This window comes from Garra rufa, chromosome 23, assembly GCF_049309525.1.
Source record: "Garra rufa chromosome 23, GarRuf1.0, whole genome shotgun sequence".
NCBI lineage: Eukaryota > Metazoa > Chordata > Actinopteri > Cypriniformes > Cyprinidae > Garra > Garra rufa.
Genome location: NC_133383.1, coordinates 4,812,499 through 4,865,281, shown reverse-complemented (window position 1 = coordinate 4,865,281; position 52,783 = coordinate 4,812,499). Strand labels below are relative to the sequence as shown.

Below are 52,783 nucleotides of genomic sequence, written 5' to 3'. Positions count from 1 at the left end.
GTTTTGTTTTTTTAAGTTGTCTTTTTTATTATTAATTTTTTTTTTTACAGTGATTTTTGTAAAAAAGAAATGATTCAATGAATCATTTACAATGATTCAAGTTAAGTTATAGAACTTTTTTGTTTCTTTTTATTAATTTAATTTAAAACGTTTCATTAAAAGAAAAAGGTTAGGAATATTTTGTATGTTATGTTTTATTTAATCTTTTTAACATTTAATGAATTTATTGTGTTGTTTTAAATTAATTGTTGTAATTAAGAAAAAAAAAAGACGTTTAAGTACTTGAGAATTTACTTTTGAATTTTTCAAAGTTTATAAAATGTCTTAATTCTGTTAATCTGGCTCGTGGTCCTATAAATTGCACAAAGCTTGCGAAGTCAAAGATTTTAGCATGTTTTTGACCTCTGTTTTCTGACTTCATTCAGGCGGAAGGGACCTTCACGAAGACGGCGATGGACAAGGTGCAGAGCAGCTACCTGCGTTCTCTGCAGGAGATCGGGGAACTGTTGAAAAAGAGAGCGGACACGATAAAATCCCTCAAAATCTGAGCGCTCCGTCGATCCGGTCCCCGACCCGCACGGCTCCATGCGACGGCGTCCCTCGGTCCCTAACGCATCCTCCCGTCTCAGTCTGTGAACTCAGCTGGTCTCGTCTCCTCTTCCTATTTATCCGTCTCATTACTCACGTACAGACACAGGCACACTGTAAACTCCAACAACAACAACGGCTTCAGCACAAACGTCTACGGTGCTATGCGCGGCACTTTTAAGTGGCAACGTAAACTTCATATCCCTAGCGAAACTACATAGGCAAATGAAAATAAGCAATTTTAGAAGTACTGCTATAAATTATTGTACATAGTGTGAAGATGAAATGAATATCAACGACGACTCCTTGGCGAACTTAAAATGAACTGCTTTGTCCTTTTGTCCACGTCTTGCGTTTCTCGTTTCTCCCACTTCCCAGCCGTAAAACCTCGCGATCGACGGTTCGTTTTCAGACGACGCTCCAAAGCTACACGGTCCATATCGCTAGCAGCCAACTTCCAGACTGACACGCTCTGCGACGCGTTCACGTAGCCGTCTTGCGATGCACAACCAGCCATGAGCTACGCTTCGTCCCGAGGAGATTTTGCGCAAACTTTCGGCGGGGTGGCGCGAGTATCCAAATGCTTTGGGTGCTTCTATTGCGATATTGGTTTGTATATTACAAATGACTTTACTTGAGCCACAAGCGTACGAAATGTAGCTTTCCCGACTGTTTGTTTGGATTTGCCACCATAGCTTTGAGAGCTACTTGAGGTTGGGAAAGTTTGTTGACATTTGATTGATGGTCAAAGACGTTTATTCAATCATGTTTGGAATTAGTTTTATCCGTAAAGTGATGAATGAATCGATTGGTTGGGGCGCGTTGTTTACTTTGAACTCTGAAAAATTGATTGCACTGATGATGTCCCTTAAATGAGGTTTTATTATTGTTGCATACCAAAAATTGTCTAAATTAGGCTTGCGTTAAAGGGTTAGTTCACCCCATTTTCTCACACTCATGTCATTCCAAATCTAACTTGGATCAAACTCAGTAAAGCAATTTCTCATGGCTTTGGAGGGACATGAGGTGAGTAAAGGCGGGGGTGAACTAACTCTTCAACGTCGCAGTAGACTCGAAGCTAGGTTTTTATACGACTGATTTGTTGATGTCTACCGGGAAGTGCAACTTGTTTACAATGTTTCCGAGCGCTATTATGAATCATGTTTATAGCGTGTGTTATACGGTGTGCTGCAATCTACGGGCTTTCACTGCTTTATACTTGCTCGGGGAGGGTGGAAGGATGCTTTTCTCTTTTTTTATTTTTACTTTGATCCAACATGACGGGATGCAGGACAGGTTGTGCAACGAGCGGCTCCTCCTTTTCGCGTCGCTCCGGGACTGAAGGGCTCATTCTGTGTCCTCGCCGTCACAAAGCACGAGGACGACAGACGCTTCTGGACTGAGGAGGTCGTTTGGAGGTGGTTGGTAGTGTGTCGGCTGACGAATTCTTTTGTTAGGGAAATTGAGAAAATACAAACAAAAACACTGGAATGTGAAAAGGAGTTTTTTTAAATAAAATGTTCCACATGTTGCGTCTGCTTTGGATTTTTTGCAATATGGCGTGTTTAATCCAACAAACTTACAGTTGAGGTAAAAAGTTTACATCCCCTTTTCAGAATCTGCAAAATGTTAATTATTTTACTAAAATAAGAGGAATCATACAAAATGCATGTTAATGTTTATTTAGTACTGACCTGAATAAGATATTTCACATTAAAGATATTTACATATAGTCCACAAGAGAAAATAATAGTTTATTAATACAATTTATAAAAATCACCCCGTTTACATTCGAGTCTTAAAACTGTATTGTTACCTGAATGATCCACAGCTGGGTTTTTTTTTTTTTTTTTTGTTCATGAGTCCCTTGTTTGTCCTGAACAGTTAAGCTGCCAACTGTTCTTCAGGTCCCACAAATTCTTTGGCTTTTCAGCATTTTTCTGAATATGAACTCAATGACTGTATGATTTTGAGATGCATCTTTTCACACTGAGGACAACTGAGGGACTCATATGCAACTATTACAGAAGGTTCAAACGCTCACTGATGCTTCAGAAGGAAAAACCACGTATTAAAAGGTGGCGGTGAAAAGTTTCTTAATTTGAAGATCGCGGTAAACTAGCTTCTGAAGGGTGGTATTAAATGAAACAAATATATTTTCACTCTTCACACCCCACTACCAGCTCTTAAACTATTATTTTTCTTTATGGAGGATCAGTAAGCTATTGAACCTTCTGTAATAGTTGCATATGAGTCTCAAAATCATACAGTCATTGTTGGAAAGGGTTCAAACAACACAAAAATGCTGGAAAACCAAAGAGTTTGTGGGACCTGAAGGATTTTTCTGAAGAACAGCAAGCAGTTTAATTGTTCAGGACAAATAAGGGACTCGTGAACAACTATCACTAAATAAAAAGAAAAACACAACTGTGGATCATTCAGGTAACAACACAGTATTAAAAATCAAGGGGATGTAAACTTTTGAACGGGGTCGTTTTTATAAATTGAACTATCGTTTTTTTTTCTTGTGAAAATATCTTATTCAGGTTAGTACTAAATAGATTTTTAATATGATCCTCCTTATTTTGGTAAGATTAACATTTTGCAGATTCTGAAAAGGGGGTGTAAACTTTTGACCTCAACTGTAATTATTGTATGATTCATAATTACATAATTTAATTGCTTTTTGAATTTTGAGATTGTCCGTATTAGCAAATTTTCAACATTCACCTAAATGGTAAAACTGCACTACAAAGTAGTGTTCATAATTACGTTAATACATTAAAATAATATGGAAAGACACACCTGTTTGACATATCAAGCCGCTAAACCAGCTGTTTTGTACAGCTAAAAATAGCTGAAAGCGGATGACACCGGAAGTGTCATCAAATGGCCACACCCGCTCTTGCGGAAAATAAAATTCGTATTTAAAAATAAATTATAAGTATTTATTCATAGTAAGTATAATTACATAATTCAATCACTTTATGAGCTTTACGGTTGTGTAGGCAGTTAATTTCTTTCATTCGCCTGGTTACATCTTTTGTTCTGTAAATATCCTGTTTCACAGAAATAATCTCATTATGGGGAAAAAGTTGTGCTGGGCAATGGTTAATCGCATCCAAAAGCAAAGTTTTTGTGTACATAATATATGTGTGTGTACTATATATTTAAGAAAAATATTTTGTTTATATATTAAATATATTTGTATTTAATATTAATTATATATTTTTTTTCATATAATTAATATTAAATACAAATATATTTAATTAAAAGAAACACACACACACACACACACACACATACACACACATATATATATATATATATATATAAAATATTTACATGTATATATTTATATTCATATACTTATTCGTCTGTCTCACTTGGGACTAAGACGAATAAGTAAGTATATGAATATAAAAATATACATGTAAATATTTTCAAAATCTATACTGTATGTGTGTATTTATATATACATAATAAATATACACAGTACACAGATATTATGTAAACAAAAACTTCTATTCTGGATGCGATTAATAGTTGCCCAGCAACAAAAGTGTTGCTATTTCATGTTGACTTTAAAATTTTATCTTAAAATATTTGTTTGCTTTTGTATTTTGTTAGATACAGGATTTTGACCTTCCAGATAAATATTAATTTATTTAATAATTCTTCAAATTGTATATTTTATACAAATTTAGATATAAAACGAATTAAATTTTATATTATTTATTACGTAACGTAAATGGCTTTGTGATTAATTTCTTCAAAAAATATTCCAATTTTATATCGATGTGTAACGTTACAAACTATATAGAAAAATCAAAATGTAAAGTTATATAATTTGTAATCGCTTTCGGAGCTTTACAACGGTCGACCATTGATGAGTAGCGCCATAAATAACTTACCTGACACAAAGTTGTCAGTGACTGCTTTCTTTTGTCGTTGTAAACTCCAAATATAACTCACTCCGAAATGAAAATGTAATGTCAAACTAGTTAAAGATTAACAGACAGGCTGTTATTAAGCAACAAAAGTAGTTTATTAGTCGGCGTAAAGTTACCGAAGACTCGTTTCCACTGACATTCATCGCTAACGGCCTGTTGTTTCAAACGGACAAGTGAGTAAAAATGCCTGTATATATCTATTTTTTTAAAGCCCTCATCACGTATTGCTTGTCTACGTACTCTACTAGCGCTTTGCTAGTGAATTTGCCTCAGAATAACTTTTATTTGTTTGCTTAATAGTTCGACAATCACACATTTTATGGGTGTTAAACGATTGCGGTTTGTTTCCTGCATTTTCCTGTCAAACGTTATTAATAGCCGTTAGCAATCCCACGCATTTGTAACCGACGAGAAGGGTGTGGAAACTAGAGAAATGTCTTAATACAAAGAGTGAGTGTATAACTTTCTAAAAATAAGTGGGTGGATGTGTTGGGTGAAACATGACAAAAGCCACATGATTTTGTGCAGTGTGCGTCTATTAACCAAATGACAAAATGAAGCGGACGAGCCCTTTCACTACAAAAGCGCCTTTCTGTGCATCAAGTCATTGTGATTGTGGGTTACAGTACCACACCTGTGATCTGTGATCATAATACTGCTCACAATGAGGTGAATCTCATCAAAAATGTCAGATTTCAGCCTGAATCCAAAGAAAAATTAAGAAATTATATTTTGCAGAGAGCCTATTAAGAAGCGCGGCCAATTGTATTCATGACAATTGCATACATCATTCCTCTAATTTTCCTTGTACAAAGATAATTTTTACTAAAGGTATATTATTTGTGACCCTGGACCACAAAACCAGTCATAAGGTTAAATTTTACAAAACTGAGATGTGTACATCATATGAAAGCTCAATAAATAAACTTTCTATTGATATATGGTTTGTTAGGATAGGACAATATTTGGCTGAGATACAACTATTTGAAAATCTGAGGGTGCAAAAAAATCTAAATACTGAGAAAATCTCCAAATTAAGTTCTTAATGCATATTACTAATCAAAAATTACATTTTGATATTTATAGTAGGAATTTTACAAAAAATGTTCGTGGAACATGATCTTTACTTAATATCCTAATGATATTTGGCATGAAAGAAAAATCAATAATTTTGACCCATACAATATATTTTTGGCTATTGCTACAAATACCCCAGCGACTTAAGACTTGGTTTTGTGATCCAGGGTCACATTTATATTGTAGTTTAAATGCAAGTACACTGCAAGATTCTTAAGACGTCTTAAAGATGTCTTCTACTCACCAAGCCTGCATTGTGAATATTGTGAAATATTTTTACTATTCAAAAGAACTGCTTTTAATTGATATATATTTCAAAATGTAATTTATTCCTGTGATCAAAGCTGAATTTTCAGCACGTTACTACAGTCCTCAGTGTGGCACGATCCTTCAGAAATCATTCTAATATGCTGATTTGCTGTTCAAGAAACATTTATTATTATTATTATCAATATTTTAAACAGTTGAGTACATTTCAGGATTGTTTGATGAATAGAAAGAGCTAAAGATCAGCATTTATCTGAAATAATAGCTTTTGTAAGATTATACACTATTCCATCCGAAATCAGTATTTTTTGGAATCAGTATTGATAGAAATAACAGAAACTAATAGTTTTATTTATCAAGGATGTTTGAAATTGATCAAAAGTGATGATAAAGACATTTATAATGTTACAAAAGATTTTTATTTCAGGTAAATGCTGTTCTTCTGAAAAGAAAAAATGTAACTCGGCTGTTTTTAACAAAAGTTTTTTGAGCAGCAAATCAGAATATTAGAATAATTTCTGAAGGGTCGTGTGGCTGGAGTAATGAGGCAAAAAAATCAGCTTTGAAATGAGGAATAAATTACATTTTTAAAATATATTCAAATAGAAAACTGTTATTTTTATTTACTGTTTTTGCTGTCCTTTGAAATCAAATAAATGCAGGCTTGGTGGGCAGAAGAGACTTCTTTAAAACATTAAAAATCGTACTGTTCAAAACCTTTTGACTGGTAGTGTATTTAGTAGTATTTATTGTACAGCTAAAAATGTATAATTATGGAAGCCTGTTATTTATTTAGTTATTTAAAATGAAAAACAACTGCTAGATGTAAACCCTGCATTCAGAGAAAAAAATCCGAATCTGCGATTTGAGTTTAATTTCACAATTCTGACCATCTTTCCCAAAGTCACAATTATTATTATTTTTATTCCATGGCAAAGAAAAATGTGAGGTACACTCAGAATTCTGAGACAAAAAGTCAAAATTACGAAACATAAACCCAAAATTGAGAGAGAAAAAAATCACAATCTTCCAATTTTGTAAATTTTTTACAATTTGGGAGTATCTTGCAAATCTGACTTTTTTCCTCACAATTCAGTTTTTTTTCCTTTGCTGGATACAGGCTTCCATATATTTAAGATTTTTTGGGTTTAATGCAATGACAAAATGAACAGAAATGGAATTACAAGAATAATCCAGATACATTACTGCAAAATATAATTTCTTTTTTCTACAGAGAAACATGAAATGAACTATTTATTTGGTGAGTTGCAGAAAGCAATATTAGAAAGTAAATCAAAAACTGACATCTTCCAACTATGAGGACACTAAAAATATACGAAAATAAAATTGTGCAACAAGAACAGCACTTTGTTTTCATATAAAACAGATCGAGCTACATTTCTAAGCAGTACTGGTGTCCTCGTGCGAGATATTAGTGAACAAATCGTAATATATTAGAGCTTCTGACATAAGGAAGGATGATTATTCAAACTTCCTCATTTCCTGTGCAACATTTCTGCCATCCGTAAGCACTGAATATACTAAAAGCAACGTCTTTCGTTACTTTCCCCTCTTGGATCGTCCTTTCCGGCCGCTCAGTTTGCCGGTGCCGTGGGCCGAGGGCCCGGGCTGTGGGGCAGCGGCGATGTTGATCTGCCCCTCTTGGATTTCTTGCCGGGCGTCCGCCGGCATGCGGTCGATCTGCTGCTGCGTCTCCAGGTAGAACATGACGTCCCGCAGCTGCTCCTGCAGCTCGGCGATCTGGCCGTCTTTATTGGCCAGCGTCTCATGAGCCTGCCTTTCCTCCTCCTGCAGCTGCGCCTGGAGCTGCATCTGATTGGCTCGCAGGCATCGGTTCATCTCTTGTTCTTCCCGCAACTCTTGACCGAGCTTCATCACTTTGTTGTTCAGCTGTGAACATCTGCAGAAAACAGCACAAAAATGTCAAAAGACTGTGTAGATAGTGAATTACAATTTAAAAAAGTCATTTCCAATCATAACTAAGCAACTACCTTTCAAAAATGTACCACAGTAATTTCCTACTAATAAATACATTGCAAAAAAAAAAAATATATACATATATATATATATATGACCGTGGACCACAAATCCAGTCATAAGGTTAAATTTTACAAAACTGAGATATATACATCATATGAAAGCTCAATAAATAAGCTTTCTATTGATGTATGGTTTGTTAGAATAGGACAATATTTGGCCGAGATACATCTATTTGAAAATCTGAAATCTAAGGGTGCAAAAAATCGAAATACTGAGAAAATCACCTTTAAAGTTGCCCAAAATTAAGTTCTTAACAATGCATATTACTAATCAAAAATTACATTTGGATAGGTTTACAGTAGGAATTTTACAAGAAATCTTTACTTAATTTCCTAGTGATTTTTGACATAAAAGAAAAATAAATAATTTTGACCTATACAATGTATTTTTGGCTATTGCTACAAATGTACCCCAGCGACTTAAGACTGGTTTTGTGGTCCAGGGTCACATATATATATATAATGTTTAATGTAAAAATCACAGAAAATTCTAAAATTTTCCACTGATTATTTATTTGCTTAAATTTTTTATTATTTATATTAGTACTGGGCAATGATTAATCACAATTAATCACATCCAAAATAAAGGTTTGTACATGATATGTATGTGTGTGTGTGTGTGTGTGTGTGTGTGTGTGTGTGTGTGTGTGTGTGTGTGTGTGTGTGTATACATATATAAGAAAAATACGTTCTGTTTATATATTATATATATTTATATATAATATAAATTATATGAATATAAATATATACATGTAAAGGCATGTAAATAAAAATATATATATACACAATAAATATGCACAGTATACACATTATATAAACAAAAACCTTTATTTCGGATGCGATTAATCGCAAATGATTCATTGCCAAGCACTAATTTATATTGATTTATATTTATTGCTATTATTATAATACAAACAATAACTTAATTAATTGAAATTTTGGGGGAAATTATTTTATTATCATTCATATACTATTACAGATTTTATTAGTATTTAGATTTTTTTTTATTTGTATATATTCAGTTTTTTATTTTAATTTAAAGGTTTTATTCATTTTTGTGTTTTCATCATTTTATTAGTTTTTTTATGTCTGTGTCGTTTTTATTCATTTTATTTTGATTTTAGTTTTAAGAATGTAAGTACATTTAAAAAAAAAAAAAACCTTAATTAAAAGTTTAATTTCATTTCAGTTATTAGTTTATTGTATTTCAAGTAATGACAGTGTTTTTTTTTTTTTACGGTTTTAGTTTTAGTTAACTGTAATAACTAGGGCTGCAACTAACGATTATTTTAATAATCGATTAATCTGTCGATTATTTTTTCGATTAATCGATGAATCGGATAAAAAAACAAGGGATTTACAACCCTTTATTCAAAAACAGAACTAAAATCTTTAGAAAGTGTACTAACATGTTGCTCCTTGAACTGTTATAATAATAATAATAAAATAAAAATGGACTAACACAAAAAACATACACATGTATGCTTTACATCTGCCAAATATATAGACTAAATAAACTAAAATTACTATCCGTCAAGACAGCGGCTTGCTGTGGTGTACATGCTGCATTTCCCATCAAGAAGCCTCTCAAATTAAATTCCTCAGTGCGCATTAAAAAAGTCATGTGCCTTTGCACGCTGGAACGGGATAACTTGACTAACTTTCTGCTACATTCATTCTGCCATGGCGGTGTTTAGTGTCCTGCCATCAGCAGCGACCAGCTGGAAGAGTTCCGCATTCAAATGCACGCAAAATTGGCCTCAAAGCCCCAGCAAAAGTAATTACCATGAATGTGTCAAGGCAAAAATTAAGAAAATATTCGAATTACTTATTAATAAACTAGTATTTTCTGATTCAGTGTTGCAAAGATGAAATTGACGATCCTGCCATCTGCTCATTAATGCCTAATGCATCTTTATGGATTAGCTAATGAAAGAGTTTTGTTTTCGATTTTAATTATTTCGTTTTATAGTAAAATAATAATTTAAAGCTTTCTATAGATATTGTGTTTGTGAGCCAATTACCTGGGTTTCGGTTAATTATTGTGAAGCGCTCCTGTTTAAACCAAAGATATCAAGCGTATTCTGTTTGTTTTCTTTAAGAGCACATTTTGTTGATACTGTTAGTGCACACAAACTAAGGTAGACCCTTTACAGTTCCGGCCCAGGTGGTAAATTACTCTTACCTTTATGAGCAAAAAATTCCACATTGCACTGGCGTCTCCATGCGCTGCAAAGCGCGCTTCTCTCCGCACAAACTTTGGATTTATATTGATTGAATGATTAAACTAATATTGTGATATGTTTAAGTTTTTTATATCAATGGATTTTAATTTAAATCGCGATGAATTAAGCAGGCTTTTGATCTGTCTGCCGCTGTTTGCTAGTATAACTTTAAAAAACAAAAACTTGAATTTAACAAACAAAAAGTGTTCCAAATATATCTCTAAATTAACTTTATAAACTAAAGGAACGAAAATAAATGTAATCACTTTGCTATTAAAATCAGCAGCTGTGTAATGAGGAAGAGAAAGAGAAAAAAAGACAGTCGGACTGGAAATTCAGTCGGCCAAAAATTGATGAGCTGTCGGACAATTTTACAAGGAATGTTTGTTTAATAACCTATATAATATTCTTAGGCTACTTTCTTAATTAAATATATTATTTCTTTGATTTATTTTAGCGTTTTTAGGCTGCTTGTAAGCTGACTGAAGTGTAGGCTATATATAAAAAAACAACGTGCCACCGTCACAGCCCTATTCAAAACTGAGACGATTTCACCTCAGCAGAGCTCCTCTTTCTCCTTACGGTTGTGGTGTGTTTTCGACACATTATACAGACAGACAGTGTTACAAAAACTATAGAAGTAGTTTTCTCCATCTCCACTATCCAACGACCCGTACACCAGCTGTTTTGCGATCGAGCATTGGCTGCTGTGAAAGTACGCTAGCCAAAGTAGGCTTAAATATCAAACATGTTTGATATAAATCGGGGCAGCATATATATATAATGTAGAAACGGTGCTTTATGCTCAAATGTTCCAGTTTTGCGCATAAGTTAAATTCGCATTTTTGGATGGAAACAGTTTATGAGGTACCGAACTCTGCTGGCATCAGTGCGGGAGAGAGACCGAATGTGTCCACTCCGCTCTGCGCTCAATTTTTTTAAATATAGCCTATATAATAACAACCAAATGTCTCTGCGTCGCGCGACACAACGAATCGATTATGAAATTCGTTGCCAACGCTTTTAGTAATCGATTTTTATCGATTTTATCGATTCGTTGTTGCAGCCCTAGTAATAACCCTATTATCATGGTAAATTTTGTCCGACCTACAGTGAAGAGCTATTCTAAAAAACCAAACATTTCATTTGATTATGAAAAATTCATTTGAAAGAAAAATTAAATTTTACTTCTTTTCAATTGATTGTTTTTCTTTGGTGAGTTCGTTTAGTTTCCGCTCCAAACTGTCACACTTGTCAATCGTTTCCTTGAATTTGGCCTTCATGTTGTTGATCTAAAACCCACACAAACAAAGAAACTTGATCATTGATGTTAATATGAGTTATAGCAGATTATTATGATCTTAAACATAATGCTGTTATGGATTTGTTCATGTAAACTGTCCAGTTCTCACCTCCTCCGCTGTGTCTTTCTCCAGATGAACTATTTTATTCTCCCAGTAGATGCGCTGAGAGTCCAACTGGCTGGTTAGTAAATATGAATACTGTAGGAAAAAGATACATAAAAAAATTATAAAGTGATGGAAGAGTATCTAACACAAAGCAGCCTTCCACACACACACACACACACACACACACACACACACACCTCGAGCTGCAGTGCATCGATCTTCTCATCCTGACAGGTGTCGCCCTCACACTCGTACTGCACCATCTTGCCGTCGGTTTTACTGGCAACAAGCCGATGGACGTAGTTATCTGATCAACATAAGGACAAAGGCTCAGAGTTAAAACTGTTACAAACTATTTTAGATATAAAAATGTTTATTGTTATTGTAAACTAAAATAAAACTGAAACCATTATTCAAAAAAAAATTATCGTGAAATAAAATTTTAACTGAACTTAAATGTATTTAAATAGATTTTTTTCAGGCATCATTTTTCATTTTAACTTGAAGTATTAAATAACTAAAACTGAAAAGAAAAAAAGAAAAACAACTATAATAACTAAATAGTCTAATTAAAAAATAATATAAAATAATAATAATAATAAATTATATAAAAATATTTATAAAAACTATAATAGTATATTAATTATACTAAAATAATGCTGAATTGGACAAGCATTTAAAAATGTGAAACATGATAATGATCCATATATAATAGGGCTGTTAAACAATTAATCACATCCAAAATAAACCTTTATGTTTACAAACTACGTGTTTTCATGTGTGTGTGTGTGTGTGTGTGTGTGTGTGTGTGTGTGTATAATACACAAGCGTACATGTATATATATTAAGGAAAAATATATTAGATTTACATGTCAAATATATATATATATATATATAGTACACACATGCATGTAGGTGTATTTATTTATACATAATAAACATACACAATACACACACATGTAGTATGTAAACATTAACTTTTATTTTGGATGCAGTTAATCGCGATTAATCGTTTAACAGCCCTAATATATAATAATCCATGATCTGACATATTTTTAAGTGAATTATTAATGAGAATATTCGGCAATAAATAATGTAGGGCAGGACTTAATTTTATCCAGCTCATATTAATATTAAAGTTAATCACCAGAAAAGTTAATGCATTTCAGTGAAAATATTTTAAATTATTTTCAAGCGTGCAACTACACTAGGTCACTAGCATATTTGCTATCTGTAATGTCACACACCTCCAGCATAGTCCCAGACCCTGTGATTGGTCAGCTGCATTGCGTAAGTGTGCTGCGTTTCTTCAAAGTGCTTGTAGGCGTGACGACTAACGTATCGTCCGCAGCCGATGTGACCGCAGATGAGACAGATCCACAGATTCTATTAGACATTAACAGATATGTCTTAAATACAATATAATGGAGCGTCCATCTATGTAAGTGAGACTTGGGCTGCAACAAACAATTATTTAATCGATTAATCTGCCAATTAAGTACTCGATTAATCCATTTTATTTTAGGTATTTTTTTTAGGTCTATACAATGTGCAAACTGAAATATGTCTATGTAGGATATATAAAATACAATATAACGGAACATCCATCTATGTGAGTGAGACTAGGGCTGCAACGAACAATTATTTAATCAATTAATCTATCAATTAAGTACTCGATTAATCAGTTTTCAGTATTTTATTTTTTAAAAAAAATAGGTCTATACAGTGTGCAAACTGAAATATGTATCTATCAGTGATGCGCGGGTCAAAGTATAAACAACCCGAACCCGACCAACGTTTTCAACTAACCCGCCTGCAACTCGGACCGCAAAAAAGGAGAGAAAATTCCTGACCCGCATGTTTAATATTTGCGACTGACACCAGCGATTATATGCGGCTGTGTGGTGGAGATGCGTTCACTGTCAAACATCATTCGGCATTATTTAATTTTGTCAAAAGAAATGTTCTTGATTACAAGAAAAATACAGATTGTTCTTGTGATTTATTTAGTCTTTCCTTTATACAGATTTAAATAGTTTCATTTTCAGTGATTCTCCGATGTTAAATATGATCAAGAATTATTTTATTTCGATCTACAGTGTAGCCTAATAGAAGTTAAGAAAAAGATTAGCCTACAGCCTTAAATATATATAGACTACAAGCTAATTCCTTTTTTTAACTTCTAAAAATTATCAAGAATATTAAATCAACTTAATAGGCTAGGTTAACGAATTTTCTTATACAAACATAACGAATGCACTTAAAAACGAAGTTTTCATATATAAATTCAGGAATCACGAATATGACAAAATAATATTATTTTCTATATATTAATAGTTGTATCAAATGAATAAGGAAATTATATTGCCGTGAATTTATTAAGTAATGTTTAATTTCGTTCATTTCGCTGTCTGGAAATGTAAAGAAAAAATACAGTTTTTACGTGGAATTCGTTTTTAATCCCTGGTTTTAAACAAGCATATACATGAGATCATTTATATATTATTGCTTGAATAAACGTTTAAAAATAGTGCTAGCAATTTTATAATTAAGAAAATTAAACAGACCTAGGCATTTGAAAAGACATAGTGAAATGTGTCTAATAATTCCAAAAAGAAAGAGAAGCATTGGACATAATCAAAATATTCGAGACATTTATTAGGAATACCATTTTCTTAACAATTAAGATGCTGCATGTGTTTATCCAGTCTAATCGAAGTGTGCGTCTCTCCCCTGACTTTCCCAACAAAAATCCCACCCCCTCTCAGAAAATACATAAAACTGACATTACTGAGCTATATGTGTTTAAAAGTAGCCTATTAAAATGGTACAATGGCATTGCTCAGTTCAACATGTTGGGAAATCTGGCATTTTGTCCCACGTCAGCATTTATTCAACAGTTAATAACACTCAACATTCAAAAGGTAAATATTATTCAGCCAATAAAGTGTAGGTCTATGTATTTCATAGAAAATTGTGTCTAGTACTATATAAATTACAAAGGTTTAATTGGCATCTTTATTTCAAATGACCTGACCGACCGCGACCCGAATATCATTAAAAATATTTTTGGATGACTCGTAACCGCGGGTGACCGCAGGCACCCGCTCATTTTGGATCAACCCGCGCATCACTGGTATCCATGTAGGATATATGAAATACAATATAACAGAACATCCATCGATGTGAGTGAGACTAGGGCTACAACAAACAATTATTTAATCCATTAATCTGTCAATTAAGTACTCGATTAATCCATTTTTATTCCTAATTAACCAACTTTGATCATGCATATTTCTCCCAGCCGATCACTGTTTGTCCTGTGCTACTTTTCAAATGTGTTACATCCAAAGAAATGCATTATTCGTTACTATAATTATGTTTTCTGTGTGCGATTAATCGATACTCAACTTGTTTTCCATTGATTTTTTTCAATTAGTTGTTGCAGCTTTTGAAAAGTGAGACTTTTGAAAGATTGATTACCTCTTGCACTCCGCACTCAAAACACTTGTTCTCCTCCACGGGTTCAGGAGTCTGACAGTATCTGCACACAGGACACCTGCAAAAGAAATACACACTGTTAGTGCTCTTAAAGGAATAGTTCACCCTAATATTCAAATTTGCTGGAAATGTTTTGACCCTCAGGCCATCCAAGATGTAGATGAGTTTGTTTCTTCAACAGATTTGGAGAAATGTTGCATTACATCAATTGCTCATCAATGGATTCTCTGCAGTGAATGGGTGCCATCAGAAAGAGAGTCCAAACAGCTGATTAAAACATCACAATAATCCACAAGTAATCCACACCACTCCAGTCCTTCAATTAATGTCTTGTGAAGTAAAAAAGATACAAGTTTGTAAGAAACAAATCCATCATTAAGATGTTTTTAACTTTAAACCATGGCTTCTGGACAAAATCCTGTTAAAAATCCATTTCCTGTTGTTCTCAGACATCCAAGAGCTGTTCTGGCTTGTAAACAGTGCTTGATCTGTACATATTTCTCTCCTGATTCAGACCGAGGAAGCGTTATAATGGATTATGAATGCATTATTTAGCCAGAAGCAAATATTTGCCGTTAAAACGCCTAATGATGGATTTGTTTGTTACAAACATGCAGTTTTTCGCTTCACAAGATGAATGATGAATTAGAGTGGCATGGATTATTTGTGGATTATTGTGCTGTTTTTATTAGCTGTTTGGACTCTCATTCTGATGGCACCCATTCACTGCAGAGGATCCATTGGGGAGCAAGTGATGTAATGCTACATTTCTCCAAACCTACTTCTAAATTTTCAGCAAATTTTCATTTTCCAGTGAGCTACTCCTTTAAAGACAATGTGACGCAAAAAGACCATCTACTGTGTCTTTATAAATGTCTCAATCTAGTACTTACTTGTCACGGTTTAATTTAGTAGTCTGTTCAAATCGCTAACTCATAGTATGAGCATTAGTAATAGTGATGCATGCATTAGCAAACTCCACTAATAATATAATTGACCTACTTTTCATGCCCAATCAAATCCTGATGAATAAAATAAAAGTCTCGACCTACATAATTTCCCACTGAATATCGGATCACTCAGAAATATGTCACATAAATGCGTCACACGTGCCAATAGTTCATGTGTGTAAACACTTAAACCTGAAAACATCAAAGCACCATCGGTTTGCTCTCCCATTGTGCGCATGAAACATGACACGGTGACGTTCATCACACAGGTCAGAGGCCAACTATGACAATTACACACAAACACAACAGCAAGAATAGAGAACGGCCCAGCAAAGCTTTATCACATGTCAATGAAGAATCACGACGGAAAGGTTAAAAGTGACGCACTTAAATAACAGATGAGAGCGAAATATGAGCATAAACAACACAGATCATACGCTGATGCGTCACGGGAGAAGAATGTGACCCAAGGGTGTGGATGAAATTCACCAAGCGTGAACAAAATGAACTAAAATAATGTCTTACTAAGTCACTATATATATCAAGTCATATGCATTAAGTTAATGTAAAACTAGTTTAATGTAATATATATATATATATAAACATATATATATATACACATACACACACACACACACACACACACACAAAAAGTATTTTTTCTATGGCATTTTTGTTTTAGAATTACTAAAGTAAGTAATTTTGATTGCATGTTGAATCCAAAGGCTTTGGTTGTGAGTGATACTCACGATGCATCCTCCCATCTCTGCAGACACTGGCTGTGAAAGCTGTGGTTGCACAGGGTGGTCAACACGCCGTTGACGGACTCGTCCATGCGCTCCAAACACACGGTGCACTTGGGCAGCTCAGTCAGATCCATCACAGGTAAACTGGCCCCCTGGTTTATAGTGAAGAGTTTGAGATCATTCAAAACATTCCAGAACACTGCAGCTATTGTTATGCATGTAAATCAGTGCTGGAAACACAACATGTGTGTGTGTTTAAACAGAAACAGCTAGTCAACAACAAAACAGGTTAATCCTGGTCACTCAAGCAATGTATCGGCCTAAAATCTGTTGTTTGCTCAAATCATAGTAGTTGCTTGCTTTAGTAATAATAATAATATAATTTTTTACATTTTATACGTTATTGCTAATGGTTAAAGGGATAGTTTACCCAAAAATAAAAATTGATTTACTCACCCTCAAGCCATCCTAGGCATATATGACTTTCTTCTTCAGATGAATACAATCAGAATTATATTAAAAATGTCCTGGCTCTTCCAAGCTTTATAATGGCAGTGAATGGCTGTTGAGATTTTGAAGTCCAATAAAGTGCATCATCCATCATAAAAAGTGCTCCACACACTTCTGAAGTGAATCAATGCGTTTATGTAAGAAAAATATCATTATTTAAAACGTCCTGTCATCCGCTAGATTTTATAAAGTTTTAAATATGGATACTTTTCTTACACAAATGCATCGATTCGTTTCATAAGTCATTATTAACCCTCCGGAGCCATGTGGAGTACTTTTTATGATGGATGGATGCATTTTATTGGACTTCAAAATCTCAACAACCATCCACTTCCATTATGCAGCTTGTAAGAGACAGAACATTTTTAAATATAACTCTGATTGTATTCGTCTAAAAGAAGAACGTCATAAACACTTAGGATGGCTTAATGGTGATTAAATCATGAGGTAATTTAAATTTTTGGGTGAACTCTCCCTTTAAATGAAAGTGTTTTGCTTTGTGGTTGTTCTGAGGATTTTAAATTTGTTGATATGTGGTTGCTAAGGTATTATAGTGGTTGCCATAAAAATGATAACACTTACCCCTGGTTTCACAGACAAGGATTAAGTCTAGTCCCAGACTAAAATGTAAATCTGAGCCGTTTCAACTGAAAGAAACTTGCACTGACTGATCTTAAAATATATCAGTGCCTTTGTTCTGTCTCAAAATGCACACCAGTCATGTTTTTTTTAAGGCACATTTATAAAATTACCTAAATCTCCTAATTGAACTATTGTCTAATCCTGGCTTAGTCTAAGCCCTGTCTGTGAAATTTAGTAATAATATTAGTCATAATATTATTATGTTGATAATATCAGTTTTAAAAATTAAAACATTAAAATTTAAGTAAACAAAACTAAATTCAATGCATTTAATTTAGCCAAAAACAGTAACACTGGCGCTGCATCTGAATATGCCTACTTCCATACTATGCAGCAGGTATTTTTGACTGTGCTAAAGCATAAAAATACCATAATATGTTTGCAGCTAGTCATTCTACTTTTGAAATGTGTGTTCTGTGTTAGAATGTCTGTTTTTGTTTTGGTCTATGTGTCTCCGCCCACTGCCAGTTTAACCAATAGTATTTTGACACTCCGGGTTGCCAGTTGATGCAAATCACAGCATACTGCAGCCATAGAACCGAGCAAAACGAACTCAAGAGTCAGAGATTGCAAATTCTATCTCACCTTAAAAGCCTCAGCATCCATCTACAAAGCTCTATACCCAAAGGAATATTATAATGCAGATAAATCAACTCTTTTCCTTTTATTGTCAGTTGCGCTTATTCTGTTATGTGTCCTAATCTGGCAACCCACATAAGTGGTGAGGAAAAACAACTCTCTTTAAATGGTTACTCCACCCCAAAATTAATATTTCCTGGCCAAAGCCGAACAAAATAAACATGTATTAATAGAGCTGTTGTAACGATTATCATCATTATTTTTGTGTTACTTTTTTATTTTATTTTACAGAACAACAGTAAAATTACAATAATAACATTTATGAATGTTGACTTTAAAGATGACTTCAGTACTACTTTTTGCTGACAGCAGCAGATTTATGAATGATTCTCACTCTGCTGTTTCAGCGCAGATTTCCTTCACACTTTGGACTTTGAACCCTGGCTAGACAGCACTGTCAGAATAAATACAACTAGTGCGTGTATTAGACAACACCTATTTGATCGTGTGACGTCATTGTTCGGTATAATTTACTTGGCCTTTTCACTTCTTCTAATTTTGGTTGCCGAACATTTGGTGCATCCCTACTTACCCCCCATGTCTTTCCAAACCCATAAAAGTTTTGTTCGTCTTCGGAACATAATTTAAGATATTTTGGTTGAAAACCGGGAGCTTTGTGACTGTCCTGTTGAATGGCAAGTAAATAACACTGTCAAGGCCCAGAAAAGTATGAAAGACGTCGTCAAAATAGTACATTTGCCATCAGTGGTTCAACCATAATTTTACGAAGCTACAAGAATAATTTCTGTATGCAAAGAAAACAAAAATAACTACTTTATTCAACAATTTGTCTCCTCCACGTCACTGTGACGCAGCTGACAGAGAACAGCGTACGCTGTTTGCGGTTTTCATCCAAAATATCTTAAATTGTGTCCCAAAGACAAACAAAGCTACAGGTTTGGAACAACATGGGGGTAAGTGATTAATGACAAAAAATTTTATCTTGGGGTGGAGTAACCCTTTAACATTTTTACTTTAGACTCCACTACCAATTTCAACCGCTAGCCAGTATCACATACTGCACCTTTAAATAAGTTTAAAACCTTAAATTGTAGTACCTACCAGACAGAGCGGGTGTGATTTCAGACACATCATTGGTGGTTTTTTCAAATCATAGTTATTTGCTTTGGTAAACATTACTTACTAACACACCAGAGTCTTACCTCTTCAGATTTGATGACTTCTGCCCTCTCCACATAGACTAACTGGCAGACAGCATCCTCAATGGAGTTAAACTGACGGCCATTGCACGTTGTGTAGAAGCTGTCGGCATCGGCCTATAGAAATAAAAAAAACACAATGACGGCCCATTCATAAAATACCGAACATCAAAGAAACTTCAAAAAGGCAAATTTGCATGAGTTTATTTTGCAAATCATGTGGCAAAATGTGTCAGCCTCTTGTGAAAAGTGCAGCTGCAGGCAGCAATTTCTAAGTCTTTACCATAAAATGCATGCAGGTTTTATTCTGTAGAACTGTGTTGAACACCAAAAACCCAAATAGTGAGAATTAGACAGACTAAGGACTTTTCAGATTCTGCCCAATCAAATCAATGGTTAAGTAACTGACCTGACTCCTGAACTTGACCAGCACCATGTACTGGTTGGGCATGGAGTCGCGGATGATCTTCATGTGCTCCATGACGTCATTGAAGGGAGCCACAAACTTCATGAGGTCATGGCTTGTCATTGTGGTGGGTACGGTTAGGACACACAGCATCGCGCTGCGCCGCACGTCCTCTGTGAGCGATGTCATCTTACTGTCAACACCACATCACACGAAAATAAGACAGACGGCTCAAGGACAACAATGCAACAAAGTGTCTACTGATCTGATAGACATATATCATGTTTTTTGGACAAAGTACCATAGTATATCACCAGAGGTACCTTGTAAATAACATGGTCTATTTTAAAGTACTGTAGTATTACAGGGTTTTAGTATTAGCACAGAGAGAGAGAGAGAGAGAGAGCAATAAATGGGTAAACAGAACAACAGATAAATAGATGGATACAAATGAACTCAATTACATATATTAAAAAAAATTGAATTGAAAAATAAAGGCAAAAAAAAAAAAACACCAAAAGAAAAAAAAACAAAAAAAAAAACAGTATGACTCAGACTGCAAAACATTAAAAAATGTTAAAAATCTTGTGGCTCTGACAGCATTCTAGGTGCTTCAGCAACTGTGCTTAAATGATTCAGCCTTGTACTTCAGGCTGTTTTCCAGTCATCTGGAGCCACAATTCACAAGAATGGAGATAAACTGGACCCTTATAATTGTGTGAACAGTAATCTGGGGAAGTGTTTTAGCAGTATTTTTTAAACAACAGAACTGTAAAGTTCCTTAACGGACACGCTGTCCTGAGTCAGAATGGCTTCCTTCCAAATCACAGAATTAATGACCACATTCACACCCTACACACGCTGATCAATAAACACGTAAAACAGGACAAAAAATGGAAACATATTTGCATGCTTTCTCGATTTCAAAAAAGCATTTGATTCTATCTGGATGGACTATTTTAGAATAGAACAGACAGACAGACAGAATGACAGAAAAATAGAACGACATAATGATAGAACAATATAGATAGAATAATAACTAGATAGAACAATAAAATGATAGAACAATTGAATGATAGAACAATAGATAGAATGACAGAATGATAGACAGAACGATAAGATAGAATAACAGAATGAAAAACAGAAAGACAGCGATAGAACGACAGAATGATAGAACGATATAAAGAATGATAGAAAGATAGTAAGATAGACAGACAGAGAATGACAGAACAATACAATGATAGAACAATATAGATAGAATAATAACTAAATAGAACAATAAAAAGATGACAATAGATAGAATGACAGAACGATAGAACGACAGAATGATAGAACGATAGATAGAATAACAGAATGATAAATAGAAAGACAGAGCGATAGAACGATAGATAGAATAACAGAATGATAAATAGAAAGATAGTAAGATAGACACAGACAGACAGATAGATACATAGACAGGCAGGCAGACAGATAGAATGACAGAAAAATAGAACAATAGATAGAACGACAGAAAGACAGAACGACAGAATGATAGAATGATATAGAGAGACAGAATAATAACTAGATAGAACAATAGAATGATAAAACAATAGATAGATAGAATGACAGAACGATATATAGAATGATAGATAGAATGATAAAACAATAGATAGATAGATAGATAGACTGAATGATAGATAAACAGAAAGATAGATAGAATGATAAAATGATAGATGGACAGAATGATAGAACAACAGAATGATAGAACGACAGACAGACAGACAGACAAACAGATAGATAGAATGATAAAATGATAGATGGACAGAATGATAGAACGACAGAATGATAGAATGACGGAAAAATAGAACAATAGATAGAACGACAGAAAGATAGTTAGATAATGATAGAACGATATAGATAGACAGAATAATAACTAGATAGAACAATAGAATGATAAAACAATAGATAGATAGAATGATAGATAGATAGATAGATAGATAGATAGATAGATAGATAGATAGATAGATAGATAGATAGACAAACAGAAAGATAGATAGAATGATAAAACAATAGATTGATAGAATGATAGAACGACAGACAGACAGACAGATAGACAGATAGATAGATAGACAAACAGAAAGATAGATAGAATGATAAAACAATAGATGGATAGAATGATAGAACGACAGAATGATAGAACGACAGACAGACAGACAGACAGACAGACAGATAGATAGATAGATAGATAGACAGACAGACAGACAGACAGATAGATAGATAGATAGATAGATAGATAGATAGATAGACAGACAGACAGACAGACAGACAGACAGACAGACAGACAGACAGACAGACAGACAGACAGACAGATAGTACTAACTTAGTTTTGTAGAGGTGCATGATGCCGTGGACGATCTCCACTGACGGGTTTCCGCTGAAGAACGCGATCTGATCCGGCAGCTGTTTGGAGGGAGAGTCTGGAGTCACACTCACATCCATTTGATCTTTAGCTTCTCCGTTTACATCTCCTGTGGACTTCAGATCTTCTTTACCTTCCTCAACTCCTGATGGAGAAAACACAGTCCGTTTACTCATCACAGGCCAAAGACTAGTCAAATCAAAATGGGAAACTAACTGCTGCACTCCAGACCTGCGCTGGGCTGGAAGGTCTCGATCACCATGTCGCTCATAACACGGCTGCCCAGGTGCTGGTGGAGGAGGGCCGCTCGCTCCAGCTCCGTTTTACCACCCAGCGCCGCTTTGGCGGAGCCCAACGCTTTCTCTCTCATCTCGTCCTCGGACATCTCTGAAACTGTGGGACGCAGGAGATGTGAGCTGTGATATGAGGCCTCAACATAAAGGCCTCAAAGAGATTCCAGAAACAAGCTGAAAGCTCAAACACACTGAGTGTGTAAATGAATGCTCTCTGCTCACTGTTCACTCAAAACCAGACAGTCACGAGATTTAGCATAATGCCTCATGCTATACTTTCTCATGCTCAGACCAGTGATTTGACTGCTAAATTATTCAGATTATCCAGTTTATAATTATACCTTTTTTTCACACTGTACTAGTTTTTGTTATCCTCTTTGTTCTAATGGCCCCAATAAAAATCTAAGAATAATTTTAAGGATTTTTAATATTATTTTTAATATTACTTTTTTCCTGACAACAGTAAGATTTTTAATGTTTTTAAAGAAGTCTCTTCTGCTCACCAAGCCTGCATTTATTTGATCCAAAATACAGAAAAAGCAGTAATATTGTGAAACATTTTTACTATTTAAAATGACCATTTTCTATTTGAATATATTTTAAAATGTAATTTCAGCATCATTACTCCACTTTTCAGTGTCACATGATCCTTCAGAAATCATTATAATATGCTGATTCGTTGTTCAAGAAACATTTATTATTATTATTATCATTAATATTTCAAACAGTTGAGTGTATTTTTGCAGGCTTGTTTGATGAACAGAAAGATCAGCATTTATCTGAAATTTGTAAAAGTATACACTATAGCATTCAACCATTCAAAAGCTTTGAGTCAGTATATATATATTTTTTTTTTTTTACTTTTTTGGGAAAGAAATTATAGAAATCACTACTTTTATTTACCAAGGATTCATTAAAATGATCATAAGTGATGATAAAGATATTTATATTGTTACCAAAGATTTCTGTTTCAGATAAATGCTGTTCTTCTGAACTTTCTATTCATCAAAGAAACCTGAAAGTAAAAAAAAAAAATCAACTTAGCTGTTTTCAACATAATAATAATAATAGAAATGTTTTTTGAGCAGCAAATCAGCATATTAGAATTTCTGAAGGATCATGTGACTGGAGTAATGATGCTAAAAATTCAGCTTTGAAATCACAGGAATAAATTAGATTTTAAAATATATTCATATAGAAAACAGTTATTTTAAATAGTAAAAATATTTCAAAATTGTACTGTTTTGCTGTGCTTTGGATCAAATAAATGCAGGATTTGTGAGCAGAAGAGACTTCTTTAAAAAACATAAAAATCTGTGTGTGTGTGTAATAATAACAGTATTGTTTATTGTTGTTTTTCATCATTTTGTTCTTTTTTCTATAAATAACAAAGTATTATATATGCATGTATGATTACCCTTATATAATGATAATACCATGGTATTACATATTTACCATGCAATTGTATGTCACTTTTAAGAACGAAAATATTTACATGGCAGTTAGTTTTACTTCAAATACCATGGTACCTTGTGGGCATGTCCAAAACATGGTAACACCTTTTTGTACACTGATGATAATGATAATAATGCCATGGTATAGCAATATGGCCATCATGCTGTACCATGGTAAACAAAGTCAGCCTCAGTTACGTAACAGTAAACGAGTGAAACTCACCGGCGCAGTATTGAAAGCCGTGCGGGGAATCAGACTGTTCAGCGAGCTCGAGTCTGATCACAACCAGAGACACACTCATGTGTTCAGAGGACCGAGATCTGAGCAACTGCTACAGACACACAACAACAACAGCTCAACACAACACCGCTCATGTAGACAGACACGGATTTAATCGAAAGACCGGGCCCGTGTTGACGGTGTTTCATCAGAACTATATGCCACAAACGCTGAACAGAATTATTTGTATTATTAGAAGGAAAACGCGTGAAAACAACAATGACGTTTGAGAATGGAAGATAAATTACTGCGTTACTTCCGGGAACGAGAGGATCATTTCAAAACAAAAGCCCTTATTCATTATGTATAATAAGAGACTTTCATAGTTGCAGTTTGTGAATAATACAATGGTAATATCATTTAATATGCCTCAAATACATAATGGTATTTTTAGTATTCTAATTAGTATAATTATATTCATTATATTTTCAATCAGAATGATATTTACTGCCAAGTACATAGTTACAAACACATTTAATGCTTACACACACATATGTATGTATGTATGTATGTATGTATGTATGTATATGTGACCCTGGACCACAAAACCAGTCATACGTGTAAATTTGTCGAAATTTATATTCTTACGTCATCCGAAAGCTGAGTAAATAAGCTTTCCATTGATATATTGTTTGTTAAAATAGGACAATGTTTGTCTGAGATACAACTATTTGAAAACCTGGAATCTGAGGGTGAAAAAAAGTCAAAATATAGAGAAAACCACCTTTAAAGTTGTCCAAATGAACTTTTTAACAATGCATATTACTAATCAAAAATCAAGTTTTTATATATTTATGGTAGAAAAATTACCAAAATATCTTCATGGAACATGATCTTTACTTAATATGCTAATGATTTCTGGCATAAAAGAAAAATTGATAATTTTGAACCATACAATGTATTTTTGGCTATTGCTACAAATATACCCCAGCAACTGGTTTTGTGGTCCAGGGTCACATATATACATATACATATATATATATATATATATATATATATATATATATATATATATATATATATATATACACATATACACACACACACACACACACACACACACACACACACACACACACACACACACACACACACACACACACACACACACACACATACACACACAAAACCAGTTATAAGGGTCAGGGTTTTTTTAATTGAGATTTATTCATCATCTGAAAACTGAATAAATAAGCTTTTTGTTAGGACAATATTTGGCTGAGATACAACTATTTGAAAATCTGAGGGTCCAAAAAAATCAAAATATTCAGCAAGTCACTTGGACAAATAAAGTTGTCCAAATTAAGTTTTTAGTAAGGCATATTACTAATCAAAAATTATATTCGAGACTATGTGAATAAGAAAGCTTTTTAACTTTGAAAGTTTGTGAATTTTACAATATTTATTTGATTTTGTATATGCATACGTATATGTATATCTTGTATTTTGTTTTTTTAAGTTTAATACTTTCCTCCCCCTGGCAACAATTTTTTTCGTTATTTGTCTTTCCATGTTTTTTCTTCTCCTTTTCTTAATTTTGATAACATGTTATATGTTATTATTCTTTGAAGAAAACAAAACTCATCAGAAATTATGTTATGCCAGGAAATTTGGATTTAATATATATAAAATTAAATATATTATATAACATAACAAGATTTAATAAAAACAAGTCAAGGTCATTTTTAATTCTGTTTATTTATGTATTTATTTATTTTTTAATTCAAGTTGTTATTGTTTTATCCGGTACATGGCAATATCATAAAATACACAGATTTACACAAATACTGCATGTAAGGCTAGAATATATACAGTGGCTGAAATTAACAGAGACAGATGGAATACTAAATGAGGAGAGAAAAATAAAATAAAATAAAATAAAATAATATATAATTAAGAAACATCTCAGCACACCAGCACTGGTACATTTCAAGTATTAAAAATAAAGGTATTTTTTTATTATTATCAAAATAACAATTATTATATAAAAAAAGATTAAGCAACAAAAATGACAAACGTTCTAAAAATGTTTCATTTGACTTACAGTTGAAAAACCACAACGTGCTCACATTTGAGTGTCAGTGCAAATTCTCATCAAATCATCACTCCATCTAACATATGATGGTGCGAGGTGTAAAAGTGCTGTTACATTTGCATACCGAGCCACTGCTAGACCACTGAGCATATTCTCTGTAACTCTAAACTACCGGCTCAAACTCCACCCTGGTGAACTCCCAACAGTGACACCTTCACACAACAGCTCACATTAACCTCCAACGTGAGTTAGTCATCTGGGCTGGTTGATGCATTTCAAATCCTCATCAAATCCCCCAGAGTGATTCATATCAAAGACTTTAAATAAACATTCTATTGCTTACGTAAGCAAACACAGATTAAAGATTCTAGTAGTTCTCTTGATTAATGGAGTTTTCTTTATAGAACAAAATAAAAGCTGTTGTGATGACCGTTTTTTCACAATGCTCCAATTGATATTGATTTCCCAGTGTGTTCACTGAATCATGACGTACCTCAAAGTGCAAACAGACTATTTTTATGCACAAAGGTGCATCAGAAGGTCTGTTTTTTGCATTGTACGTTGATGGAGGGAGGTGTGGTTTAGACAAGAGGATGGTCAGGAGGAGGAGCTGCAAACCTTCGCCTGTTAATGTTCATCTGGCTGTGAGGAAGTCACCTCCTCTCCTCTTCTCTCCTCATCAGCCAAGCTTCTAGAGGAATCTAATGTTTCAAAACTACACACCAGAGTGTTTTCCAAAGGTAAGCTAGCTTTACTTTCATAGTACATACTCTTGTCCCTCTCACGTTTTGCATTTGTCTTCCTGTACTTTTTCTGTTGCATCTGATAAAGTTTAACCACTCCAGCTGAGGCAGCTGTCTAGTCTTAACTTCCCTCATCTGAGCAAAACCACTCTTGAGATTAAGTTCGCGGGAGTCTGCAGAATTGCAGTCTGGTCACGCACACTCGTGTTTTAGGAGGCCACATTTTATGGCTCTGGTTCTCCAAAAAAGGGGTGTGTGAAAAGGATTTCCAGGAAGGAAACCATATCTGCTTTAGCAGAGGGGCTCGTGAAGGAAAGGCAGAATGTGTGGAATGTTAAACGGAACGTTTGCGAAGAAACTTTGTTTGAGTGCACCTCAGACCTTTTGAGAAGCTCTCACAAGGTCATTTCTTTTTGTATGAAGCAAACACGCTTCATGTTTCTGGTTACATTTCATTATAGGCAAAAACTGAGAGGCCTCTTAGGAGCAAGAACTGATGTTTTTGTCATCTGATACTTGATGATCAGACAATACGAGCATAGCTTTTGTTGAAACTGAGCTCTTTTGTTTTCTGTTGAAGTGAAACTCGTTTAAATAGAGTATCATTTGCATGTATATAGTTTAGGCGCCTGTCTTTCAGCCTGCAGGCGAGGTGAATACGGCTTGAAAATAGTGAATGACGTTGCCAAAACATGCTTCCATTCTTGCTGTTTTGTGGTAATTGCATAGTGGACTAAACTGCAACGTGCATCACAAAACAGAGGTAGCGTTTATGATGCATGCTGTTTACCACATGAGTCATGATGCGCTGAAGAGTTAGTCGGGGTCCTATAGGACAAAAAACACGCTTGCTTTGAGGTGAGCATGCTGAACGAAACATGCAAGAAGCAGAAATGTGCCGAGTTTGGTCCTGCCCCAATGCAATTGCCATTTTTTTGCATTTGGAACAGAAATAACTCTAAAACTCAAAACATGCAAGAGGCAGAAATATCCAAAATTTATTTATTTTCTGCCAAGTTTGGGCCTGTTCCAATGCAATTGGCCAGGCTGCTGAAAAAACAGATTGTATTTGCACTTTGGTGCTGCTAATCACACATCTATAATGACCTCTCGCTGTTCGCTGTCTTTGAATTAGGTGTTTTATGGGAAATTCAAACTGAAAATAAAGTTGCATCATGCATCACAAAGCAGAAGTTGAGTTTATGATGTATGCGGTTTACAAAATCAGTCATGTTGTACCAAAGGTTTTTTCAAGGTTAATTCAGGAGAGAAAATATTTTCACTTTGAGGTGAGCATGCTTACGAAACACGCAAAAAGATCCACTTCCAACCAAACTGCATTTGCACATCTAAAATGACCTCTCACTGTTTGTTATCTGAATGCAAATGCCTCAATTCTTGCGTTCATCATTAGCTTTATGTGGAAAATGCAAACTATCAGTTGCACTAAAATAAAAGTGCAACATGCATGGCAAATGAGAAGCTGAGTTTATGATGCATGTTGTTTACAACATCATTCATGTTGTAAGGCTCTCTCAGGGTAATTCAGGACAGAAAAACAGGAAGAATATTCAATACTCTTGTATTTTGTGCCATTTTTTTTGCCAAGTTTGGGCCAGGCCACTAAAAACAGATTGCATTTGCACTTTGGTGCTGCTAATCACACGTCTGAAATTATATCTTGTTGTTAGTTATCTGAATGCCTTTACCTCCATTCCTTCTTATTAGCTGTTTTATGGAAAATGCAAACCGTTAAATGCACCAAAATAAAGGTGCGACATGCATCACAAATGAGAAGTTGAGTTTGTCATGCATGCTGTTTACAACATCGGTCATGTTGTATGACTTTCTCTCGTCATTCAGGATAGAAAATGTGCTCACTTTGATGTGAGCATGCTAAATGAAACATGCAAGAAGAAAAAAGATCCAATTCCAACCAGACTGCATTTTCATTATTTTATTGCTGATATTCATGCAAATCTTCTTGTTTTTGTTATCTGAATCCACATGCCTCGATTCTTTCTTATTAGCTGGTTTATGGAAAATGCAAACCCTTAAATGCACCAAAATAAAAGTGCAACATGCATCATAAAGTAGAGATTGAGTTTATGATGCATGCAGTTTACAACATCAGTCATGTTGCACCAAAGGTTATTTCAGGGCCATTCAGTGTAGAAAATGTGCTCACTTTGAGGTGAGCATGCTAAACAAAACATGCAAGAACCAGAAACATCCAATTTCAACCAGACTGCATTTGCACTATGCATTTGCACTAAATGCATATGCCTCCATTCTTGCATTCAGCATTAGCTGTTTTATTTGAAATGCAAACCATTAAATGCACCAAAATAAAGTTGCATCATGCATCACAAAGCAGAAGTTGAGTTTATGATGTATGCCGTTTACAAAATCAGTCATGTTGTACCAAAGGCTTTTTTAAGGTTGATTCAGGACAGAAAATGTTCTCACATTGACGTGAGCATTCTGAATGAAACATGCAAGAAGCAGAAAGATCCAATTCCAACCAAATTGCATTTGGTCCTGCTGCTCATGCATGTCTATAATGACCTTATGTTGTTTGTTATCTAAATGCATATGTCTCCATTCCTGCTTTCATCATTTGCTGTTTTATGGAAAATGCAAACTGTTAAAGGAGTAGTTTAATTAAAATTTTGTACTTACCCCCTTGTCATCCAAGATGTTTGTCTTTCTTTCTTCAGTCGTAAGGAAATTATGTTTTTTTGAGTAAAACATTTCCAGATTTCTCTCCATATAATGGACTTCTATGGTGCCCCCGAGTTTGAACTTCCAAAATGCAGCTTCAAAGGGCTCTAAACGATCACAGCTGAGGAAAAAAGTGTCTTATCTAGCAAAATGATGGGTTATTTAAAAAAAAAAAAAACAATTTATATATTTTTTAACCTTAAATGCACATCTTGTCTAGCTCGGCAAGATGAGTGTTTGAGATTAAAAAGTATATAAGTTGTAAATGTTTTTAGAAATAACTAGGTAAGACCCTTCTTCATCGGCTGGGATCATTTAGAGCCCTTTGAAGCTGCATTTAAACTGCATTTTGGAAGTTCTAACTTGGGGGCAACATAGAAGTCTACTATATGGAGAGAAATCCTGAAATGTTTTCCTCAAAAACACAATTTCTTTATGGCTGAAGAAAGAAAGACATGAACATCTTGGATGAGAAGGGGGTGAGTACATTATCTGTACATTCTTGTTCTGAAAGTGAACTAATCCTTTAAATGCAACCAAATAAAGTTGCATCATGCATCCCAAAGCAGAAGTTAAGTTTATGATGCATGCGGTTTACAACATCAGTCCTGTTGTAAATCTTTGTTGGGTCATTCAAGGCAGAAAAGGCACTCACTTTGAGGTGAGCATGCTGAACAAAACATGCAAGAAGCAGAAATATCCAATACTCATTTATTTTGTTCCAATTATAATGCCAAAGTTGGTCCTGTCCCAGTACAATTGGCCAGGCTGCTGAAAAAAAAAACAGATTGAATTTGCATTTTGGTGCTGCTCACTGTCTGTTATTCATCATTAGCTTTTTGTGGAAAATTAAAACTATCAGTTGCACCAAAATAAAAGTGCAACATGCATGACAAATGAGAAGCGGGGTTTATGATGCATGCTGTTTACAACCTCAGTCATGTTGTTTCAAAACAGAAAATACACTTACTTTGAGGTGAGAAGGCTGAACTAAACATGCAAGAAGCAGAAATTTCTAATATTACTTCATTTTGCGCCAAGTTTGGTCGTGCCCCAATGTAACTGGCCAGGCCACAATTGCATTTGCACTTTGGTGCAGCAAATCAAGCCATGCCTATAATGACCTCTTGCTGTTCATTATTTAAATGCATATGCCATATTCTTGTTTTTATTATTAGCTGTTTTTTGGAAAATGCAAACTGTCAAATGCACCAAACTAAAGGTGTAACATGCATCTCAAAGCAGAAGCTGAATTTATGATGCATGCTGTTTACAACTTTGTTGTACCAAAGGGTTTTCAGGGTCATTCAGGACAGAAAATCTGTTCACTTTGAGGTGAACGTGTTACATGAAACAGGCAGGAAGGAGGACGATCCCATTCCAACCAGACTAATCACACACTGTTAATCACTGCTAATCACACACCTTTAATGACCTCATGCTGTTCGTTATCTAAATGCATATGCCTCCATGCTTGTGTTCAGCATTAGATTTTGTGGAAAATGCATACTATCAAATGCACCAAAATAAAGGTGCATTTATGATGCATGCTGTTTACAACATCAATCATGTTGTAAGACTTTCTCAGGGTTATTCAGGACAGAAAATGCGCTCACTTTGAGGTGAGCTTGCTGAGCAAAACATGCAAGAGGGAGAAATATCCAATACTCATTTATTTTGAGCCATTTTTTGTGCCAAGTTTGATCCTGGCCAGGCTGCTAAAAACAGATTGGATTTGCACGTCTATAATGACCCTCTCACTGTTCGTTACCTGAATGCACATTCCTTTATTCTTTCTTATTAGCTGTTTTATGGAAAATGCAAACTGTCAAATGCACCAAAATAAAGGTGCAACTTGCATCAGAAAGTAGAAGTTAGAAGGAGTTAGGAGTATATGATGTATGATGTTTATCAGGAGTGTCCAAACCTGTTTCTAGTTAGCCACTGTTTCGCTCCAATCTGAAATTAACACACCTGTACCAGCTAATCAAGGTTTTCAGACTAAGAAACCCTCAGGCAAGTGGGTTGGAGCTTGTTAAAGTTAAACTCTGCAGGACATTGGTCCTCTAGAAACAGGATTGGAGCCATAATAGAAGCATTTTTGGGTTCCTCAAAGAAGCATTTTTGGGTTTCCCTTTCCCAAATAAACATTCGATAAACTGTGTAAAAGATCCATTTATTTATTACTTTGAAGTACAGTTTAATCATCTAAAGTGCCTTCTTCCACTATAAAGATCCTTTAGTCCAACGGAAAGTTCCATGGACGTTGAAGGTTCTTCATGCACCCATCAATGCCAATAAAAAACCTTCAGTTTTAAGAGTGCAATGAAAAGATTCCATGGAACTTTAGAAGTTCTTCATGGAACTATTGATTCCAATTTAAGATGGTGTCTTGATTTTGAAATGCAATTGTTATTTCTAAGTATTGTAATTACTCAAAGTCACATGGTCTTTCTCATGTTTGATATTGATTTTTTCATTGCTTTTTTCACAGATGGGAGAACAAGACCCCAGTGACAGACTGAGAGGAGACCTTCCAAAAGAGATGAAGGAAAATGGCACGGCAAGCTTCTCCCAGTTCTCCTCAAGCGTGCGTGCCATGATGCGCATTCGCCAGAAGTACCAGGCCATCAAGAAACGCCGTCTTGAGATTGCAGCGGCGACAGCGGCGGCACAGAGCTTAACGTCTCCACGGTCCACCAGCCCAAAGGTTTTCACCTTTGAAAATCTTCAAGACCCCTTTAACTGTAACCCCTCTTCCCCACGCAAGCGGAAGAAAAAAAGAAAGGGGCGGGTTTTATATCCAAGCAACAGTTTGAGAGCCGTACCCACAAAAGAGAGAAGCCGTGCAAAGAACTGCCTGTACTTGTTATGCATCATCGTATTTTTACAAATTTACAACGCCATCGAGAACTTGGACGACCACGTGCTTAAATATGATTTAGACGGACTGGAGAAAACCCTTAAAAGGGAAGTATTCGGCCAACAGGAAATTGCAGAGAGTCTTCTCAGTCACTTACATGATTATCTCTCAACTTATGTACACAATAAACCTTTAGTGTTGTCGCTTCACGGACCTACCGGAGTCGGAAAGAGCCACGTTGGCCGATTACTGGCTCAGCATTTCCGCTCGGTCGTTGGCGACGACTTGGTGATGCAGTACTTTGTTCTGCACCACTGTCCGACAGACGACGATATCCCACAATGCACCAAATCTCTAGACTCTCACGTCTCTGAAATGGTCAGTCATGCTGAGGAAGAGGAGAAGATACCGGTTTTTATTTTTGATGAGGTGGAACACATGCCCAGAGAGTTGCTGGACACATTGCAAGACCTGATTCATCCCAAAAACAGCAATGAATACTTAAACGCCATCTATATTCTCATCAGCAACCTGGGACATGAAGACATCACTAAGTTTGTTCTGCACAACTCCAGCGTTGCTGTCTCAGGCCGTCTGAGCTTGAGTCAGGAGCTGAACCCTTGGTTGCGAAACTATCTTCAAAGATACCACGTGCTATTTTTGGATGCAGAGCTTATGCCCTTTATGCTTTTGGAGAAGAGCCATGTCATGGATTGTTTTATCGATGAAATGTCCAGGGAGGGATTCTACCCAGATCGATCTCACGTAGAAAGGCTTGCAGAAGAGCTATCATACTATATAGTTGGCGAACGGGAGTTTTCTCATACTGGATGCAGGCAGGTTGTGGCAAAAGTGAACCTTCTCTGAAACTAAATCTGCCGTGCAGATGGTCAACGTGAGGAAGATGTTACTGGTGTCATGAGAATTTCATTGTGCATTCTATGTACATTGGTAAAAACAGTGCTGTAAAGTTTGGGGTCGGTAAGATTTTTTTAGGTTTTTGAAAGAAGTCTCATCAAGGCTGCATTTATCTGATTAAAAAATACAGTAGAAACACTAAAATTGTGAAATATTATTACAGTTTAAACTGTTTTTTTTTTATGTGAATATATTGTAAAATGTTATTTATTCCTGTGATCAAAGCTGAATTTTCAGCATGATCACATGATGTTTCAGAAATCATTCTAATATGCTGATTTGCTGCTCGACAAGCATTTTTTCAGGATTATTTGATGAATAGAATGTATTTACTGTCTCTTTTGATTGATTTAATGCATCCTTGCTGAATAAAAGTATTAATTTATTTGAAAAATAAATATTTCTGACCCCAGACTTCTGAACAGTACTGTGTTTTTCCTCATGCATGTACTGTGAAACTCTAAATAACATAAAACAGCATTCAATATTTCTCTGTTTATTAGAATTTCTCAAGTTCCACTGGAAAAATGAGGTACAAAGACCAGCATCCTCAAGATTGTAAAAGTAGTCGTTATATACACTGCTGCCCAAAAGTTTGGGATCAGTAAGATTTTTAATGTTTAAAAAAAATCTCCATTTATTTGTTTAAATATACAGAAAAAAGTAATATTATGAAATATTATTGCAATTCAAAATAACACTTTTTTTATTTTAATATACTTTAAAATGATTTATTTCTGTGATGCAAAGCTGAATTTTCATCAGCCATTACTCCAATCTTCAGTGTCACATGATCCTTCAGAAATCATTCTAATATACTGATTCATTACTTTTATTATCAATGTTGGAAACTGTTTTTTTTAGAACCTTTGATACTTTTCTCAGAACTCTTTGATTAATAAAAAGTTAGAAAGAATAGCATTTATTAAAAATAGAATTATTTCACTTTGTTATAAATTTAACACATCCTTGCTAGAATTTCTTACAAAAAGAGAGAAAAAAAGAAAAGAAAAAACGTACTGAGCCCAAACACAAAACAACATTCAATTTTTCTGTTTATTAGAATTTCTCAAGTTCCATTGGAAAAATGAGGTACAAAGACCAACATCCTCAAGATTGTAAAATTAGTTATTACATACACTGCTGCTCAAAAGTTTGGGATCAGTAAGATTTTTAATAATTAAAGAAAAAGTCATCAAAGTTCCATTTATTTGATCAAAAATGCAGAAAAATAAGTCATATTATGAAATATAATTGTAATTCAAAATAACACTTTTTTATTTAATATACTTTAAAAAAAATTAAATATACTATAAAATAAGATTTATTTCTCTGATGCAAAGCTGAATTTTCATTAGCCATTACTCTAATCTTCAGTGTCACATGATCCTTCAGAAATCATTCTAATATACTGATTTATTACTTTTATTATCAATGTTGGAAACAGTTTTTTGAAACCTGTGATACTTTTTTCAGAATTCTTTGATGAATAAAAAGTTAGAAAGAATAGCATTTATTCAAAACAGAAATATTTTCTAACAATATTGGTCTTTACTATCACTTTTTATCAATTTAACACATCCTTGCTGAATAAAAGTATTATTTTTATCAAAGAGAGAAAGAAAGAAAAAGTTTACTGACCCCAAACACAAAACAACATTCAATTTTTTCTGTTTATTAGAATTTCTCAAGTTCCACTGGAAAAATGAAGTACGAAGACCAAAATTAGTTATTATATATTTATTTGATCAAAAATACAGAAAAAAGTAATATTATGAAATATTGCAATTCAAAATAACACTTTTGTATTTGAAAATACTTTAAAATATGATTTATTTCTGTGATGCAAAGCTGAATTTTCATCAGCCATTACTCCAGTCTTCAGCGTCACATGATCCTTCAGAAATCATTCTAATATGCTGATTTATTATTTTATTATCAATGTTGAAACATGTGATACTTTTTTCAGGCTTCTTTAATGAATAAAAAGTTAAAAAGAACAGCATTTGCTAAAAACAGAATATAAGTCTTTACTATCACTTTTTTTTATCAATTTCACAAAAGTATTATTTCTTTCAAATAGAGTAAGTAAGAAAAAAATTTACTGATCCCAAACATTGAACGAGGTGTTTACTGTTACAGAAGTTTTTTATTTTAAATAAATGCTGTTCTTTTTAACGTTTTATTTATCAAAGAATCCTGAAAAAAGTATCACAGGTTGAAAAAATAATAACACTGATAATAAATCAGTATATTAGAATGATTTCTGAAGGATCATGTGACGGAGTAATGATGCTAAAAATTCAGTTTTGCATCCCAGAAATAAATTATATTTTAAAGTATATTAAAATAAATAATAATAAAAAACACTTTTTTAAATTGCATTACCATTTCACAATATTACCATTTTTCCTGTATTTTTAATCAAATAAATGCAGCCTTGATGAGCAGAAAAGTCTTTAAAACGCATTCAAAATCTTACTGAGCTCAACGTTTGAGCGGCAGTGTATATATATATAATAATACTATGGAAAAAACAGGTGGTATGTACAACACTTTGATATCTGTGCCCATAAAGAGTTCAAAGTACAAAAATCTCATTTGTACACCTTTTGAAATGGTTTTCTAGCGGCCACAATACAGAGTTGCTCTTTAACCATCAATGAGTGTGAAAAGGGTAGTGTTGCAAGCTCTAGAAATACGCATGCTGCCTGGTTTCCTGTGAGGCCTAAAGCCCTAGAAGTGCAACTCTAACGCAGCATCCTGAGAAATAACCTCAACTACCACCATGCAAATTTATGACGTCCGATAAATCAAGTGCTTGGCATGCACTGACATCCCAGAGAAACACTCCAAGCTCGCAAATCTACCCATACTTAATTTGGCTTGCTGCAGGTGCTCTATGTAAATATACGGCTTTCATTAAATAAATTTTCCTTAGAAGGCCAGATCTTACGACCGGCTGAGATTGAATCGCTCGGCTCCCACTGACTTGCAAAACCCACCAACATGCCGCTAAGTGTTTTTAGTCATTGAGTGTCATTTTAGCTAGTGTGTGATGTAGGAGGGACAATGTGAGGACTGGGACTCTCTTCCTCTTCGGTGTCTTTTGCACTATGGCAGCTACGCTTCCAGTTCAAAACCCAGTCCGACTTTGTGTCCGCCTGTGTTGAAGTTTTTCCCGTCGATCAAGGCAGAGAGAGTGAGTTTCACCCCTTTATAAATGAGATAAAGAGAATGTAAATCATTAAAAGATGCACAAAGAGGTTAATAAGTATCTTAAACAAGTAAAACATTGGTCACAAGATGACTGGAATTAAATACTTGTGTACTACATATTGTGAAGTATATACTGCGTACTATTTATTAACTATTAATAGCTAGTTTTAACAAATATTTTGTACTTTTTTTTGCAAAGTAGTATGCAACATTGCTGTTACATAATCTTACTGTTGCATGTTTAATTCAGTGAAATAAACCATTTTTTATAAGTACACTGTAATCAATTTTAATTGTGTGTTTTTTAAAAAACCTAAAATGTCCTTAACATTGGTTATCTAAGATGTAGATGAGTTTGTTTCTTCATTGGATTTAGAGAAATGCAGCATTACATCACTTGCTCACCAATGGAGCGAATGGGTGCCGTCAGAATGAGATTCCAAACAGCTGATAAAAACATCACAATAATCCACACCACTCCAGTCCATCAGTTAACATCTTGAGAAGCCAAAAGATGCATGTTTGTAAGAAACAAATCCATCATTAAGATGTTTTTAACTTTAAACCATGGCTTCCAGTCAAAAAACAAGTCCATAAATCATACTAAAGCTTCCTCCAGTGGAAAAAGTCTATCTCCTGTTGTCCTCTCACATCAAAATCTACTGACAAATTTGTTTACAGCTGTTTTGGCTTGTAAAAAGTGCTTGATTTGTGCATATTTCTCTCCTGATTCAGACCAAAAGTCTTTTTCACTGGAGGAAGCATTATTATGAACCCGGAATCTATTGTTTAAAGTTAAACTATGTCTTAATGATGGATTTGTTTCTTACAAACACACAGATCTTGGCTTCTCAAGATGTTAACTGATGGACTAAAGTGGTGTGAATAACTTGTGGATTATTGTTATGTTTTTATCAGCTGTTTGGAATCTCTTTCTGACGGCACCCATTCACATCTATTGGTGAGTAAGTGATGGAATGCTACATTTCTCCAAATCTGAAAACTCATCGACATCTTGGATGGCCTGAGGGTGAGACAAGTTTCAGTAAATGTTGATTTTTGGGCGAACTATTCCCTTAATAATGGATGGGTGCCATTAGAATGAGAGTTCAAACAGCTGATAAAAACATCACAAGTAATCCACACCACTCCAGTCCATCAGTTAACATCTTGAGAAGCCAAAAGATGTGTGTTTGTGAGAAACAAATCCATAATTAAGATGTTTTTAACTTTAAACCATGGCTTCCAGTCAAAATACAAGTCCATAAATCATTCTAATGCTTCCTCTAATGTAAAAAGTCTATCTCCTGTTGTCCTCTCATATCAAAATCTACTGACGTATTTGTTTACAGCTGTTTTGGCTTGTAAAAAGTGCTTGATTTGTGCATTTTTCTCTCCTGATTCAGACCAAAAGACTTTTTCACTGGAGGAAGCATTATTATGAACCCGGAATCTATTGTTTAAAGTTAAACTATGTCTTAATGATGGATTTGTTTCTTACAAACACACAGATCTTGGCTTCTCAAGATGTTAACTGATGGACTAAAGTGGTGTGAATAACTTGTGGATTATTGTTATGTTTTTATCAGCCGTTTGGAATCTCTTTCTGACGGCACCCATTCACATCTATTGGTGAGTAAGTGATGGAATGCTACATTTCTCCAAATCTGAAAACTCATCGACATCTTGGATGGCCTGAGGGTGAGACAAGTTTCAGTAAATGTTGATTTTTGGGCGAACTATTCCCTTGATAATGGATGGGTGCCATTAGAATGAGAGTTCAAACAGCTGATAAAAACATCACAAGTAATCCACACCACTCCAGTCCATCAGTTAACATCTTGAGAAGCCAAAAGATGCGTGTTTGTATCTTAATGATGGATTTGTTTCTTACAAACACATCTTTTGGCTTCTCAAGATGTTAACTGATGGACTGGAGTGGTGTGGATTACTTGTGGATTATTGTGATGACGGCACCCATTCACATCCATTGGTGAGTAAGTGATGGAATGCTAAATTTCTCAAAATCTGATGAAGAAACAAACTCACTGACATTTTAGATGGCCTGCGGGGGATGAAAAGTTTCAGTAAATGTTCATCTTTGGGTGAAATAATCCCTCAATTTCTAGTAGTATGCTTAAATCATGAATGAAAAAGGAAGATGTTAAAAATTTCCTTAAAAGTGGTTATCCAAGATGTAGATGAGTTTGTTTCTTCATCAGATTTGAAGAAATGTGTCATTCCATCACTTGCTCACCAATAGATCCTCTGCAGTGGATGGGTGCCGTCAGAATCCAAACAGCTGATAAAAACATCACAATAATCCTCAAGTAATCCACACCACTCCAGTCCATCAGTTAACATCTTGAGAAGCAAAAAGATGTGTGTGGATTATTGTGATGTTTTTATTAGCCGTTTGGACTCTCATTCTGACGGCACCCATTCACATCCAATGGTGAGTAAGTGATGGAATGCTACATTTCTCCAAATCTGATGAAGAAACAAACTCATGTACATCTTGGATGGCCTGAGGGTGAGAAAAATTTCAGCAAACGTTCATTTTTGGGTGAACTATTCCCTCAGCTTCTAGTAGTATTCTTAAATAATGAATCAAAAAGGAGGATGTTAAAAATCACCTACAGTTCATTCTTCACACTGCAAATGAAATGCATACTTTATATACTTCCTACTATAAAAACATAAAAGTGTTATGTTGTTTATATCCAAAGATCATAAACAGTAATTATAACATGATTACCAGGTCGAAGACTCTGAGTGTAACCAACTCCAATCAGACTGGCATTGTTCACTTTGGCCTGTTATAAGGAAATAATGAAATAAACAAAACATGATCAGGTTGGTCATCCCAATTTTTGAATATTTAATATAACTTCCTTATTGCTTTCGAAAGCTGATTTAGGCCTAAAAAATATACGAGGGCACATAAAAGGTTTTATTGAGATTCATAGACTTCTGTTCTCTAAAATAAAAGGCCCAAAATGTGCACAACTTACGAAAGAAACATCACATAATGAAAAAAAGTTGTCACGGAATAAGAATACATATACAAAAATGTGTATATACGACGACATAGACGCAGATGCTTCTAGTTACACAAACCTTGATTTCACGCGTGGTTGTGAAATGTGTCAGAATGCCAATCATAACGCAACACACATCTGCATTTGCATTTCCAGCATTGCTGTTATGTACAACAGAACCACAAGCTTGCAATGTGTTTGCCAGGAATTTGCATGTGTGATTGTGTACTTCCATAGAGTACGTTTTTTTGGTGAACCATTATCTGAAGTCAGATTAAGAACAGTAAATGATGCTTTTGTAAAATACGTAATGTGTAAAGTTTGTTAACTTACAGACAACGAGGCATCTTTATCGAGCTGGTACTTTGCAGCAACTCCGAAGCGCGTGTTGTTGCTGCCTGAAGTCCAGGCCAAAGTGACGGCCGTCTCCAGTTGATCGCTGACTTTCTGATAGACAGATCCTCCGAACTCAGCTCCGTCATTACTGCCGACACACAACACAGTGTACATATTTTTAGCATCATTACTCCAGTCACATCATTCACATATTCTAATTTGCAGCTCAAAAAATATTAATTTTTATTATTGTTAAAAAAAGCAATAGTAGAATTTGTTTCAGGTTACTTTGATGAATAGAACGTTCAGAAGAACAGAATTTATCCGAAATATAATTTTCCAAGCCTGCATTTATTTGATCCAAAGTACAAGAACTGTACAATTTTGAAATATTTTTTACTATTTAAACTATTTTTAAAACATTTTAAAATAATTCCAGTGATTTCAAAGCTGAATTTTTAGTATCATTACTTCAGTCACACGATCCTTCAGAAATCATTCTAATATTCTGATTTGCAGCTCAGAAACATTTATTATTAATATTAGGTTGAAAACAGCTGAGTAGAATTTTTTCAGGTTTCTTTGATGAATAGAAAGTTCAGAAGAACAGCATTTATCTCAAATATAAATCTTTTATCATCACTTCTGATCAATTTAAAGCATCCTTGCTAAATAAAAGTATATCATTTCTTTCCAAAAAAAATTAGAAAACTTATACTCACTCCAAACTTTTGATTGATAGCGTATACAAAAGCTTTTTATTTCAGATAAATGCTAATTTTTGATGCTGATAGATGATGACAATTCAGCTTTACATCACTGAAATTAATTATATTTTAAATTATATTAAAATAAAAAAACTATTATTTTGAATTGCAATATTTCATAATATTAGTTTTGTTTCTGTATTTTTTTGATGATCATAAGAAAATAAAAAATCTTACTGCCAAATCCCAAACTTTTGAGCCAAAGTGTATCTCACAATAATGACTTAATATCTCCAAAATAAGCAAAAAATTGCCAGATATGAACTCATAATTATGACTTTTTCCTTACAGTTCTGATTTTCTTTTTTTCGCCACAGAAAAATAAAAAACATAATTGTGAGATTTTATCTTACAATTTTGACTTCTTTTTTTTCGCCACAGAAAAATAAAAAACATAATTGTGAGATTTTATCTTACAATTTTGACTTCTTTTCAGAATTATGAGATATTCAAGAAAAGTCAGAATTCTGAAAAAAAAATATATAATTATGGCAGAAACTTCCATATCAATTTCTGCAGTATTAGCTTAAAACTGATCAGGTTTGTTTCACTGATTTTGTTTGACGTATTTTCCTTAAATATAGAATATTAAATTAAAATATTTCTAAATAGTTTTACTATTTCATCTTAAACTGATTTCTTTTAGATATTTATTTCTAATGTTTATTCTATTTTATATCTAATATTTGATTTATTTCATTTTCAATTTGAAGTACAGCAAAAACAGAACATTTTTACATTCAAAATCTTACTGTTCAAAAACTTTTGACTGGTAGTGGTGGGTTGGGTGTTGACAGATATTTCATAAATTCGATTCAATTTAATATAGTTAAAAAAAGAATTACATATATACAAAGTGATTCCATATATTTAGCAAAATGCTCTCTCTAGGGTTTTTTCTTTCTAGCTAACTAACAAGTTTATGGTCACTGAATGACTTGCCCAAGGTACTGTAAATGTGACATGCTAGCCGTTTCATTGACGTCTTTCCGCGGTTGAAACACAGATTGAGTGATTTCACGAGACATGATTCATTTCGGTAAGCTGTACTGTTTCTTTAGAATAGTTTCTGATGTTAACTGATGTTTATTTTATGCTGTAACTGAGTTGAAATCTCAAATTTAGTTTCATATCAAAAGTGACAAAACACAAAGTGATTACCGGAGGGGAAAACAGCAGAGACTTAACGCTTGATTCTTGCGATTTAATAAATACTATCGGCCTCAATAAAACGAGAATTGATTATACTGGTGAAATCAATATTTTCAACCCAGCTCTAATGTCAGCAGGGTCGTAGCTAGTTTATTTAAAATATTGTAATATTTTAAATCTAAAAAAGTAAATTGCGAGTTTATATTCTGAGAAAAAAAGTCAGAATTGCGAGATATAAACTCATAATTCAGACTTTTCCTCACAGTTTTGACTTTTTGTTTCTGCCACAGAATAAAAAAAAAAAACATTTAGTCTCACAATTTTAAGTTTATATCTCCCAAAAAAGCAAAAAAGGCAGAATAGCAAGATATAAACTCATAATTCAGACTTTTTTCCTCACATTTTTTTTTTTTGTTCTCCACAGAATAAAACAATTAAAAAAAAACATAACTGCAACATTTTATCTTATATTTTGGACTTTTCCTTTTCAGAATTTGCAACTTTATATCTCACAAAAAAAGTTAAAATTGTGATCTTATATTCTGCGAAATAAATTAGTACTGTGAGATATAAACTCATAATTCTGACTAATTCTGACTAAAATTTATAAATCAGTATATTAGAATGATTTCTGAAGGATCATGTGACACTAAAGACTGGAGTCTTCTGGCTGATGAAAATTCAGCTTTACATCACAGAAATAAGTTCTATTTTAAATTATATTAAAATAAAAAACTGTTGTTTTGAATTGCAATAATATTTCATAATTAAAGCATAAACTTTTTCCCTGTATTTTTGATCAAATAAATGGAACTTTGGTAAGCATAAAATACTTTTTTTTAAAAACTGATCCCAAACTTTTGAGCAGCAGTGTATCTCACAATAATGACTTTATGTCTTAGATATAAAAGGCAGAACTGTGAGATATAAACTCATAATTATGATTTTTTTCCTTTTAGTTCTGATTTTCTGTTTTCATCACAGAATAAAAAAAACATAATTGTGACATTTTATCTCACAATTGTGACTTTATATCTCCCAAAAAAGCAAAAAAAGGCAGAATTATGAGATATAAACTCAGAATTGTAAGAAAAGAATTCTAAAATATTTTTTCATGGCAGAAACATCATAACATAACATAAGCTATTTCCCCTTCTGCTTCTCATCAATTCTTACACGTTGGTGTGAAGCTGGAAGTCTGCGGTCTTGTATCCCAGTGCGAAGTTGTTTTGCACCAGTTTGGACTTGGCCGTGTCAAACGCCATCTGGTATCCCACGAGCCAGCCTTCATATCCCAGAACCGCTGCAGAGTGCACAACCGGACCCTCGAAATCAATATCGCAGTTCACGTTGACGAATTCACGCTTGTAGGCGGTCTTCAGTTTACCGCTCTTCTTGCTAAGAGAGAGTAAGATGTCAAACAAAAGCATCAAAATAGCCTTGATCCATCAGATACTAAAAAAACTCACCCTGTGTTCGGTACAAAAGACGTATCCAGGGCTACTTTCAACCCCTCTGCGAGCTGAGAAGATAATATAATCAATTATGAATATGATGGCAAACCATCTCAGGGGGATGGAAGGTCATGAGGAGAGTTTGCTCTACAGACCTGGTCTTCCACAGACACTTCTGCAGTGAGCATGTTGTCTGTGTTCCACTTCTGGTTTAAACTCAATCCCAGATCTTTCATCTTATATTTGGTCTCCAAACTCCCGCCAGCTTTTCCTGTGTCTGTGTTGGTGGATCCAGATGTGTTGAACTCCTGCCGTTGGATTAGAGTTTATGAACAGGATTTTAAAAAACAAAAAACTGTCTAATATTTATCATATCAGTCTGTCAGATTAAAAAGTAGTAATTTTACTTAGTGTGAATTTTTTACTGACAATTATCTGTAGTTATATATGTGCCCCTGGACCACAAAACCAGTCATTATGGTATAATTATTATACGTGATAGATTAATTAATAAGCCTTCCATTGATGTATGGTTTGTTAGAATAGGACAATATTTGGCCAAGATACAACCATTTGAAACCATAAAATCACCTTTAAAGTTGTCCAAATTAAGTTCTAAGCAATGCATATTACTAATCAAAATTAAGGTTTGATATATTTACAGTAGGTACTTTACAAAATATCTTGAAGGACCATGATCTTTACTTAATATCCTAATGATTTTAGTATAATTTTGACCCATGCAATGTATTGTTGGCTATTGCTACAAATATACCTGTGCTGCTTAAGCCTGGTTTTGTGCGAAGCACAAAGCAAATAATTTAGCTAATATTTGGCCATTTTAAGATTTTTTCTTTCTACCAATGAGTATTGTTTATATACTATTGTAGTATTTATTTATATTTTTTAAATTATTTTATATTTAAACAATACTTCTACAGCATTTATTAATATTAGTTAATGTCAATTTCAGCATTTACTAATGCATTATTAAAATCAAAATGTGTGTTTGTTAACATTATTTAATGCACTGTGAATGACTTTATTTTTAATCATTTACATTAACAAAGATTAATAAATAGTATTAGTATAAATGTATTGTTCATTGTTGGTTCATGTTAGTTAAGGGAAGACACTGCAGGCAAAAATGCTGTTTTTTTATGCACCTGTCAAGCTTGAGATTTTTTAGCCAAAAATACATTGCATGGGTCAAAATTTTTGATTTTTCTTTTATGCCAAAAATCATTAAGGAACTAAGTAAAGTTCACGTTCCATGAAGATTTTTTGTAAAATTCCTACTGTAAACATATCAAAATGTAATTTCTGATTTGTAATATGCATTGTTAAGAACCTAATTTGGACAACTTTAAAGGTGATTTTCTCAGTCTTTTTGATTTTTTGCATCCTCAGATTTCTGATTTCAAATAGATGTATCTCAGTCAAATATTGTCCTATCCTAATAAACCATACATCAATAGAAAGCTTATTTATTGAGCTTTCATATGATGTATAAATCTCAGTTTTGTCAAACTTAACCTTATGACTGGTTTTGTGGTCCAGGGTCACATATATTTCAATTACAATACATATTTCTAAAGGCCGTTTTCTCAAAATAAGTTTTCTTCTCCTACACTGAGCCATAAATCTCCACTTCAGTAGCACTTGCACTCACCAAACTTTACATTTTTATTCCTGCCTATATCCTGAAAGTTTTTACAGAGGGATTTGTTCATATATAATTTGCTTGATTATATACAACATTTTATTCCCCCCAAAATTGTCTGTTCTAAGTATTTTCTAAAATAATGGAGTGATAAAATGACAAAAACAAAACATCTGACTCTAATATGTCAAAAAAATTAAACAAAAATTTTGAAACTGACTTCATCCAGTATTTAGATTTTTGTACTAGAAATGTATGCAAATTAGCGCATTTCATTAAATAATGCCTCATTTGCATATTTAAACCAAACATTTTAGAAAACTTCTAATACAAAAAATGTTTGCAATTATCAATGCAATCAATCAACTTTGTAAGTTAGGTGATAACGATTAGTTAATTTTTGTACCCTATTCACCTGCAGTGTCTTGCCTTAATACATTCATGTTAAAGCAACACCAAAGAACTTTTTTAACCCTCTACAGGTTGAAAGCGGAATTGTCTATTACCGCTGTCGTAAATAATTTAGCCTACCGTCGCGTCACATGCACGTTATTTGTTTGAAAGGCTATCCAGGACCGGCTTTGGAAATAACGATGTCCAGTGACAAGGCAGAGTATGTTGCATGACTTTATGAAAGTATGAAAACGAAATAAAACACAATAATGACACTGTTTGCTGTTTATTTTTGCCGTAAAGCAAGTCGCATTTGTAGTCTCATTTGAACTGCAAAACCGTGACCCGACGACCCAAACTTACATAGTGCTGTTATGGCCGATAGAGGGTCGCAAAGCGAATACGAAAGTGCCGTTTCACCCTGTTATGAGTTGATGAACCACTGACGCGAGTTCGGAAACATTATTTTAAGGTAAAAAAAAAACTCTTTAGTGTTGCTTTAACAAAAGTATAAATAATGATAAAACAGACAGACAGGACCATGTGAGCTGGTGTCTCATGACATTACTGGATGGCAGATGGCGAGTGATGTGACAGAATTAGTTGTATTTTGAATGTGACCCAGAAACACTGATGGGATGCGACTCTTATTTAACTCTAGAGCGATGTTAGTTGTGTAGTCAGAGATAAATGATTCAAAAATAAATCCACACATGACGTGAAAATAGTTACCCACAAATAACTGACATCAAGATAAAGATTCAGGCAGTTCTTCATGTATGGTAAATGATGTGTGATGGAGACCACAGAGATGTGTGGGCCTTTAGAGTGAAACCTGCCACATCACACAAACACCCCTACAATAATCTTACCATCTAAATGCATTTCCCACAATGGTGCAACAAAGACATAAAAAATGCGTTAACATTTACATACATGACAATTAAGCATTAAGGCCATCCAAGGTGTACATGAGTTTGTTTCATCAGATTTAGAGAAATGGAACATCACATCACTTGCTTGCCAATGGATGTAAATGGGTGCCGTCAGAATAGTCCAAACAGCTGATAATAACATCACAATAATCCACAAGTAATCTAACGCCAGTCCATCAATTAACATCTTGAGAAGCCAAAGCTGTTTTTGTAAGAAACAAATTTATTATTAGTTTTTTTTTTATTTCAAACCATTGCTTCCAGATAAAATATGATCTATATTGAATCCATAACAGTGTTGTTTTCGTCAACGATGACGATATCATTTCGTTGACGCCACTTTTTTCCATGACGATAACGAGAGGTTGACGAGATAAAATTGGCTCGTTGATGACTAAAACATGACGAGACGTGTGTGAGTTTTCGTTGACGAGACGAGAATAGACGAAAATGTTAGTGGGTGGTCCGTCAGGCGTTTAAAATGCATGACATTTCTGCTTATTGTGCATGCCAATTAAAACAAAAAAATATCTGCCGCTATGGCAAGCCGTTTTAGCATTCCATCCTTGTTTGTCTTTTATGTTCTAAAACATTCCTTCATTATTGTAATTATTGGTGAAAATAGTCGATCCGGAAGCTCACATTGTGTTGAACTATAGATCTGCTATTTTCAGAACTTACAAGTGACACTACCCAACAGCAAAATACTTACTGACCTACATTAATTTCTTAAAAGACTACTTTTTCCCCTTTTTTTGACTAAAACTAGACTAAAACCTTCTTGACTTTTCGTCGATTAAAATTGGACTAAAACCTTTTTGACTTTTCGTCGACTAAAACTAGACTAAAACCTTCTTGACTTTTCGTCGACTAAAATTGGACTAAAACCTTTTTGACTTTTCGTCGACTAAAACTAGACTAAAACCTTTTTGACTTTTCGTCGACTAAAACTAGACTAAAACCTTCTTGACTTTTTGTCGACTAAAATTGGACTAAAACCTTTTTGACTTTTCGTCGACTAAAACTAGACTAAAACCTTCTTGACTTTTCGTCGATTAAAATTGGACTAAAACCTTTTTGACTTTTCGTCGACTAAAACTAGACTAAAACCTTTTTGACTTTTCGTCGACTAAAACTAGACTAAAACCTTCTTGACTTTTCGTCGACTAAAATTGGACCAAAAACCTTTTTGACTTTTCGTCGACTAAAACTAGACTAAAACCTTCTTGACTTTTCGTCGACTAAAATTAGACTAAAACCTTCTTGACTTTTCGTCGACTAAAATTGGACTAAAACCTTTTTGACTTTTCGTCGACTAAAACTAGACTAAAACCTTCTTGACTTTTCGTCGACTAAAATTGGACTAAAACCTTTTTGACTTTTCGTCGACTAAAACCTTTTTGACTTTTCGTCGACTAAAACCTTTTTGACTTTTCGTCGACTAAAATTGGACTAAAACCTTTTTGACTTTTCGTCGACTAAAATTGGACTAAAACTATCACATATAGAAGTGACTAAAATTTGACTAAAACTAATAACCATTTTAGTCCAAAAGACTAAGACTAAATCTAAGATTGTTGTCAAAAACAACACTGATCCATAATAATAATTTTAGTGAAAAAAGAGAATATGCATAGATCAAGCACTGTTTACAAGCCCAAACAGGTGTAAACAAATATGTCAGTGGATTTTAAAATGAGAGACAATAAAAGATTTTTTACCAGAGAAAGTGTTATTATGGACTTTAAAGTTTAAAATGTCTTAAAGATAGATTTGTTTCTTATAAACATGCAGGTTTTGGCTTCTCAAAATGTTAACTGATGGACTGGAGTGGTGATGATTACTTGTGTATTTTTGTGATGTTTTTATCAGCTGTTTGGACTCTCATTCTGACGGCACCCATTCACTGCAGAGGATCCATTGGTGAGCAAGTGATGCAATGCTACATTTCTCCAAATCTGATGGAGGAAACAATCTCATCCATACTACTAGTCAAAAGTTTTTGAACAGTAAGATTTTAAATGTTTTTCAGAAACATTTAAAGTCTCTTCTGCTCACCAAGCCTGCATTTATTTGATTCAAAGTACAGCAAAATTTGTAAATATTTTTACTATTTAAAAAAATGTTTTCTATTTGAATATATTTTAAAATGTAATTAATTCCTGTGATTTCCAGCTAAATTTTTCAGCATAAAACTTTAGTCACATGATTTTTCAGAAATCATTTTAACATTCTGGTTTACTGTTAAAAAAAAAAACATTTATTATTATTGTTGTGTTTAAAATGATGAATAGAAAGTTCAAAAGAACAGCATTTATATGAAATAGAAATGGTATAAAACATTATAAATGTCTTTATCATCACCTTTGATCAAACCTTGCTAAATACAATTATTAATTTCTATTATATATCTTACTTGTATAATGTTACAAAAGCACTGGAGACTGAAGTAATGGTGCTTAAATTTACATTTCTCCAAATCTGATGGAAGAAACAATCTCATCTATACTACCAGTCAAAATTTTTTGACGTTTTAAAAAAAAAAAAAAGTCTCTTCTGCTCACCAAGCCTGCGTTTATTTGATCCAAAGTACAGCGAAAACAGTAAAAAAATTTTTTAAATATTTTACTATTTAAAATAACTGTTTTCTATTTGAATATATTTTAAAATGTAATTAATTCCTGTGATTTCCAGCTAAATTTTTAGCATAAAATGTTAGTCGCATGATTTCTTCAGAAATCATATTAACATTTATTATTATTATTGTGTTTAAAACAGTTGAGTGGAATTTTTTCAGGTTTCTTAGATGAAATCGAAAGTTCAAAAGAACAGCATTTATATGAAATAGAAATGGTATAAAACATTATAAATGTCTTTATCATCACCTTATTACATAAATACAATTATTAATTTCTATTATATATCTAATATGTGTATAATGTCACAAAAGCACTGAAGACTGGAGTAATGATGCTGAAAATGTATCTTTGATCACAGGAATAAATTACATTTTAAAATATATTCAAATAGAATGGCCATTGCTTTAATGGTCATTAAAATAGACCTAAATTTGATTTATGCATTTTGTTTTTTAATTTGGCCAATGTGTTTCCAAAAAATAGAGGAAGTACTGCTACAGATTAAACAACAACTAACTCACCACTCCATTTTGAGACTTAGTCTTGAGGTCCAGTTTAACAATCCCAAAACCTACCAACAAAACAAAGACATGAATTTCAGCAGAATGCCATCCACCTTGTAAAGCAAACATCATTTCCATGACAAACTGAGTTTTCTCACCATAACCCTTGCTGAATATATCCTTGGCTGTTTTTCCCAGGTCTGAGTATGCAGGAGGAACAGCCATTATGTCTGTTGCATAAATGAAATGGAAATATCAGCATATTTGAACTAATAAAGGTGCCGCAAGTATGCTATAAAAATGTGAAAATAAAACGGGGATCAAACTGGAGATAAAGCAAACCCACAAAATGGCATAATCAGATACCAAAGCCACTGTGTGAATGTAGTACATAGCAGTTGTTCATTTTCTAGCCTTTCGTAATCTGTACAGCATTCTGACTTGACTTGACTGGTATATAAACGAACAACCAGTGAAATACACCTTGTTTGCATGCATAAATGACGCCAACCAGCTTCCTTATTACTGTGCATCTATTTTTATATCATTGCATATGTGGGTTTTTTAATTGCAGTATTCAAAATAGTCTGCAAGCAGTACTTTAGTCTTTTAAAAACATGTCTAATTTTAACATTTACAAATGCTGTCTGTGTAAATTAGGCGTATTAGTAAAATGTGACCCTGGACCACAAAACTATATTTGTAGCAATAGCCAAAAATACACTGTATGGGTCAAAATGATTGATTTTTCTTTTATGCCAAAAATCATTAGGAAATTAAGTACAGATCATGTTCCATGAAGATTTTTTTGTGAAATTCCTACTATAAATATATCAAAATGTAATTTTGGATTAGTAATATGCATTGTTAAGAACTTAATTTGAACAACTTTAAAGGTGATTTTCTCAGTATTTTGATTTTTTTGCACCCTCAGATTCCACATTTTCAAATATTGTTCTATCCTAACAAACCACATATCAATAGAAAACTTATTTATTGAGCTTTCATATGATGTATACATCTCAGTTTTGTAAAATTTAACCTTATGACTGGTTTTGTGGTCCAGGGTCACAAACAGGGAACAGCAAAACTGATTATCAATCACTATAATATAACACCAACGCCGCCTTCTGTTAGTAAAGTCACAGATACTTGTATTATCTGACACTTGAGAAGTAAAGAAAACATCTATGCATGTTTATGCATGAGGGGGCGTGGTTTCGAGCTGATAATCTAATCATGAATGGTGGAAAAGCCTTTAAGACTTAATCATATGCAGAAAGCTTAAACATGTTGCACAGTCACATGTAATCATCACATCTATTTAACGGTACAAAATTACACAAGTAGTTACCAGGAAAAGGTGTTTAAATATAAACTAAGGTGAGATTTTGAAAAGGATATGCTGTCTGTTTTTTATTATTAACTACCACATGCTGCTATAACAACACATACACAACTAAACCTGCGGCGTTTAAAGTTGCGGTCTAGCGAAAATAGAATGATAAATTCGTACCGAGGATGTTGCTGCTGTTGAGACAAAAATAAAATGCTGATGCGAAACGAAAGCAGAAGCTTTAGTGTGTCCTGTGTTTCTGATTTGACACTAGCAACTGCTACAGGACAAAGTGAAGGAGACAAACTGCGCATGCGCACTGGCGTCACAAACGCGATTTCTAAATAAAAGTCCCTAGGAGGACATTAAAAAGTGTTGTTTTTAACAAATAAATAACCTTGATTTCCAGCAGTTAGACATTGTTTTCTACAATATATCAACTATAGTATTTTCAAAAGCTTTGAAGGGACTTGAACTCAAAATATGAGTTTTCCCATATTTTGTTGTATACCTTTTTTGTTTATTGTTGTTCCAAAGTACAAATCTCTAATTGCAGACAAATTAGAGATAGCAGAAGCTTTTTTATAGCAGTTTGGAGTTCAAATGAATTACGTGCCCATATTCAACACTGCTTTTATTCTATGTTTTTACTAAAACACACATACTTACCAGCAGATGTCATCCCCTTCACATAATGCTGCTCTGATATTTCTCCTAAGCATTTTTCACATTCCTTATTTATTATTATATATATTTTTTAATGCCTATGTAGATTTAAAAACAAAAATTTGTTTCAGTCTTAGTAGTCATTGTAGTACATCAAGATAATAAATAAATAACTAATAACTAAATGAAAACCAGGAATTTTAGCTGAAATAAAATATATTTTTTTATATTTTATATATATATATATATATATATATATATATATATATATATATATATATATATATAATATTATAGCTTTAGTATTTATATATATAATAATTAAAGCTTTAGTATTTATATATAAATACTATTAAAATTTGTAATATAATAATATTTAGAATTGTTTTCTATGCCTACTTTTTATTTAGATTTTTATTTTTATATATGTCTATGTAGATTTAATTATTTTAGTTTCAGTTTTAGTTGTAGTTATTTTAGTACATCAAGAAAATAAATAAATAACTGAACTAAATGAAAATAAGAAATTTTATTTATATATACACACACACAAAATTATATATACTATTATAGCTTTAGTAGTGTTTATATAGAGATACTATTAGTATTTTTAATATAGTAATATTTAGAATTGTTTTATGCTTTTTTTAATTTTCATTTTAGTTAATGTTTTAATAATTTTGTCTATTTTTTCATTTGTTTTTATTTTTGTTTAATGTCTATGTAGATTTAGAATTGTTTTTATTGCTTTCTTTTTATTTATTTTTTTAAGTTAATATTTTAGTAATTTTATTTTTTTTTCATTTGTTTTTATTTTTTAAAATATGGCTACATAGAT

The 52,783-nt window shown here is 33.6% G+C and overlaps 4 protein-coding genes across 4 annotated transcripts in view; 2 read left to right on the top strand and 2 right to left on the bottom strand.

Moving 5' to 3' along the window:
* naa25 (N-alpha-acetyltransferase 25, NatB auxiliary subunit) overlaps window positions 1–2,120 on the top strand; it is a 29,697-nt gene extending 27,577 nt beyond the window's left edge. Inside the window, exon 24 of the mRNA XM_073829376.1 lies at window positions 426–2,120. Within this exon, the coding sequence (XP_073685477.1) occupies window positions 426–548 (123 nt within the window). The 3' untranslated portion in view covers window positions 549–2,120. The remainder of the gene's footprint in view (window positions 1–425) is intronic.
* A 5,002-nt stretch (window positions 2,121–7,122) lies between these two features.
* Window positions 7,123–24,798, bottom strand: brap (BRCA1 associated protein). The gene is made up of 12 exons (XM_073829490.1): window positions 24,502–24,798; window positions 22,763–22,924; window positions 22,493–22,676; window positions 20,137–20,326; window positions 19,731–19,844; window positions 16,780–16,928; window positions 15,063–15,138; window positions 12,827–12,965; window positions 11,777–11,886; window positions 11,583–11,672; window positions 11,359–11,462; window positions 7,123–7,806 (listed from the first exon to the last, which is right to left on the bottom strand). The coding sequence occupies exons 1-12, from the start codon at window positions 24,578–24,580 to the stop codon at window positions 7,446–7,448; spliced, it is 1,758 nt and encodes a 585-aa protein (XP_073685591.1). The 5' UTR covers window positions 24,581–24,798; the 3' UTR covers window positions 7,123–7,445.
* Window positions 24,799–27,241: 2,443 nt separating this feature from the next.
* On the top strand, window positions 27,242–34,255 carry tor4aa (torsin family 4, member Aa). The gene is made up of 2 exons (XM_073829100.1): window positions 27,242–27,333; window positions 32,555–34,255. The coding sequence occupies exons 1-2, from the start codon at window positions 27,298–27,300 to the stop codon at window positions 33,788–33,790; spliced, it is 1,272 nt and encodes a 423-aa protein (XP_073685201.1). The 5' UTR covers window positions 27,242–27,297; the 3' UTR covers window positions 33,791–34,255.
* A 624-nt stretch (window positions 34,256–34,879) lies between these two features.
* LOC141298789 (non-selective voltage-gated ion channel VDAC2) lies at window positions 34,880–51,570 on the bottom strand. The gene is made up of 9 exons (XM_073829101.1): window positions 51,460–51,570; window positions 50,102–50,173; window positions 49,962–50,011; window positions 43,966–44,118; window positions 43,826–43,878; window positions 43,533–43,754; window positions 40,435–40,585; window positions 39,819–39,876; window positions 34,880–37,056 (listed from the first exon to the last, which is right to left on the bottom strand). Exons 2-9 carry the CDS (start codon window positions 50,166–50,168, stop codon window positions 36,965–36,967), a joined length of 846 nt encoding a protein of 281 aa, XP_073685202.1. The 5' UTR covers window positions 50,169–50,173; window positions 51,460–51,570; the 3' UTR covers window positions 34,880–36,964.
* Between the last annotated feature and the right edge of the window lie 1,213 nt (window positions 51,571–52,783).

Coding starts and splice junctions, on each gene's coding strand:
- brap (XM_073829490.1), bottom strand. CDS start 24,580: ATGAGTGTGTCTCTGGTTGTGATCAGACTCGAGCTCGCTGAACAGTCT. Junction 15,139..16,779: donor CAGAGATGGGAGGATGCATC/GTGAGTATCACT, acceptor TTTCTTTTGCAG/GTGTCCTGTGTGCAGATACT. Junction 12,966..15,062: donor TTGAGTGCGGAGTGCAAGAG/GTAATCAATCTT, acceptor AATGTCTAATAG/AATCTGTGGATCTGTCTCAT.
- tor4aa (XM_073829100.1), top strand. CDS start 27,298: ATGTTTCAAAACTACACACCAGAGTGTTTTCCAAAG. Junction 27,334..32,554: donor CACCAGAGTGTTTTCCAAAG/GTAAGCTAGCTT, acceptor CTTTTTTCACAG/ATGGGAGAACAAGACCCCAG.
- LOC141298789 (XM_073829101.1), bottom strand. CDS start 50,168: ATGGCTGTTCCTCCTGCATACTCAGACCTGGGAAAAACAGCCAAGGAT. Junction 43,755..43,825: donor TCTTTTGTACCGAACACAGG/GTGAGTTTTTTT, acceptor ACTCTCTCTTAG/CAAGAAGAGCGGTAAACTGA. Junction 39,877..40,434: donor ATAAAGATGCCTCGTTGTCT/GTAAGTTAACAA, acceptor TCCTTATAACAG/GCCAAAGTGAACAATGCCAG.